The 60,948-nt window shown below is 40.8% G+C and overlaps 1 protein-coding gene across 5 annotated transcripts; it reads left to right on the top strand.

Moving 5' to 3' along the window:
• Positions 1-12,327: 12,327 nt before the first annotated feature.
• Positions 12,328-42,901, top strand: ASB13 (ankyrin repeat and SOCS box containing 13). Of its 5 annotated transcripts, XM_075208563.1 has the most exons (7): positions 15,022-15,167; positions 36,595-36,782; positions 38,297-38,447; positions 39,349-39,483; positions 40,537-40,728; positions 41,997-42,070; positions 42,624-42,901. In XM_075208563.1, the coding sequence occupies exons 1-7, from the start codon at positions 15,047-15,049 to the stop codon at positions 42,636-42,638; spliced, it is 876 nt and encodes a 291-aa protein (XP_075064664.1). In that variant the 5' UTR covers positions 15,022-15,046; the 3' UTR covers positions 42,639-42,901. The 5 variants fall into 5 exon arrangements, with proteins under 5 accessions (XP_075064666.1, XP_075064664.1, XP_075064662.1 ...); XM_075208565.1 differs by lacking the exon at positions 15,022-15,167 and adding an exon at positions 12,328-12,419 and having other exon boundaries at positions 41,997-42,901; XM_075208561.1 differs by having other exon boundaries at positions 15,023-15,167; positions 41,997-42,901.
• The last annotated feature ends 18,047 nt before the right edge of the window (positions 42,902-60,948 follow it).

The raw sequence follows: 60,948 nt of genomic DNA, 5'->3' as shown, positions 1-60,948 counted from the left end.
TTAAGATTTTAAGTAAGTATTAATTATGGAGGACCTTTATTTATTGGGGGCAACTATTATTTATTTTAAGCGTTCACAATTATTTAATAATATTAAACCAGGGGGCATAATTATTAATATTAAACCAGGGACCGCAATTATTTATTAATATTAAACCAGGGGGCACAATTATTTATTAGTATTAAACCATGGGCCTTATTTATTAATATTAAACTAGGGGGCACAGTAAATTATTAATAATAAAGCAGGGGCAAAATATTTTATTACTTATTGCAGCACGAATAATTACCCTGGTACACAATGGCCCAGTTGGAAGTTTTTACTTTTACTAGTTCCGACAGGCAAGTTATTTCAAACAGCATGTGGTTTGAGCTATCTCTTCTCTCTGTACCACATCTATTTTTTACTTTTTGTTTACTAGAAAGGTTTACTACCATGTGGTTTTACCACTGCTACTTAATTCAGGGAATGGTTTGTATACCTCCCATGTATAAAAATTAGGATGCTAGTTTTAAAACGTGCTTTAATCTGCAGTTTGATTTTTTGTAAATGGCTTACTTAACAAACCGCACATCAAAACGCCAGAATACCTGTAGTTTTGAACATACTGCAGGATAGTAAATATCCCCCATTGACTTTTGTAAAGAGGTCGTAGAAGTTTCCTTTTAACAACTCTTCATCATCATCATTTATTTATATAGCGCCAGCAAATTCCGTAGCGCTTTACAATTGGGAACAAACATTAATAAAACAATACTGGGTAATACATACAGACAGAGAGGTAAGAGAACCCTGCTCGCAAGCTTACAAACTCTTCCATGCAGATCATTTTTGTGTAAGCCATGCTGTACTGTGGACCACTATCTGCTTCGCATATTTGACCAGTTTATGAGCAGTTCCATCAAAGATGTTTCTGGGTTTTCCAAATCTCGCTTTGACTTCAACAATTCCTCTTAACTTCCATTTCTTAATAATGTCTCTGACAGTAGGAATTTCAAGCTGGTAGCATCTATGGGCAGCACAGTGGCCTAGTGGTTAGCACTTCTGCCTCACAGCACTGGGGTCATGAGTTCGATTCCTGACTATGGCCTTATCTGTGTGGAGTTTGTATGTTCTCCCCGTGTTTGCGTGGGTTTCCTCTGGGTGCTCCGGTTTCCTCGCACACTCTAAAAACATACTAGTAGGTTGATTGGCTGCTATCAAAATTTACACTAGTGTCTCCCGCTCTGTCTATCTGTGTCTGTGTGTGAGTGTGTGTCTATATTAGGGAATTTAGACTGTAAGCTCCAATGGGGCAGGGACTGATGTGAGTGAGTTCTCTGTACAGCGCTGCGGAATTAGTGGCACTATATAAATAAAATGATGATGATGATGATCTATTTGGAAGCCTTCTTCTTTGTAACACTCCATTAAGTTTATTTTCAAGTCCACAATCTTCTACTTAGAGAAGCCCATGACTATTGAGAGTAGGTACAACATCTTCAGAGGTTGGAGTTTATTCATTGGATGCACCTGGCTTAATTTAAAACGTCATAGATAATTAATCTTAATGTCATGTCCACACCCTAAAAATGTTGTAACTTTTTTTTACTTAAAAAGTTAGTGAAACATGTAATTTGACTAGGAGCTTAAAATATATTGTGTGTATATATACATATATATATATATATATATATATATATATATATATATATAGTGCAGTGTTTTAGATGTAGCATGTTAATTAAGTGTCTGCTCTGAGCACATGGAAAGGGGATGTCCTTACCTTGTTGGCCAAAACCGCAGGGGCTGCTCTTGTGTAAGGAAGGATGTTTAGTGTAATTTATTGTTACATTAGAGAAATCTGCCTGTTCTAGCATATAGTTATGAAAGAAGTATAGCATGCTTAAAACTTTTCCTGCCACTCTTTATGGTATATATTGGAAGCTTTTATTCTCGCAAGAAGGATATATATATATATATATATATATGTGTATGTATGTATATATATATATACACGTATAAAGTTTGTAACACAAAGTACATCTAAACAAATTATACTTCTGTTTCTCACAACATGAATAACATTTACATTAACTTACGAAGGCTCCAATTGACTATTCCAGGTTCATGTGGCTTAAAAAATACATCATCAATATGACGTAACCATCGGGATAAGGACCCATAAAATAAAGAGTGACAATAGAATCGCCATTGAGATAAATAATTTAAAGGTTTGTTTATAAGGTGTATGTGATTAATAAAATTGTACGGTGGTTACTAGAAGGCTCTCTTTATTGAATAAACTGGGCTCTGCAATGAGTACTGGTAATATGGGACTGCATTTAATTTGATGAAATTGCAATTTTGATCCATTTAACTGGATTAGCATTTAACTTAAACAATTCCCACATCATTCTGGCTAAGTTCATGGTATCATGTGAGCCTAATGTGTACACATGTAACTTGTACTGTCACTGCAGAAATATGATATGACATGAACTCAGTGAATGTTCTTATAGCTGCATTCTTAACATCAACATGTATCAATTAAAGAAAATTGGTGAAGTATTTAAGATTAAAAAGAATAGAACCTTAGGCTACACTGCTATATTTACAGTGATTGGCTGGGGTACTCGTCAGCAGCAGAGTGCATCTGGCTTAAGAGGGTTTCCCAGGGTATCCCATCTTGCAGTGCTCACATCATTTCCAGGACACCCACTATTACCAGGTATAGAGTCTTGCAACTAATTGCGGTAAATATTGCAATGCGTCTGGGTGTTTAAAATTACATTTCAATTATAGTTCACGCGATTCCAGAAATGTATTTTTATACATGGTAGCACACCAACATCATAAATTATAAAAAGCTATGTGCTGCTTTTAAATGCCTTGCAACAATTCTATTCTGATTTGTAGTTGTCGTGTTCAACTAATTCTTGCCAATTCTTGAGTAGTTTTCTCTATGTAGCTTAGATTATAGGGACACTTAATTAATAAGCAACATTACATCCCCTGGAATCAAATGCTCAATTTACAGGTTTGTGTATTTTTTCCGCCTGGAAAAATTACTAGGGATCTCTGTTGTTCAAACTCCTTAATGACCTCTTATACCTGAGGAGTGGTGTTGTCCAAATGCTTGATGGCTCCAAATTGGAAGGCCACTGCATCGATGGAGCCAGAAGCTGGCTATTATTGTTAGTCATACATCAGGTGACCAGTGGGAATTGCAGTAACTTGATCTTATTGTATCATATTTTGCAGGTGACCCTCCCCTAAAATACTTCAGTAAGGTCTACCGTACGGCTGGGTATTATGAGCTCTAGCAGCCTCCACACTTGTCTTCTTTGTAAATATCCTTTCCATATGATATTGAATGTTTTATGTTTTAATGAATTGTAATAAATAGTAAATTGCAACAGTGACATGTTTTTTTTTAAATGTTATATAATTAAATGGATGCTAGCTATTACAATAAACTGAGTGTTCATGGTTTATTATAATAAAATGTGTGTTTACATTATTAAAGATGTAAGAGGTCCAAGCTTCATTTTTGCCCTTGGCACAATTTTGTCTGAAAATGAGTCTGATGCGGATGGTATGGTGGAAGTTATGTAGGCCATATTAAGGGTCTTGTAAACAGTTGACTCCAAACTTAGGTAGCAGTTCTCTCTTGAGACACTGAAATATTGTCTTCTCATAGCTCTTAAGCAACTAAGATGATGATTTATTGATTGCAATTGGTTCTTTAGTTCATCCATCAGGTGACATGGGGGGGTAGGGGTTAAAAGTTGGACCAGCTGGCAGGCCTTGAGGGAATCTGGGGGTCAAATACACACTTAGCCTCCCAGTTTGAGGACAAATCAGTTTTGATTCCAACCTCACAAAAAAGGTGAGTTTCATTCGCTGGTATGTAGAAAATATCACCTCTTCCACTCTGGGAGAGACCTAGTTATCTTTTTTTTTTTGGCAAACAGCCAGAAAATAAATACTGGCAAAGAAGTGGTTGACTTTTTCTGCCTTGAACCTGCCACCATAACTTACTCTTTAACTTGACACTGTTATCAATATTTGTATGCAACACTTCTACTCAACCCAGAATTTGCAATTTCATAAGCTCAGTTATGGAGCTAGACCTCAGGGCAGCCACGACCAGGGGACACAGACTCATGACTATGAATACCATTGTATGTATATGTTCAATAATAATAAATGTATACTTTTCCAGATAGTATTTACATATCTAGGTTTAGTTCCTCTTTCAATATGTGTTAAAACACAAATGTTTTAATTTAACCAATGTTATTTCAATTGTAAACCATTGTTAAAAAAAAGAAGATAAGGGGAAAGGTCAACTAGCTGCAAAGTCTAACAAAAAATTACACAGACAAGGGTATTGGTTGAAAATTGGTTAGTTTTATTTACCAATTAAACCATAGCAGGACAGAAAGCAATGTGCAAGGCCAATTTAAATTTACTACATACAACCATCGAGAGTGTTCTGCCTGCCATGTACAGGGCCTGATTAACCAATAGGCTGATTAGGCCACTTCTATATAAACACTCTTAAGGATTGGACGGGTAGTAAATCCTATTCTGGAATGATGCCTGCCTCCTTCCACGCTTGTTAAAAAATGGATTAGTCTTCCCCTGACCTTGGCCCACCCCTGCCACTGACCCATGTGTCCTACCAGGTGAGAAAGGGAGGCCAGGCTGCAGGCCGCTGGGACCTGGGGGGAGAGCAAGCATTTAAGTTTTTTTTTACAATTGATTATGTACCCACTGCAGTGAAAAGAGCTGACTGCCGGCGGAAAAGGACAGGTAAGTAGATTTGTGTTTTGAAGGGGGGCAGAGTGTGTGTGTGTGTGTTATGCCGGGGGACAGGATGTGTCTGTGTTATGCAGGGGGACAGAGTGTGTGTGTGTTATGCAGGGGGACAGAGTGTGTGTGTGTGTTTTGAAGGGGGACAGAGTGTGTGTGTTTTGAAGGGGGACAGAGTGTGTGTGTTTTAAAGGGGACAGAGTGTGTGTGTGTGTGTTTTTTGAAGTGGGACAGTAGGCACCTTAGCATGCCCTGGCCATGTAGGCACCGTAACCACACCCCCTGGATTCCAGCCTCTTGGCATATATAAACCTTTCACTTGCACCTGGCTCGCTGTCCATGTTGGCCCAACTGTCCTCCCAGGGTGATTCTTCACACCTTAAATATAATACCATTACAAGCAATATGGCCAATTGCTAAATTGATAAGGCATATAATGCTAAAAAGCTATTTAATTTAATTTATAATTGTGTCCATAAAATAATTGCCAGAAAAGATCTGATATTACCAAGCTTTGTGTTTCTATCAGCTAAGGACTCTATGCATATTTTTATACTTTTTTTTATATATCCAACCAGCTAAGAACATACTACAATCTGAATAATTGTTGGCAGCACTCCTTCACAAGTATATACATACAATTGACAATCTACAGCTTCATCTCCAAGTTATATTGCAATTGTGATTGAAACACAAAGATTGGTAATATCAGATGTTTTCTGGCAATTATTTTATGGACACATTCATAAATTAAATTAAACTGCTTTTTAGCATTATATGCCTTATCAATTTAGCAATTGGCCATATTGCGTGTAATATTTAAGGTTTTTATACAAGAGCTCTTGTTACATGTATATTATATGTGATTTGTGAATAAATACAGTAATTTAATCTTTTATCCACAGATCTTTTGAGTGTTAGATTTGTATAAGTTCTATAGAACTACTTTCATCACTATTTAGTGGTTCTTGTGCGCTGTCGCAAACTTTGTCTATATTTTTTAATTTCTGATTAGGGGATAACAGACCCCTAGCGACTGGCAGCCTCAACTCACTAACTACATACCCAGCGCTGAAAGGTTTTGTTATATATTGTTTATGATTCTTCACACCCACTGCTGGCTCCTCACCAATTGCTATGCTTTGTACTTAGATTTCCCACGGCCACTGTCTGTGTCAAAACAAAATTTGACAGATACAAAAGTATACAAAATCAAGTAAAACAATGAATACACAGTACAATACAATAATATAGAGCCCATAGCAAAGTTGGACGCTCACTGTCCCCTTTGGTTTGTTAAAAAAAAAAATTCCACATCTACATAAAGACTCTTAAGGATTGGGCAGGTGATAAATACTATACTAGAATCATGTCTGCTTTCTTCCACGCTCGTTAAAAACGGATTAGTCTTCCCCTGACCCACCCCTGCCACTGTTTATTGATCCTTGTGCCCTGCCAGGTGAGAAAGGGAGGCCAAGCGTCCTTGCCTGTCCCCATTTATCTTCTCATCGCTGGCTGACGGGCCGCCCTGCAAACATCCTATTTATTAGTCTCTGGCACCATTGCAGTGCTTCCACAACTGACCAAAAAATTACTTGGGAGATATTGGTCAAAAATTGGTCACATTTTTATTTATCAATTAAACAATAGCAGGACAGAAAGCAGTTTGCAAGGCCTACCATTTAGGCACCGCAACCAAGCCATATTCTGAGGGTGATTCTTCACGACCCTACCTGGCTGCCTTCCAATCGATAGGCAACTTTCCCCCACCATTTGAGGTCCTCATAGCCCCATGAGGGCTGCTATGACACTCAACAATCTCTCTGTTGCTTCCTGCATCTAGCTAACTCACCTGAACATCATAAGAGTGATTATAACCAATGTTGCACCACTTTTTCACTTCTAGCGGTACTTCTCCCTTAATCCTTTCCCCACAACATACAGATTAGTGAAGAAAAAATTGCTAGAAAGTGTAATATCGACACTAGCCCTGGATCTCTAGTATTGGCAATAGTAACGTAAGGAGGTCCATACACTAAGCACCCTTACTGACTTGACAGCCTTCTCAACTTCGCCCTCAAGTAACTTGGACAGGCTTCACTAATTGCTAAAGGTGGGAGAGCAATGTTCAAAATCAAGCATCATCTATTCTGGGATTGTGCTCTATAAGGTGTTATAAATTTAAGCACATCATCATCACCATTTATTTATATAGCGCCACTAATTCCGCAGCGCTGTACAGAGAACTCATTCACATCAGTCCCTGCCCCATTGGAGCTTACAGTCTAAATTCCCCAACACACACATACTTACAGACAGACAGACTAGGGTCAATTTTGATAGCAGCCAATTAACCTACTAGTATGTTTTTGGAGTGTGGGAGGAAACCGGAGCACCTGGAGGAAACCCACGCAAACACAGGGAAAACATACAAACTCCACAGGCCATGGTTGGGAATTGAACTCATGACCCCAGCGCTGTGAGGCAGAAGTGCTAACCACTTAGCCACCGTGCTGCCCATGATTATACAAATTATATATTATATACAAGACCAAACTACTTGTAGAGACATACATATATATTTTTATAGTTTTAGTTTTCATAGGATTAGAACAGTCTACACCTCTTGTGATATTTACGTTGTGACATACTGTATACAGTAACTATTATTTGACTTAAAATCTTATTATGACTATGGCTGATATTGGCCATGCTTACTTGGCATCTTTATTACTAAGTTACATATAATGGTTATAAATCTACCTGGCACCATGTCATGCTCAGATGTAGGGAATGGATATAACTGCACTACATGGACAAAGTTTAGGGCAGGGTTAGATAAACCAAAAGTATACTATCTGAGTGTTAAACGCACAGATGCACCTGATGCTTTCCGCTCTAACCATATCATAAATGATTTTCCCTACAGCTAGCTTTTGAACTCAACTTTAGCAAAGTACTGCACAGCAAATGAAACTAAAATGCAAAAGACTATGTTTTGATAAGACTCCCGCCTATATACCAAGTTGAAAATCGTTATCTGTACATTCAGCTGCCTGTTAACCCTCTGCTCTGCATAACTGCTGCTATTATAACACAGAGTATGCTATTTATTGGCCGTTTGGCATACCCAAGTTACCTACTGTGCCAAAGTTACTTGGCATTAATGAGGCAAACTAAGGTACAGTAACATTAGGGCATGAAGTACTGGAGGTGAACCGTACGCAAAGTGTCTGCCTCCCAGAATGATGCAGATCAACCAAATTCTTGTAGATGCGTATACCTTGGACCCAGTTGCTGACTTCCCATTTAAGCCTTCAGCCACCCAATCCTAAAAGTGACATTCTCCATGCAATGTATGCTGCAAAACCTGCGGACCCTGCTACCTTTGTAAATAGCGCCAATGTGTCTCCAGACGAATAAGTCGTTTCAAAACTCCCAGCTAATGCGCATTTTCTAAACAATCCTACAGGAGTTGCCAGGGATCCACCAAGCTCCGCAAGTATTCAATCAAAATTGCACCCAGTAGTGAGAGTACCAATTTACGTGGGGCTATCATATGGCTAGAAACTCAATCCAGTGTCAGCTCATTAAATATTTAAAACCTGCATGCAATAAATTTGTCTCCTTCCTCTTTGGATACCTAAGCAGACATGCTAGAATTGCTAACATGTTTAACATTAAATCATTATTACTGATAGTGTTTTTTTGATCTTACCAGTCCTGGCTATGTTGGACATGGCAACGCCTGCAGACTTTGCACTGCCTGCTGCGCTACACATAATATCAGCAACGCTGTGTTTAGCCGATGGATTCTCCACTGTACTTGGTGAGGAACCCGGTATTCTTTTTTGTCTAGCTCTATATTGGTCAAGGCATTGGCTGCTACTCTGCCATGAAGTCGCGTCACCCTGGTGGCGAGTTGAAGGATGTCTACTGGTCTATTGTTGGCCTATGTGAGTATGTTGTAGCTGGAAATTCGAATTGCGTCACCTGTAGCTGTAAACATTATTACTCTGCCCAGGTGATGCAATGCGCTGCTGAACATGTACTTGCTTTGAAAAACTGTGTTCCCAAACTGTGCGCTGCCACAAAGCTTAGGGCACTCAGCCAGAAATTGCTTGCCCTTCAAACACATAATGTATGTTAGCAGTGCTTCTACAAAGTCAAAGAGAGACTGGGACCAGTAACAGTATATAAGGAAGAAAAATCTTATCATGAGCTGAGGCAAGACCGTTATGGTATCAGTCACAGCTAAAAATGACATAACTCCAAAGTAAGTTAGAGGTAGCAGCAAGAGGGGTATATTTAGTTTGTCTGTACTACCTGAACTTGCTCAGGTAATAATTCATACATTTGCATTGCAGATATATTGTTTTAAGTTTGTTGCTTTTATATGTAAAAATGTAACAAGTGTTGTGGAGGAACATTGTCTGAGGATTCAAAAACTCATTCCTCAAATCCCTAGAGGTTTCTTTTACCTTAGGAATATGCTTAATTAGCATTGTTAGATCTCCAACACAATTAGATCATAGGCCTCCTATGCCTAGAATTACCATTATACAAATTAATTTGAGAAACACATGTACTGATCACAAAAAGTAAAGTAAGTGGCTCTATTGTTAATGTTATTTACATTAGCCTTGTGCTACAATACTTTTATTTTGTATGCAAAATGAGAAGCTTCTCCAGGTGCAGGTAGGAAAAAATGTTTCATAGTTCAATAGATATGGCATAGAATATGTTGCTGTCTTTTTTCACTACCTACATCTTTATTTAAGGGATGCCACTGTCTTAGTATGTGTATTCATATTGTGTATTTATTAGTGACTGCATTTTTAATGATGCAGCAGATTTGTCTTCCACAACACACTCAGAAATGCTACTGCAGTGCAGTGATAAAAAGTCTGCCAAATTTACTGTATTTTTATTTCTGCCAGAGAAGAAAATTAGGGCATGGAGGGCTAGTACAAAGCGCTATGAGGGGAGGGGGGGTGCTTAGCCCCAGCGTCGGACTGGCCCACAGGACTACCAGTAAAATTACCGGTAGGCCCGGCTACCTTACGGCCACACCCCCTTTTAGATGTGGGCGGAGCTTACCTGGAGGCCCGTTGTTCACACCAGGGTGCTCACATTCCTCTCCGGCGTCCCCGCTGACAGCCAGTCATCTTTCACCTGTCACATGCGATCGCAGCTGCGATCATGTGACCCACCCACTCACCCTGTCAGCTGATGTTCCCGCGCTGCTGAAGGGAGAAGATCAGAGAGGCTGCATCAATCAACTTTTGGGTAAGTATACTTTAACCAGTTGTTTATATTGTTTGTGCTAAAAAATCATTTATGTATTACAGTTTTTTATCTTGATAACACTGGATTACAATGTTATTAGTATTGGTTTTGATATTAATTTAGCTTTGTTGATCATTACACACACCCAGTATTAGATACACATTACAATCAGTCCAAATAGGTGCGTATATTTGTATCCTTGTGTGTCCCACTTCCCCCCTGATTTGCGCCCATCCCATAAAACCCTGTAAATTTTCATTTTTTTGAGTACTGTCAGGATACTCTACCCCCTGGGAATAGTGGCAGCATCACCCTCTTCACCTTCTATTTATTTTTACCAGAAAGTACTATGGTAGCGCTCATGGTAAAAAGTATATGGGGTCTCCCATTACATCTGTTCTCAATATATATATATATATATATATATATATATATATATATATATATATAAAATGTGTGTGAATTGAGAGGACTATTGCAGGCATAATATGAATCGGGGACACTTGCGTGGCGTAACATTGTGGGCACTACCGTGTGGCATAGCATTGTTTTGGGAGCACTACTATGTGGCATAGGGGGGCTGCCTATCTATACTAAACTATAGGGGGGCTGACTATACTAAACTCTAGTGAGGGGGGGCTGCACAGAGAACACTATAGGGAGGGGGTGATGGGACCTTTAATGCTGAGGTGGTTTGGGTCTATAATTGAATGTGGGTGCTGTTGATTTAATGGCAGGGATGGTTGGAATTTCTAAATGTACCCATTATTTTTTCCAAATAGGGCCCTCAACATTCCTGGATCCAGACAAGTCGCAACTAAAGAAACCAGCAGCCACAGGTGGTAAAAGTGACAACAACAGGTAGGACAGTCTGTCAAATGTTCTGAGTCTAGTGCAGGCTTGGCTAACTTGTGGTACTCCAGGTGTTGTGAAACTACAAGTCCCAGCATATCCTTACAGCAATAAGCTGCTATATATTGGCAAAGCATGCTGGGGCTTGTAGTTTCACTACACTAAGGTGCTAGCTGTCTTTCATGGACTGACCACTACCCCTCTAGTGTCTGGTTCCGCCTCTATGATGGCTGACCACATCCCCTTTGGTGGGCCCCTAGTGTTGCATTCCCCGGTGGGCCCTTCATGCCCCAGTCCGACACTGCTTAGCCCCCATGGTTCATGTGGCCAGGATGCACTTGAGGTCAGTTGGTCTATGGCATGACGATTCCCATGGGGATGTGGACAAGCTATGTCTGTGACCAGGTGAATAAGAGGGAGAGTTGTTTGCTTGAAATATAGTGTGGTTGATCATGGATCTTACCCACCCTGATCCCGAAGTTCCCATTGCTCATACAGTTCACCTCCTGATTTTGTTGATGGACTAGCACTCTTCCATCTTGCCACCTCTTTTCTGGTGCTTCTTAGTGATCACTGGTTTTCCTGCGATGTTTCTTCCATGGTTGCCAAAGTGGCAACACAATCTTCTTCTGCAGTCCTCAAAAACATGCAAGACCCACCCCCCCCCCCCTGCCTTCATTCACTAATCCCTGTGCTCTGCCAGGTCAAAAATAGAAGCTTGGCTTCCCTGGGCGCCCCCTTTCCCTTCCTTCAGATAGCCGTTATATGACAATCCCCCTTATCTGGCGCCATTAGCCTCCATGTAACATGATGACAGTGAACTGACTTCAGTTCACAGTAGTGGCCCAGAAGCAGATTAGCCTTACATTGTAAAGTGGCTCCAAATGGCTATTAGGTATCACTGTACTTTTAAACTAATTACTAAAATGCAGCTTTGTAACATATAGCATAAGAAAAATTTCAATAGCATACTTAATACAAATGCTAGTCTATGATTTCATAACTGAGTGAACTGTAACTCTTATTACTTTACTAGTTTCGACCACAGGGCTCATTGTACAGCTCAGCCTTTCATGTGTCGCCATCTTGATTAGAGCAACTTGAAGCCCCTTCAGCAACGTTTTTTAAAAAAATGAATAAATAAAAGAAATAACATCCTGACTAGGGCGTGTGACGTTTATAGGCGAATCAAATTGTATATTAATAGTATTATTCAATACGGCGTTTCATGCCCTCATACACATAGCAATACAGGCACAAATAATTCTAGTGTCGTATAAAATGGCAGGTGGCTTAAGGAAATTGTAGGCAGCTCAGACTACAATTCCCGGCGATCTTAGCGCACCTACTTCCGGCATCGTCATGTGACGTAGAATGACTCTCAGAACGGATCCGGAAGTAGCACTCTAGTAGCTCTGCAATCCAGCTCTACAAAACATGTTGTATTCTGCTGAGCTGTTCTCATGTCAGCCTATTCGGTGAGAATTGTTCTGTCCAGGAAAGACACACTTATAATTCTGTTTACTAGACCAACAAAGTCTCCACTGTTTACACATATTTCAACCAGTCTGCACTGATCACTTTAAACTGCTCTTTTTTTTATTTATTTTTTTAACCAATTTTATGTAGGTAATACTATGGCAATTCAGAACTATGAGTGTTGAGCTATTAGTCCTAATCTAGTTCCACGACTACTAGAGAGACATATGTTTCCTATCTCAGCCTTATTACAATAAGCATGATGCATGACTACAATGCTGGCATCTGTTTTGCAAACTGTGCAATTACATACCAGCCAACTGTCCCAATTTGAACAGATTGTTCGACCATCCCGATAGTACTTTGTCCTGACTCTGGTCAGTTGGGTGGCATCCTGAAGTACGTTGTTCTGACTCCCGGTTAGTTGGGTGGTATACCCCTGATCAACATCTAGAGCGAGCACATCACTTCAAGGATGTTTTTACTAGGGAAAGGGGTTGAGGGTGGCATAGTCAACAAAACTGCACCGACATACATCTCACATGTCTCAAAATATCTCCCAACCTGACACCTCCGTTCTGCACAAGATCTGCGTCTCTCTTCCATTCTTATTACATGCTCCCATTCCAGGTTACAGGACTTTTTTCGGGCTGCACCCACTTTGTGGATTTCCCTCCCTCGCACAGTAAGGCTTTCCCCTAGTCTTCAAACCTTCAAGCGTTCTCTGAAAACCCACCTCTTCAGACAAGCTTATTCCTCAACCAGCATCTTAATCTCCCTAGGTTACCCTATTACCACCCTCTACACAGCTTACACCAAACAACAACCCTCTGACCAACATAGTTGTATGACTGAGCATACAGTCCACTAAATATTTTGAAACCTTTGCTTTCTAGCTGGACAAATATTCAATATGATGTAGCTCGTGCCCTTGTGTATCAAACCATAGATTGTAAACTTGCGAGCAGGGCCATCTTACCTTTCTGTATGTATGTATTACCCAGTATTGTTTTATTACTGTTTGTTCCCAATTATAAAATGCTACGGAAGCTGCTGGCGCTATATAAATAAATGATGATGATCATCACCATTTATTTATATAGCGCCACTGATTCTGCAGCGCTGTACAGAGAACTCATTCACATCAGTCCATGCCCCATTGGAGCTTACAGTCTAAATTCCCTAACATACATACATACATAGATACACAGACAGACACAGATGCTTATGTAGTGCTAGGCCTGATTGCAAAGACGGACAATATTGGAAGGTCTGTAATTATACAGGCACCATTCTAACTTACCAGTGCTGTGCCACATCCACTTAAACTGCTGTTTCAAATCTTCCTCTACTGGCTCAAGTCAGTAAATAAATTAACAGATCAGCCAGGTAATAAGAGACTTGAAAACAGCTACCAGTTTCTTGACCTTTTTTGAGCTCTTGGTTGTGGTTGGAATCTGGAACAGTCTTGATAACTCCCAAGACCTCGTTTTTTTTCCACCTCTGCACCATTTCTGACTTCTCCAATTCTCTTTTTCCTCTCTGTCCACCTCCTCATCAAATGCAATCATTTCCTTCCAATCCTCCATCCCTGGCGCATCTTTGCTACTTTCAACTCCATACCATGCTGTCCTTTCTCCCCACCACCGTGATTGATTTCTAAGCTCTTTTGTCATCCCTCCCCCCTGTCATGCTTCAATCACATCCCCTCTCACTTTCTCTGCTCCCTCTCCCCTAATGTCTGCCTCCACCTTGCCCTACTCTTCAAACTTTCCGTCTCCCCCGACATCTTCCCCTCCTGCAAATATGTCCTTGTATCCCCCATTCTCAAAAAATCACTCTCTACACCCAACCCCGCTGTCAAACTACCATCTACACTCTCTTCGTCTCCAATATATTTGAGCACCTGTGAACACCTACCTTACCATCTTCCTCTCTAACAACTCCTTCCTTGACCCATTGCAATCTGGCTTTCACTCGCTCACTCCACTCCACAGAAACCGCCCTGACCAAAGTTACCATAGATTTTCTTTCCACTAAAACAAAGGGTCATTTCTGTGTGCTTAACTTTCTCAACCTGTCTGCAGTCTTTGACACGGTGGACCATCCTATTTTACTGCACTCCCTTCAGTCTCTTAGTCTTTGTGACACTGCTACTCTCTCTACATATCCTCACTTGGCAAATTAATCAGTTTTTTTCGGTCTGCAGTCCCATGTCTATGCCAACCATAGCCAACTCTACCTGTCTCAAATTACATGCGTCTCTCATCATCTCCTGGATGTCACTATGCTTTCTTAAGCTAAATATGTCCAAAATTGATCACATTGTGATTTATCCACAATGCTGTGTGCATTGTGGAATGCCACAATAAAGCACTCCTCAATATTAAAATGTTATGTCATTCTTGCCCTAATGCCCACTACCTCATCACAGGGCATCCTGTGATAGATATTATGTCTGTTCATACAGCAGCTTAAGTCTTCCATTTTTATAGTTTCTAATGTAATGCTCCACCTCAGTCATCTAGTATGTTGGCTAGCAAGTATGTATGAGATGATTCTCACATTTAGGTCTATTTTGGCTTGAGTAATAGAATTCAATCCTGGAGTACATTTATGGGTGAAGATGTTTTTTGTATGCAGAGGATGTGGACCTGACCAGCCAAGCAGAACAAACAGAGAGGAGAACTCAGGCCCTGTGAACATTCCATATCTTAAGACATCCATAACTCACTTCGGAAAGCTAGGTGTCATTTTGGGAATCAAACTAACTTAATTGAAAATGTAATTCCTAAGGTGTGGGGTGAGGAGCCTGTAAGAAGGGTTTAAAATATTCTGCTTTAGACAGTACAGAGGGGGTCTATCAAGGTTGAAATGACCCATATTTCTCAATTGTGTTCCCTCACACACGTCAAGTCTTAACTAGTAAGTAGTGACTGGTTTTATTTCCTATTTTATTTATGAAACTTATTTGTGTAACTTATTGCATGTCCTCTTATTAGCTTTTTTGTAACTAAGCCTTGGAAACATATTTTAGATTAAATTAATTTAATCTAGTGTATTATCTGTGATTCGTTGGGAATTTACTAAGCCCAGGGAGGCTCATTCTACATGTGTATGTGATTTAAGTGTGAAACATTAATAAGTGGTTTCGGTGAACGTAAGGACACCATAGTAAATCCTTGGTGGTGGCAGAAAAGGTGTATTCATTGCTAAGTGACTTCCCCATGACCAGCTGTTCAGATTGCTGTATCTGGGACAGGCTGGGCGTTCGTGACAGATGGGAGTTTTGTTGAAGCTCAAATGGAAATAATTTAGCAAAATAGACTTAGAAATTAGTGTCATCTTAATATAAAATTTGAATCATTGTCTATAAAGTTTGTATATAAAGCCAATATGCATCTAAGAAATTATTCTTTAGTTTGTCACAGAAAAATACAATTTAGATTAACTTAAAAAAGTTTCAGTTGACTAATACAGGTTCATATGGCTTAGAAATACATCGTCAATATAACGTAACCATCTGCAGGAGGTCCCATTAAATAAAGAATGCAATAGAATCACCATTGTGAGAATTAAGTTAGAAGTTTACTTAAAAGGTGCCTGTACTTGCTACAATGATCTCTATATTGTACAGTAATTACTAGAATGGCCACTGTAGTGTATAGGTATCAATAGACAGGGCTCTGCAATGAATACTGGTAGATGAGACTGCATTTTAATTGTTTTTAGTCTTATGAAATTGCAATTTCTTTAGAAACTTTATTGGCTGTAAAAACCAATACCTGCATATTTTTGGCTATGGTCATGGTACCCCGTGAAGCTGTATACATATATGTAATGTATACTGTCTCTACAGAAAAATTATATTATTTTAATACAATGTATGTTCTGCCTCAAGTATAGCTGCATTCTTAACATCGACATGTATCTATAAAAGAAAAGTGGTGACGTATTTAAGATGAACGAGAATAGAACCGTTGGCTGCATAGCAATATTTACATTTATTGGCTTGGGACTCGATAGCAGCAAAGCACACCTACTGAATAGGGTGTTCCAGGGTAGCATGCAAGTTGACCTTGTGCTGCTCATATCATTCCTGGTACACCCACTACCACCAGGTATAATCCACAGCTCTAAGGTCTCAGATAATTACAATAAATATTGCAATGTGACTGGATGTTTCGATCTCTGAAAATATCCATTTGAATTATTGTTCACGATTCCACTTTAAACATTCCTCTTTATTGCTACACTGAGCCTGATATTGTAACCAACTAATTCCCTAAATGATAAATCTTTAGACAAGTTATATACTGCCTTCAAATGTCTGCTAAAATTCAGATTGTTTGTTGGTGTCCCCTGTGTGTTCAACTTATTCTTACTTAAAATTCTTTTTCCCTAGACCATGATAGAAAATGGACCTTATATTACTAAGCAGGGCTGTCAGCCAGTCCAATGTAACAAAAACTTATTTCTTTCACCCCACTACCAGTTTTAAGTTAGCCTCTACCCAACATTTGGCTTCTGCCCCAGATTCCAGGTTCTCTGTATCCTAACCGCCTCATTTTAATCGAACCCATGTAGTAGTTTACTTACCTCTCGGCTTCCTCTTCTTTCTTGTTTCGTTTTGCTGGCTCTTTTCAGCTCCTCTCCATTGACAGTGTTGTGACGTCATTATGTGACATCAGGAAAGAGAGCCTTTCTGCCTTGTCACGGCTCTCTGTCTAGGAGCTGGGCACATCTCTTGTGAAGAAGGGCACCTGGGCTGGCTGGGACTTGAGCAAATTGTAGCAGCCGTGACGTCTTCTACCCCTAATAAATCTATTTGGCCTCAAAGCTGGTTGGGTCCCATAATGCTGTACTCACTGTACCCTGCTGATGACGTCCATGGTACATGATGACTGAGTCTACATTAAACCAGTTTTATACACAGGTTCATAGCTGAACTCCGAAGTCATGATAACAATGAGGACGATAAAATATTATAATATATATATATATATATATAATTATTATTATATATTCTGTTCTGTAAGCTCATAAACTGTAAAACTTAAGTGAATGACCCTTAAAACATATTAAGCTGTTGGTGCATAGCTTACCATGACTCTTTCCTGGTGGATAACTAATGCACACTATGTTTCTGTAATAACTAACTTATTTAGCTGGATCCCTCTGCATTTAATTATACTGTAGTTTTATCTGAAAAAACAGCAAGTACACGCACACTTTGAGATCAAATTGGCCCAAAATCAGAATGTGGTACCAAAAGTCCATTTGGCCAGTAATGTGCAGCGTGCTTGTGTTTAAAGTTATCAGAAAACAGCACTTGCGAAGCTCCAGTTCTACAGCCAGATCTGCTGTATCAGAGCAGAGTACAGTTTTCTGTGCACTTTTGGATAGATATTATTAATATGTAAAGGATTGGAATCTGGAATCCGGTTATCCATAAAGTTCCAAAAACCTGAAAGTAAAAGTTGCTACTGTTAGGTGATTTTTGTCGTGCGTACAGAGAGTATTTAAATTTAAACATCAGGGGGTAAATGTATCATGCTGAGAGTTTTCCGGCGGGTTTGAAAAGCGGAGATGTTGCCTATAGCAACCAATCCAGATTCTAGCTATCTTTTGTAGAATGTACTAAATAAATGATAGCTAGAATCTGATTGGTTTTTCAAACTCGCCGGAAAACTCTCAGCTTGATACATTTACCCCCAGGTGTCTCCAGAATGTCTACGAGACAGCTCTCGGCAATGATTTGACAAAAAAAATCTCCACTTTTTTTTTCCACGATGTCCGCACGAGACATCGCTGACAATTGAATCTCCTCACAAGTGTTTCCTTTCTACATGTATGAGGTGTTCTTAGAAACTGAATAAGGAAGGACATGCAGAGAGTAGTGAGAAAAGACAGGGATCCTTTTATACCTGTTCTAGATTTTAAACATGGTACTCCAGCTTACATACAGAAACGTTATCCAGAAACTTCTGGTCCCAAGCATGTTTGATAATAGATCCTGAGATGGTCTAGCCATACAAGCTTTTGGAACATATATAAATAGCTGCTTATGATGACATACAAGCATATGCAATATTTTGGGTACCTCTGGTCAAATTGCTGTATTTCACGGACTCCAATTGAAAATAAATTGACAAAACCTCTGCATGATACAAACTTATTTGCCAATTTAACATATGGGAGAAAATGAAACAATAGACTTTGTATATGCATCAGTTTGGGCACCCTGTCAGTAAGTACTCAGTAACATCTCTTTTGGCAGAAATGATGGCTTCCACATTTCTAGTGAGCTCTATATTGTCTGCCCTTCTTTGAACACTGATGATATATGTATATATCTGCATTATTTATGTATGGTGTGTAGGTTTCAACCTTTGTTTCACACTATCCTATATATGGTTTTATGTTACATTAAATATCGTTTCTTTCAAACGTATTTATCCACTTGCGCCAAGGGACTTGGTCTTCTTTAACTACTCTGGTGTTGTCTAAACCTTTCTGCAGGTCCTTTTTCAGTGATATATGGTTTATGCTTCACATACAACTGTATACGTTAGAGGAGTTTATTGTAAATATATGTATATCAACAATCACATTCCTTTGTTAAGGTTGCGCTGCCCAAAACAACAGGGGCTCTTCTTGTGTAAGGATGACTACTGAAAATAATTATTACACTAATGTATACATGAATATTTATTAGAGAAAAATAAAATGCTTAAAACATTTCCTGACACCCAATCAATATGGAATATATTGGGGGCTTTCAATCTAACAAAGAATAGGCTCCGTCATCAAGTTTGACTAGAGGAGAAATAAAATGCACATGTGCAGAAAGTACCTGCCAGCCACTGGCATATTCAAATGTAGCCTTGATTGGCTAGTACGGTGCAGTCTTGCCATTTTCCATATTGACAACCCTTCTTGCATTACACATATCATCATCACCATTTATTTATACAGTGCCACTCATTCCGCAGCGCTGTACAGAGAACTCACATCAGTCCCTGCCCCATTGGGGCTTACAATCTAAATTCCTTAACACACACACAGACATAGGCAGACAGACAGAGACACAGACTAGGGTCAATTTGTTAGCAGCCAATTAACCTACCAGCATGTTTTTTGGAGTGTGGGACAAAACCAAAGCACCCAGAGGAAACCCACGCAAACACGAGGAGAACATACAAACTTCTCACAGGAAGGCCATAATCGGGAATTGAACTCATGACCCCAGTGCTGTAAGGCAAAAATGCTAACCACTTAGCCACCATGTTGCCCCAATCCTTTCTATCATTCAAGTGCCCATTTAAATTTATTGCTGGGATGGAAATCTTTTTGATTTTATATAAGGAGCACAGGCAGTCCATAGTAGACGGGTGTGCATTTGTTGGGCCAAAGAAGGTCTGGGAAGAGTCCCTGCAGGACGCTCAACCTAGCACAATGGAACTTGCTTGAGAGTAAGCTGAATTTTTCCCTAATCTTAGCTAAGGGGTGACAAGGTTATGGTGGGCAGCAAACAGGTAACTAGGGTGTGGTGCTGGTTATGTAGGAAATGTTCTGCCAGTAAACCAAAAGAGCTATGTACATCTTGTGATACCACAATGAAGCACCCCTCTATGTGAAAACAGTTATTGTGTCAGTCTTGTCCTAATGCCCACTACCTCATCACATGGCATCCTATCATATTTACCACATCTATGTATACATTAGCTGGAGTCTTCAGATTTTTATAGCATTCAATATAACTTTCAACCTCAGTCATTTTGTATGGTTGCTTGTATGAGGTGAACCTTATAATTAGATCTGTTATGCCTTAATTGTATCATAATTTTAATAACTGCCTATAGTGTTTTTAACACAGTCAAAATCCACATTAAAGAAATTATACTTTTACAACACAACAAATAAATTATCTAAGTTAAACAATGTTTTGATAACTTACAAAGCCTCTAGTTGTCTAATAGAGTTCCATATGGCTCAGAAATACATCATCAATATATCGTAGCCATCTGTGTGATGACATAAAATAAAGAATCGTTGAAGAATTCATGTAGAGAGAGGTTTGTTTAAAAGGTGCATGTGCATGAGCCCCCATTACCTGTACAGCAGACTAATCCATGAAGGAAAAATTAGCTTTGACCATTACAAATCTTTGAAATTACCTTAAACAATTGTTTCAATTTTACGAACGTATTTAAGGCAATATATAGGATGGATTCAGCAGTCATCACCATCATCATTCAGCAGTCCTCTAAATCCTGTCACATGGTATGGAGGTTTAAAAAAAAAATATCAGTGAACACAATTGGTTTCAAAGATGTGTGGTCCCGATACTTGTCTTTAGTTAGCACATTAAGTTCTAAGAACATACAGTTTTTGCATTTGTCTGCAGCAAAGCCGCTGTAAACTGCAGGCAAAATGCAGCTGTGGTGTGCATCATCAATCTATATGGCTACTGCTCCTTCTCATTCATTTATGAACGCATGTTAAATTCCACCAGAAATATGTGAACAACATTGACATTAAAATCCTGATTCTACTCTTTATTTCCTAATAAAGGAGTTGTGGGAGCTGAACAATTTGGCAGGTATTATTTACTGTATGCTGCTATTAGATGCAGGTAAAGGGTACAGTCATGGGGTCAACAATTGCACTATAATATGCAAGACTCTACACAAGCACGTACAATATCCAATTTGGACTATTATCATTTTTCTTTATGTGTGCTTATATAGCTTGCTACGCCATATTGATGATATATTTATGATTTCCATACCTAGCTCTTTTTAAATTTATTTTAATGATATTTTTTTTTATAATGTTGAAATAAATAAACATTTTCCTGGAAACTGGGATACTTAATACTTGACTTTTATTTATTTTTTTCAAAATAAAGTAAATAAAATGCCTCTTCAATATTTCCATGTGACTGTTGGACAACATAGGGCATAGTAGACTATATAATGAATAAAAAAACCTCTACATTGTAACTTTTGTACCCATATCGGGAATGTTGCTTATCAGCCAATAGTGCAGAGACTGCTCAGTGACATTCAGTGTGTAGGTGTGCTATTGTACATTTTGTGAATGAGGCAGAGGATTTTTGGAGTGGTGCTGCTGCTTAGTCAGTTACCAAACAAAAAACTGTACTGTCAAAGAAATTAAGATATTGAAAGAACCACATCACATTTAATATTAATGAGGCTCACCATACACAAGTTATAAATGCCCCTTATATTTGTGTCTACAAAGTATGCACACTTGAAACATTGGCAATCCCTACTTCTCAAAGACAAGGTCGCAAAGCCAATCTGAGCAAATGAGACCACGTTGCTGATCATTCCCTAGTGTATGCAGAATTTCAAATCTTATGATAATAATAATAATTTTTGTTCTGCTGGACTCACACTCGCTTCATTGACAAATCTAGGTAACAAAATGATTGTTTTTCGCCAAAAAGGTATAGTGAGTTCCTCTTCCGGATATGCAGCATATGGCGGCTGCCATAATAACATACTGTACCCTGGGTAAGAGACATTTTAAAGCGTTATATCAGTAAACTACAACTCCCGAGAATCTTTGCGCAGTCGTTTCCGTGACACTGACGTCAGTGAAAACTGGGAATGGCGACGTTGTCATGGAAACTGGAGCAGCCCTTTTCACTACCACGGCGGCACTCAGGGGCCCTGTAATTGGAGACATCGGTAGGAACTTGAGTACTGTTAAGACAAATCATGGTGTGCTCGGTATGTTCCGCTTGTCACAGGCATGTGTGGATGAGACCACGGGTTTGCGTTGTCAGCAGCGCATGAACTAGTAAACAGGGAGCCTCGAAAATTTAGCTGACGATTATCAAAAACGTAGCAGTGATTTGCATTTAGTGCTCGTTTTAAAAACATCTAACGGCCTCTGTAATATCAATCACTCCCATAATTACACATATTCATATTTATCTGTAACTTGTAGGTATTTTCTCATGTTAATCAAATATGGAATTCAACGTCAATAGAATGACTACTAATGTTTACCGTACGTATTATTTAAAGAAATATAACTGCACCCATCTTAAAGTACATAGAGTTTGGTTACATTTGTATTTATATGTAACCCTCAGTAATTTTATATTTTGTTACAACTTGACTTAATTTTTTAAAAAATGTTTAAGGGAGTAGAACATAACAGCAGCCACGTGTATTGTCAAACAACATTTTCATAGCATCCTATGGATCTTTCAAGTGGGGGCATTGTTCATGTGGCCATGTAATTGGGTATAGCTACGTCATTTGGGGGCATCCCACGTCCCCAAAAAAGGCCCTTTCCGTGCTGTGTGCATATGCTGCAAGTGCACATGTTACACGTTAGCGGGACACATCGCCAATAGTCCTGCAACTGGGACAAAAGTCCTGATAGGCAGGCCAGTCCCATCAAATTGGGGCTATACCTCCTAGTTGGGAGGTATGACATCCTTCAACGTTAAGGCATCACACACAAGCCTTAGGATGACAAACTGTCACATCTAGATTCAAAAATGATTAATAAGCTCTAATGACCATGTTAATGTGCTTTTCGTCTTTAGCAGCCCCCTTTCTCGATATGCTCATTTGTACTCCATTGTCCCCAGGTATCCTGCTGAGTGAGAGATACTAAGGCTGGGTATACACTACATTGCTTTCAGACGATTATTGGGCCAATCAAACGATAAACGACCATTTGGCCCGATATCGTATTAGTGTGTACACGCCTGTGATGAATGATTATTGTTCCAAAGTACGTCCTATCGTTATATTACATTCTTAAACAAGATTAAAAATGTCATTCAACAATGGAACAATGTTGTTCCAATTTTGCAGTGTGTATGCACTCACAACCAGCAGTGTCCATAGATCTCTATGGAGTGTACAGAGTCAGGATCTTTTCAGCCGATGGTTATGACAGATGCAGATCATAGATCTGAATGTAAATCCTGTAATGCTGATCAGGACTTTTTTTTTTAAATCGTTGGTAAAATCGTTAAGCATATCACATCGAGAAATTTTCTGTAGTGTGTACCCAGTGTCACGGGCACTAGGAGTCTTTACCCAGGGATCACCAGGTGATAGGCTTACCAGAGCAGTATAGGTGGTAATATGGTACTCTGGTAGCAGGGTGATCACGGAACAGGAAATAGCAGATGATGAGATGCTCAGGAGAGTCTATGACTAGCAGCACTGGCAATATGGAGGTAGTAATACACGAGGAACTGTATGGACAAAGGACACGTGAAGGTAGTCAGTGGTCTGCGGTAGCAAGTTGTACCACTGCTATAGTGAGGAGGAATGTCCAACAGAAACGAGGAGGTGATGAGAGTCAGCGGTCTGCGGATAGCAAGTTGTACCGCTGTCTGAGTGAAGGAATGGAATCCAAGTGGAGGTATCCGGGGAGTCAGTGGTCTGCGTTAGCAAGTTGTACCACTGCTATGTGAGAGGATACTGGAACAGGTGAAACTGTAAACAGGAGTCAGTGGTCTGCCACTAGCAAGTTGTACTACTGAATATATATGTGAGGAGGTGCACGGGGAGAGACTGCAACACAATATATACACGGGCACCTTGACTTTGATCCACAGTAATATGCACAATATAAATGTATAGATGACTGAACAACACTGCCAATATAGAAAGTCTCTAGAAGGAATCCAGCACGAGATAACACAGTCAATGATGGCAATAGACTCAGCGGATAGCACACTCCAGAGCAGAACCAACACAGTCCAGCAAGGTATGCAATACACAGCACAGTCAATAGGAAGTATGCATACCGTGGTTCAGGAGAAGGCAGTCAGACAGGAGTGCAGAGATACCTGAACGGCAGGAGGCCGGCAGGATGCAAAGTCCCTGGATGGGTGAAGCGGTGGTCTAGCAGGTGCAGCGCACAGGTAGGTAGACCAGCAGGGAACACAGGAAGGCGTGGAGAGCGGATCAGCAGTAGATGGATGAGTAGCGCTGAGGAGTAACAGCAGCGGGTCTCTGCGGGAACACGGAGGTAGCCAATAGCAACCAGCAGGTGCAGTAACGATGGGACACGGGAGAGCAGAGTTGAACTGGAACTGTTGATCACGGAGAATAGCGGGTAGCAATAGTGGCAGCAGACTCAAGGAAACACGGGAGAGTTGACAAGGACTGAAGACTGAAGCGCACAGAGGCAGCGGATAGGAATCAGCCAAACAGTCACGATGAAACACAGACGGGTTGCAGGTTGCAGACTGTAGTGCACGGAGGCAGCGGATAGGAATCAGCTAGCAGTCACGATGATGAAACACAGACGAGTTGCAGGTTGAAGACTGTAGTGCACGGAGGCAGCGGATAGGAATCAGCTAGCAGTCACGATGATGAAACACAGACGAGTTGCAGGTTGAAGACTGTAGTGCACGGAGGCAGCGGATAGGAATCAGCTGGCAGTCACAATCATGAACAGGTGAGTGGATGTGAATGAAAGACTGTAGTGCACGGAGGCAGCGGATAGGCATCAGCTAACAGTCCCAATAATACATGGTAGAGTTGAAGTGGTTAGAAGACTGTAGTGCACGGAGGCAGCGGATAGGAATCAGCTCACAGTCACGATGATACAGTAGATGGTAGAAGTGGTAAGGAAACCACAGTAGCAGAAGTGGTTTGGAAACCACAGAGGTAGAAGTGGTTTGGAAACCACAGGAATCAGCTGGGCTGAATAAACAAGGAAACACAGGAACACCTTCAGAGACTCATGGGGAATGAGACTCCAAGATCAGGCAACGTGGTGTTGACCACAGGTGCTTAATATAGGGAGGTTGCCTGATCTGCCAATTAAGTTAAAGGAACATACACTGAAGGTTTGGAAAGGGCTGCGCATGCGCAGTCCCTCAGGATAGAGGACGTCCACGGTTCCTAATAGTCCGGGAAGAAGCACTCACAGTCCGGTGAGTGACAGTACCCCCCCTTTTAAAGGTGGGCACAGAACGCCTGGAACCGGGCTTGTCCGGATTTTTGGAATAAAACTTCTTCAGAAGGGCAGGAGCATTAAGATCTTCAGCTTTGATCCATGAACGCTCTTCAGGACCAAAGCCCTTCCAATGAACGAGGAAACGGAGGACTCCTCGCGAAATTTTTGCATCCAATACCTCAGTAATCTCGAAATCCTCCTCCTGATGAACTTGAACTGGCTGCGGTGCTGAGGGAGGAGTCGAGAAACGATTGATAATAAGAGGTTTGAGTAAGGACACATGGAAGGCATTGGAAATCCGAAGATTCTTAGGAAGAAGAAGTTTAACACATACTGGATTGATAACTTGAATGATCCTATATGGACCAATAAAACGAGGGGCGAATTTCATAGATGGAACCTTCAAACGAATATTTTTGGTAGATAACCAGACACGATCTCCAATTTTTAGTGGTGGAATAGCCCGCCTCTTCTTATCTGCGAAAGACTTATATTTGTTAGATGTCTTCTTTAAACAGGTTTTGACCTGAGACCAGATATTTTTGAAGGTCTGACAAGCAGTCTCCACAGCAGGAACTTGGGTGGGCGGGAGGGCAGGAAATTCCGGAAAAGACGGATGGTGACCGTAGACCACAAAGAATGGAGTTTTGGATGATGACTCATGGTACATGTTGTTATGGGCGAATTCAGCCCAAGGGAGCAATTCTACCCAGTTGTCTTGGTTGGCTGAAGAGAACATCCTAATAAAAGTCTCAAGATCTTGATTGACTCGTTCCGTTTGTCCGTTAGATTGCGGATGGTAAGACGATGAGAGTGCTAATCGTATGCCCAAGGTTTTACAAAGGGCCCGCCAGAATCTGGAAACGAATTGTACTCCTCTATCTGACACAATCTCAGACGGACATCCATGGATGCGGAAGATTTCTTTAATGAAATGTTCAGCCAGAGTAGACGAGGAAGGTAAACCGGACAGAGGGACGAAATGAGCCATCTTCGAAAATCTGTCTACCACTACCCAAATAGTATTGTGATTCTTACTTGGTGGCAAATCAGTAACGAAATCCATACTAATATGGGTCCAAGGCTTGGACGGAATGGGTAGTGGTCGCAGCAACCCTGCTGGAGTTCTGCGGGAGGATTTGAACTGAGAACATAAATCACAGGAAGCAATAAACTCTTTGACGTCTCTCCTCATTGAAGGCCACCAGTAACTACGAGAGAGAATCTCAAAGGTCTTATGTTCACCGGCGTGTCCAGAAAAACGAGAGGCATGGAACCACGAAAGGATTTTCCTCCTCAGAGTAGGAGGCACGAGGGTCTTCCCAAATGGTAGCATTTTGGTGGATGAAGCAGCCAGAGAAATACATTTGGGGTCTAGAATAGCATGGTTGGGAACCTCTTCTACATCAGAGGACGTCACAAAAGCTCGAGATAGAGCGTCAGCTTTCTTGTTCTTAGCAGCTGGTTTGAAGGTTATAATTAATTCAAAACGGGAAAAGAAAAGAGACCATCTTGCTTGACGAGGGTTCAAGCATTGAGCAGATTGCAAATATGACAAGTTCTTATGATCCGTGAAGATCGTCACCGGATGGCGAGCTCCTTCCAACAAGTATCTCCATTCCTCTAATGCAGCTTTGATGGCCAGTAACTCCTTGTCCCCGATAGTATAGTTTTTCTCTGCGGGCAGAAGGCCCCGAGAGTAGAAGGCACAAGGATGTAATTTTTGTTGCTCCGAGCGTTGGGAGAGAATAGCTCCTAAGCCCACATTAGAGGCATCTACTTCTAGGAAGAAGGGGAGTGTCACATCAGGTTGTCGCAGAATGGGAGCAGACGAGAAGGACTCTTTGAGGATTTGAAAGGCTTGGAGAGCCTCAGATGACCATTGCTTAGTATTAGCCCCTTTCCGAGTTAAGGCCACAATGGGAGATGCAATGGATGAGAAGTCTTGAATGAAGCGTCTATAGTAATTGGCAAAACCTAAAAAACGCTGGATGGCACGAAGAGTAGTTGGCTGAGGCCAATGTAGTACAGCATTTACTTTGTCTGGATCCATCTTCAGGCCAACTCCGGAAACTATATACCCCAAGAATGGAATCTGGGGTAACTCGAATGAACATTTTTCCAATTTACAGAACAACAAGTTTTTCCGTAGTCTGGAGAGGACCTCTGCCACATGTTGGTGATGAGAAGGCAGGTCCTGTGAGAAGATCAATATGTCGTCCAGGTAGACAACGACACATACATATAATAAGTCCCGAAAGATCTCATTGATGAAACCCTGGAAAACCGCGGGGGCATTACACAGCCCGAAGGGCATTACTAAATATTCGTAATGCCCATCTCTGGTGTTAAACGCGGTCTTCCATTCGTCACCGGAACGGATTCTAATTAAATTGTAGGCACCACGAAGATCCAACTTAGTAAATATCCGAGCTCCCTTGATGCGATCAAATAGCTCAGTGATCAGCGGAATGGGATACCGATTCTTGATAGTAATGGCGTTGAGTCCACGAAAATCTATACAAGGGCGTAATGATCCATCCTTCTTTTTGACGAAGAAGAACCCAGCTCCAGCGGGAGAGGTGGAAGGTCGAATGAACCCGCGCTGGAGATTCTCCTGTATGTACTCAGATGTGGCTTGAGTTTCAGGTAACGAGAGAGGATAGACCCGACCCCTGGGAGGAGTCTTGCCAGGTAGAAGGTCGATCGGACAATCCCAAGAACGATGAGGAGGAAGACGTTCAGACTGAGCTTTATCAAACACATCGGCAAATGAAGCATACTGAGGAGGGAGTCCCGGGGAGGAAGATGAGATGGAAGATTGCTGTACTTTAAGAGGAATAACTTGAGAGAGACAACGATGGTGACATTCAGGCCCCCAAGACGTAACTTGAGGGGTGCGCCAGTCAATCTGGGGAGAGTGACATTGAAGCCATGGAAGGCCTAAGACAATCGGACTTGTCGTAACAGGAAGAATTAAAAACGAAATTTCTTCATGGTGTAGTACACCAATCTGAAGGGTTACTGGAGACGTACTCTTGGTGATGAGACCATTGATGAGACGTGATCCATCTATAGCCGTCACAGTAATGGGTGTTTTTAAAGTGATCACTGGTAGGGACCATTGATTCACTAGTGATTTAGAAATGAAATTTCCTGCTGCTCCGGAATCAATCAATGCCTGTGACTCAAAGGATTTGGTAGCAAAGGAAATCGTAACATCGAAAGCGCAGACTTTAGATTTCATAGACAATGGAGAGGACTCCAGGGACCCTAACTTCACCTCTCCAGAACTAGTTAGGGCCTGGCATTTCCCGATTTCTTAGGGCAAGAACTGAGCATATGTGTGGAATCAGCACAATAGATACAGAGTCTATTCTTTACTCTTCGTTTCCTCTCTTCTAAAGATAATTTGGAACGTCCTATCTCCATGGGAATCACAGAAGGTGAAACTGGACGAAATTGAGGGTTTAAACGAAGAGGTGCTTTAGCAGAAGTTGTTTTCTCAGATTCTCTTTCACGAAATCTCATGTCTACACGATGGCAAAGAGAGATCAAATCTTCTAGTGACGAAGGAAGCTCTTGGGTAGTCAGTGCATCTTTAATTTTATCGGAGAGCCCCTGCCAGAAGGCGGCAACTAATGCTTCAGTGTTCCACTGAAGTTCAGAGGCTAAGATCCTAAATTGAATGACATACTGTCCTACTGTATGGGAGCCTTGTCGCAAACGAAGAATGCTGGAAGCAGCGGAGGTCACACGACCTGGTTCATCGAACACACTTCGGAACGTGGAAATGAATTTGGCACTATCTTGTAGAATTGGATCGTTTCTTTCCCACAGAGGGGAGGCCCAAGCCAGGGCTTGTCCAGAAAACAATGAGATAAGATAGGCCACTCTGGAACGATGGGTAGAAAAATTTTGAGGTTGGAGTTCAAAATGGACTGAACATTGGTTAAGGAAACCTCTACAAGTTTTGGGGTCCCCGTCATATTTTGACGGAGTAGGCAGGTGAAGCGTAGGAGCTGTAGACACCTGGGATGGCACTGGGGAAACGGAGGAAAGCACAGGAGCTTCAATACTAGCTGTAACAGTCTGTCCAGATGTTCCTTGGGAGGTTAACGATTGGTAACATTGAAGTAACAGCTGTTGGCGAGCATCCTGTTGCTCCACACGGCTGACCAGATGCTGCAGCATCTCCTTAGCGGTAGGTTCCGTATCTGGGTCTGTCATGGCCTGATCTTACTGTCACGGGCACTAGGAGTCTTTACCCAGGGATCACCAGGTGATAGGCTTACCAGAGCAGTATAGGTGGTAATATGGTACTCTGGTAGCAGGGTGATCACGGAACAGGAAATAGCAGATGATGAGATGCTCAGGAGAGTCTATGACTAGCAGCACTGGCAATATGGAGGTAGTAATACACGAGGAACTGTATGGACAAAGGACACGTGAAGGTAGTCAGTGGTCTGCGGTAGCAAGTTGTACCACTGCTATAGTGAGGAGGAATGTCCAACAGAAACGAGGAGGTGATGAGAGTCAGCGGTCTGCGGATAGCAAGTTGTACCGCTGTCTGAGTGAAGGAATGGAATCCAAGTGGAGGTATCCGGGGAGTCAGTGGTCTGCGTTAGCAAGTTGTACCACTGCTATGTGAGAGGATACTGGAACAGGTGAAACTGTAAACAGGAGTCAGTGGTCTGCCACTAGCAAGTTGTACTACTGAATATATATGTGAGGAGGTGCACGGGGAGAGACTGCAACACAATATATACACGGGCACCTTGACTTTGATCCACAGTAATATGCACAATATAAATGTATAGATGACTGAACAACACTGCCAATATAGAAAGTCTCTAGAAGGAATCCAGCACGAGATAACACAGTCAATGATGGCAATAGACTCAGCGGATAGCACACTCCAGAGCAGAACCAACACAGTCCAGCAAGGTATGCAATACACAGCACAGTCAATAGGAAGTATGCATACCGTGGTTCAGGAGAAGGCAGTCAGACAGGAGTGCAGAGATACCTGAACGGCAGGAGGCCGGCAGGATGCAAAGTCCCTGGATGGGTGAAGCGGTGGTCTAGCAGGTGCAGCGCACAGGTAGGTAGACCAGCAGGGAACACAGGAAGGCGTGGAGAGCGGATCAGCAGTAGATGGATGAGTAGCGCTGAGGAGTAACAGCAGCGGGTCTCTGCGGGAACACGGAGGTAGCCAATAGCAACCAGCAGGTGCAGTAACGATGGGACACGGGAGAGCAGAGTTGAACTGGAACTGTTGATCACGGAGAATAGCGGGTAGCAATAGTGGCAGCAGACTCAAGGAAACACGGGAGAGTTGACAAGGACTGAAGACTGAAGCGCACAGAGGCAGCGGATAGGAATCAGCCAAACAGTCACGATGAAACACAGACGGGTTGCAGGTTGCAGACTGTAGTGCACGGAGGCAGCGGATAGGAATCAGCTAGCAGTCACGATGATGAAACACAGACGAGTTGCAGGTTGAAGACTGTAGTGCACGGAGGCAGCGGATAGGAATCAGCTAGCAGTCACGATGATGAAACACAGACGAGTTGCAGGTTGAAGACTGTAGTGCACGGAGGCAGCGGATAGGAATCAGCTGGCAGTCACAATCATGAACAGGTGAGTGGATGTGAATGAAAGACTGTAGTGCACGGAGGCAGCGGATAGGCATCAGCTAACAGTCCCAATAATACATGGTAGAGTTGAAGTGGTTAGAAGACTGTAGTGCACGGAGGCAGCGGATAGGAATCAGCTCACAGTCACGATGATACAGTAGATGGTAGAAGTGGTAAGGAAACCACAGTAGCAGAAGTGGTTTGGAAACCACAGAGGTAGAAGTGGTTTGGAAACCACAGGAATCAGCTGGGCTGAATAAACAAGGAAACACAGGAACACCTTCAGAGACTCATGGGGAATGAGACTCCAAGATCAGGCAACGTGGTGTTGACCACAGGTGCTTAATATAGGGAGGTTGCCTGATCTGCCAATTAAGTTAAAGGAACATACACTGAAGGTTTGGAAAGGGCTGCGCATGCGCAGTCCCTCAGGATAGAGGACGTCCACGGTTCCTAATAGTCCGGGAAGAAGCACTCACAGTCCGGTGAGTGACACCCAGCCTAAATAAGAGGGTAGGATGTAGGCAAGTAGCAGCATAGGAGGTAGTATCGCAGGCAAAAACAAAGTAAAGTGTGGTAGGAAATAACACTATGAGTAGTCAAAGTCCAGTATTGTAAGCCAGGGTCAGTAACTAATAGACAGCAATGTACCACAAAAGAATAAAAAAAAGAGCTCAAAATCCAAGCCAGAATTTGAATGTTTTTATTACTAGGGCAAAATGCACATATAACTATATTTTCCCATATAAAATGTGCTTGGAAGTTTCCATTGCAAGTTTAGGCTGATGTCTGATTACCAAAACCTAAGGGACGATGTAAAAATCAAGTCAGTGAAAAATGCTCTGCAACCGCTTGATAAACATGGAATACCAGCAAAAAAAATGCTTATTTCCAACCCTTGAATCTCATTTAAATAATTTTGTTTCACAAGACAAAAGTAAAAAAAAAAATACCTTTGGAACTTCATGAGTCAAGATAATTCTTTTTCTTCTTACTGGGGGACACTGGACTTCGGGTTTATAAGCTGGTCTAGAAGTTAAGCACTTGATTTGAAATCTGCACAAATTCAGAAGCTCCTCTCCAATATCCCCTCCCCAACGTGATGTCTCAGTTTAAAACTGCCCAAAGAGTAGGGTGCTTCAGCACAGTGCTGCCAAGAGCAGTGGTGTGAGTTTGCAAAAGTTAATATTTATTTTACTTTTGTAATCACTGCTGCTGTGACAGTGGCTTGTACTCATAGGAACACTGAGGCTTGGAACAAGTTGAGAGGCCACCCTTCCACACCCATCGTGGCATGGTGCCATGAGACCCTTCGCCCTGTCACCAGCCTGTGCTTCAGGAGCTGTGCCTTGGTAAAATGCTTCCAGTCACCCTCTCCTTGCAGAGAGGAAAAAGCTTACATGCGGTCACTACTCTGAAACTCATCCTAGCTACACTCTTTTTCTCTGTTATATGTGTACTAAAGTTGTCTGTTTCTGTACCTGCACTGTTTATCAGATTGTGCATTTTAGCGGTTTTAAAACATCTGTCAGTTTCTAGATAGATTTTCTCGTCATTGACTGTGTACTACTGTTTTGTCACCCTTCTGTCATGTCAGATAAGGGGAGTAGGTCCAGGGCTAAAAATAATGGGGGGAAATCTGGCATGTATTTTACTTGTTCCAAATGTCAGTCTAAACTGTCAAATGGATGACCTGAACCAGATATCTGGTTTGCAGCTTGGGAGTCTGGAGAGCGTGGTCCACACACATCTGGGGGGGGGGGGAGCACAGCTTATATGGTGGAGCTAGCCTCAATGAAGACTGATTCAGTCTATTGCAGAGCATACACAGCTCGCTGTGCATCTTAAGGAGGAAAGTGAGGTCCCTCCTACTACTCCCCCTGCCGATAATACATTTTCCGATCTCGGAAGGACATTAAGGATCTCAAAATCATTCTCAATTTTGGGCTCTACCTTTCGGCCTAGCAATAACACCGGGGATATATACAAAAGTGGGGGTCATGGCCACTCTTTTAAGATTCAAGGAGATGTCAGTGGTTCCCTCACTGGATAACCTTCTTAAAGCAGGATCTTCGTCTGTCCTTTGGACCCATTTGTAGGTGACAGCCCAGATGCTGGAATCCCATGAGTGGATAATAAACTACCAGAAATCAAACCTGATTCCAGCCAAAAACATGATAGTTGATACCAGGCTACAGAGAGTGCTTTTGCTGGAGAAGAATATCCTCACACTACAGGGACTAATAAAATCCCTCTTCGCTCTGAATCGGGTGTTAATTCTGTTATACATGTCAGTCTTAGGCAAACTTTTGTCCACCTTTAAGGCAGTGCAGTCTTCATGCCTCCACTAGATGTGTTTTCAAATCCAGATTCTAGCAAATGGACTAGATCGAGCCTCCGTTTGACCAGCCAGTTCATCAGGCTGTCCACTCGGACATACTCTCTTCTTGTGGATGAAGATAGACAATTTCAACAGGAATAGTCCCTTCACCATTTGGTACTGAACCTTTATAAAAACAGATGCCGGCCTACAACGATGGGGAGCTGTGACTTGTCTGCAGGGACTTTAGTCCTGGGAGGAGTTGAAACTTCCCATCATTGTTCTAGAACTGAGAGTGGTATTCGACACTCTAATAAAGAGACAGGCTTTTCTGTGGAGAAAGCTATAAAGGTTCAATCAGACAATGCCATGACTGTGGCATATGTGAATCTTCATGGAGGCACCAAGAGGTCCCTAGCAATGAAAGAGACTACCAAGATAATACTTTGAGTGCAACAGAATGTCAGCGGTATTAATTCCAGGGGTGTAAAAATGGGAAGCAGACTTCCTAAGCAGGCATGGCTTACATCCCAGGGAATAGTCCCTTCACCCAGATATCTTTCTTCAATTTGTAGGGAAGTGGGGTCATCCAGATGTCGATATGATAACATTTCACTTAAACCACAAGAGTTTTTTGTTCAAGAACCAGGGATCTGAAAGCATTCCTAGTAGACGTCTTGTAAGTTCCATGTAATTATCAGCTTATTTATCTCTTTTTGCTGATTTCTATGCTTCTCTGGGTTCTGAAAAGGTAAAAAGACAGGGTTCTCCTGAAATTCTAGTGTCCAAGAAAGTCCTGGTACACGGACCTTCTAAGGATTGCAGCAGAGTAATCAAGGCTTTCACTAGATCTAACGGTGTGGATGTTGAGGCTGTCATCCTTAAAGCAAAGTGTCTTTCTGAGGACGTGGTCCAGACCTTGCTAAGGGCTAGAAAGCCTATATTTGCTAGCTATTACCATAGAGTATGGAAAATGTCCTTCCTTTAGATTAGCCTGTCTTTTGTCATTGTAAGAGTTCCGATCTCTGCCCTGTCAGTCTATTTTCAAAAGAAGTTGGCTATTATGTCATTATTATTAGTAAGGGGTATTACTTGTACAATCTCAGTATGTTCCTCCAATAGAACCTTGGGCATAAATTTGGTTCTGACAGCTTTGCAACATCTCACATTTGAACCGTTGGAGCCTGTAGAACTAATATTCCTTGCGTGGTAGATAGTAGATGAAAGATGTTTAAAGTTTCTGATAATTTCTTCTGCGAGAGTTTCTGAATTGAGGAATCTGTCATATAGATCACCGTATATTTTATTTCATGAAGACAGGGCTGTCCTGCGTACCAAGACATATTTTCAGCATAAAGTGATATCAAAATTCTGCATAAATTAGAACATAGTTATTCCAACTGTAGGGCAGAATGGCTCTTCTGAAGATGAGGAGTTCCTTTGCTTATTAGATGTGGTCAGGTCTATGAAGATCTACTTGAAGACTTAAGCAGTGCGTAGAATGTATGACCTGTTAATCCTCTGTGATGGGTAAATAAGAGGTTGGCCAACATCTAAAAAACCCATTGCCAGATCAATTAGGGCCGTTATTCAGTAGGCATATGCCAGCGCAGGAAAGCCGGTTGCAGAGAATATTAGGACCCATTTTACCAGATCTGTGAGTGCCTCCTGGGCGGCCTGGCACTGAGCATTGGCTGAGCAGTTGCGTTGGGTAGTCACTGGATCATCAGTCCATAGGTTCACAAAATGTTAGTGTTTCAATGTGTTTGCATGCAAAGAAGCTAGCTTTGGACTGAAAGTTTTACGCCCAGCTATGTCTGAGCGTACCCTGCCCTAGGGACAGCTTTGAAATATCCCCAAGTTAACCGTCTTCCCCGGTAAGAAGGAAAAGAAAACCATGATTTTTCGACTAAAATTAATTTCTCTTGATTCCTTTGCGGGACACTGCTCGCCCACCCTTCACTCACTGATTTGTTTTGTTCAATACTTTTAAGTGTATGTGTTCCAAAAGGGAATTGTTATCCTCTTTTGTTTAATCCTTTCTTTCCTTTCTCCTGGGACTTTGCTAGTTAATAACTGTTGGGGAGGGGGTAGCTTCTGAATTGGTACATATTTCAAATTAAGTGCCTAACTCCTGGATCTGCCTCTGTACCCAATATAGCAGTATCCATCTATGGAATCAGAGAAATGAATGAAGTACAAAAATTCAGGAGTTTTTTGTATGACTTTGTTGGAGAAAGTCAATCTTAACCAATTATATTGAATACAATGCTGGTCAGTTTGTCACCTCCACCCAGTAGATTTGTATGGAAATGCACTGACAACTGATCATAATGAAATTGTTAAACAAAAATATTTGTAGGGTATTCTGCTTCAAAGACGGATTTGGTATTTTATCTATCAACATCCTTTTTATATTTAGAGTACAGTGGTCTGCTACTGTTTCTCACAGTATTTTCCCTGCTGAATTAACCTGGGTTGAAATGAAGATTTGATGCATGGAGGTGTGTTTTTATATAAATTACTTAATTGAGCCCAGGTTAATATACTTGGATTCTCAGTGGAACAAAATGGGAACAGGACACTGCGTTCTGAATAAAATGTGTCATGGTATGTATTGAAATTATATTTGTTACGTAGCTGAGTGACACATCATGGACCTGTTGGTAAAGCATGTGTACAGGATTAAGAACCAGTGACATAGTGTCATCTTATGTCAGATTCATCCTACCACTACCAATACCCTCAAACCAACCTGACCAGAACTGGACAATTAACAAATAATTTGCAAAGGTAGATTCAGTGGATGGCATTCACTGAAAACCACCATAGCATATTGATGTCCAATTGCTAAGTTGTGTGTTGAAGACCATTTTTTTTTCCATCTCTGTTACAGTTTCTGGAAGGAGCATGTAGAAGAGGCGATACTCGCACAGACACCATTGGGTGCTTTATGGAGATGAATGACAGAGCAGGAGAAAATGGAACATGTTCTATTTTCCCTCAATCATGTTTTAAAATCCACTAAACCACCTTTATGTAGAGTTAGTCTGTTACTGGCCAGAGATGGAACTAGAAACAGCCATGTACACTAATCTCACTGCAATAATGTTTGTAGTGAAACAGTGCATTCTTTATCCCACTACCCTGACCCATATAAAATGACAGTGTGATTCACATTGTGTATAACCTTGTATTTTATTCACTTTTTATCTTATTGTTGTGATTATTCTTTTTAAGGAAACTGGGCAGACAGGACACCAATTCATGATGCTTCAAGACAAGGCCAGGTACAACAGCTTAAGCAGCTTATTGATAGTGGAATTTGTGTGAATATGGTTACGGTGGACTCCATCACACCACTGCATGAAGCTTGTCTTCATGGCCACATTCAGTGCGTCAAGCTGCTGCTTGCTGCAGGAGCACAGGTTTGTAACCCTATAAATAGTTTTATATATGTTAACATTGTACAATCAAATAAGCTCTAAAAGTATGCATTATGATTTTGTGACATTAGTAACGAATTAGCATGCATATAAATTGTAGTGAAGAAGGGAATGTCTACTGAACTATGAATGCCTAAACAGATTTTTCTTTGTGTCCTTTCCTTTTGACCTTTAAAAGTGTTTGTAATTGACAAATACTTGGGCCAAGAAAGCAATGTGGCAGCTCACAGTAATATAATTGTGGCAGCTCATACTAATATTGATAAAGACTCCTAGGTCGAAACACGTGGTTGAAGCCATTGCTCTGTGCGACAGAGAGGCTCACTTACCTTACTATTCATATAGCATCCATTTCTGTATCTTGGTCCAGTGAATACCTGGGTATTAAAAGATCTGTCTTCTGTGACCTTTGCTACATGTATCTGGTAGGAATACCTGCACTCTATATTATGTATTGTTTTTACTTTGGATTTTAACATTTTTATTACAATAAAGTGGCTTGTTTGATTTTTGACATACTACACTAGATTTCCTTTTTCTTTCATACCTACCATATTATTATCATTATGAGGAAATTCCATGTTTTTACTAGAGCTATTTCTGAAGGAAGAAAGAACCAAGGGCCTGATTCATTCAGGAACTTAGGCAAGAATTTTTTTACATAAGTCTCCTGGACAAAACCATGTTAAAATTCAAGGGGTGAAAATTAGTTTTCTATTTTGCACATAAGTTAAATGCTGTCTGTTTTTTCATGTAGTACACCTAGTTAAAAGTAGTTAGATTGGTCTCATAGGTTGTAATGCTTTAAATGTTCATTAATAGCCTGTGATAAAAATGTGACCAATTAAATGATCATGTTGTCTACTCTTGTCAACAAATCATAGTACATTTATTTATGTGGCTTTCAACTGTTGAGCTACAGACAGCACTTCATCACTTTAAAATACTCCAGCTTTATTCAAATAACATAGATTCATGTCCGGTAGTTCCAAAATAATAGTAATAATAATAAATAATCAATCTAATGCTTGAGGTCTTTGTTACCTAAATTAATTACATGTTGTTGAAAATAAGTTATCACAGGGTATATTTTATGAGTGATGGATTTTTTTCTGGTGAGATAGGTTGTAACCTTTTTAACCTAAAGGCTGAACACATACATACATACATACATACATACATACATACATACATACATACATACATACATGGAGGTTTGAGCCAAGCAGCCGGATCACATGGGATTCTCTTCAAATGGCTTTAAGATGACCACACATTGGCTGATAGCAGTTAATAGCTGATCACATGTATTGACATGCCATTAATAACCTGATGGATTTTGATTGGATCATTTTCTTGCACCTTGCCCATTTATAGCATTAAATAAATTGTTAGACGTTTGGCTATTCCCATTTCTCTTTATAATTTTTGAAATAATACCAATTAAGCAAATAGGAGACAGTTTCTTTATTTTAACTTCAATGTATGTTATATAGGTGGATGCCAGAAATATTGATAGTAGTACACCTCTCTGTGATGCCTCTGCTGCAGGGAGTCTGGAATGTGTTAAACTGCTTTTGGAGTATGGTGCTAAAGTGAACCCTCCACTTTTCACTGCATCCCCTCTTCATGAAGCATGCATGAGTGGTGAGTAACTTTACAGACTTTTCTTAATGGTATTATCATCAATACTTTTCATTTACTTAGGGGATGTCACATGAGGGTGTATCTTAAATAAATACATTGTTTAATTTCTGCATATTCTTGCCCATTATAATCTGTGTGGATTCCTGGTTCCAGCCACACAGTTAACACACATACTGTTATTATTTAGCTACAAAACTGTGGTTTTATGAAGCTTGTGTGACTAGCCTATGGCAGGGTTATACTATAGGGTGGTGTCACATAAGTGCATTTGAATGCTGCTCTTTTACCTCTAAAAATCATTCATATGGGCTCAATCGCTTCATTGGTGACAGGTTGCAGTGAAGGGGGAGCACTTCTATCCTGTCACTGAAAAGGAGTTTAGAAAACATTTTATGAAGTATCTTCAAAGCTTAATCGCTCTTGTATGACAGTGGAGGCATGTTCACTTCATCATGTCACCACTGTAGCGAAGGAACGCTCATGAAGACAGCTTTTCTAGCTGAAGTCACGCAAATCAAGCTCTCTCCTATGGCTCCACTCTCAGTGAGCAGCCAGGCAGGCAAATGTAGGAACTAGCTGTTCATTTTAAAGAACTAGGGACCTGATACAGCCAGGCCATAACTTTGTAGGGTCATTGGCCCAGTTCCTGGTATTGCATGACCCTACAAGCTTGCTTAACAATTATTACAGTGACCAACATTTTTACTTTACTGTGATTATTCACAGAGCTTTTTATTTCTCCCTATACATTATGATAAAATATATAGTAATGGATTATTGAATATCAGTGACATGTTTGTGAAATTATTGTCCCTTTCTGGAGAATCTGTTTTGAATAATAGTGAGTAAAACATAGTTTTGATTGTGATGTTTTCTTGATAATGTGAAACTTGTTTTTCAGGTAAACCTGAGTGTGTGAAGCTTTTAATTGACGTTGGGGCAAATCTAGAAGCTCATGATTGTCATTTCGGAACTCCTTTGCATGTGGCTTGTGCAAGGGAGCACTTAGAGTGTGCCAAAGTTTTACTCATTGCAGGTATGCGGTGGCCTTTACAGTTTACATCAGTATCTTAAGATGCATAGCGACACATGGGCTTGCACCATTTCATTCCATTTTTATAAATCACATACCAAAAATTACTCTTAATGACATTTAGGAAAGGCTACACATATAATGTGCTTGTGTGCTGAAGAGGGTACATCCTATAACTACCAAATGGCCTAAGCTTTAGTTTGTTTGTTTTTTAAATTCTATAGAGATAGCATAAGGTATAACCCATTTATTATCTGCTGTGTACACATGTCCAAGGACCAAGTTCCCATCCTCATAATCGCTGTATGCAGTGTTCAAATCAAGTGCCTATACTTCCACATTTGTATAATGATATTCTGTGGTGTCTCAATCATGACTTTAACAGGGATTTCCTTAAGTGAGAGTAGACAAAGAGAACTGAATGGACCTGTCCCAGGTCTCTCCTGCCTCTCAACACGAATGGATTCTATGGAACTTTGTTGTAACAGTGACTGGCATGATTTAAAATGATTTAAACAAATGTGGGGAGGAGAAACATTACTTTGATTTTTGGCCTGTGTCACACCTTACATAGAGGGGGAGATTCATTTCAGCGCAAAGTTTCTCAGGAACGTCCACAGAGACACATTGCGCCAATGTTATGGCAGGATCTCTGCTCATAGAGGTGCACAGAAAAATTAGCGGAGATTCCTACTGTAATGGTTGGCAATGTGCACAGCGGACATCACGGTGATGTCTGCGCGCCACATCAACAGCAATTTGAATCTCCCCCATACTGCATGCAGTTCATATTTTTGTACAGAGATCTAACCACTTAACTTTCTGGAATTCACTAATTTTCTCAAAGTAAGTGTTATGAAGAATGAAGGGATAGTGTAAAAATACTCACAGGCATTAGTGGGTTAAGGAGAAATACCCGAGCTGTGAGCTAATCTAGTTCTAGGCTGATAGAGGTTAATAGGCTTTGATGTATTGTTCAAAATGGTTTATTAAAATGTGTATTTTGAAATAAGTCATGTGCATCAAGCTTAAGTTTGTTTACTTATTTTCTATAAGGAGCTAATGTGAATGCAGCAAAGCTTCACGAAACAGCTCTGCACCATGCTGCCAAGGTGAGGAACAAGGATCTCATTGAGATGCTAGTGGAATTTGGAGGAAATGTGTACGCTAGGGACAACCGTGAAAAAAGACCCTCAGATTATACTTGGCAACACAGTCCTACTGCTAAATGCTTTGAATACTATGAAAGTAAGTTCTCTCATGTACATGAAAAAAGTATGTTTTATGCAAACTATTATGCTATAGTAATATTTACTCTATAAATATATGGTACTATAAATTATAATATTTTTGTTGCTGTATGCAAGACAATAATTTTACATAACAAGCCTTTGAAAAATACCTTGTTTACATACATGAAATGACAGGACACCCTTGATGGAGTGATGTTATGAAACCTGCATTGGTCTTCCCGATCACTACAGCCTCTCTATTTGTGGTCCACTTACATCCTCCAGAACATGTATACAGAGTATCCAACATGAAAATCATCAGTGCCTTTGTTATCTTTTTGCTTTATCTTCAGTGGATACATAGGCAATTGATTCCATAGAGCGTGGATATGTGAATTAGTCAGATAAACCCCATAATTATTCTGTAGCAGCTACCACTGTGGTTCCTTAAAGTAGTTTTTGGAGTTTTGAGTGCTATAACATTCTGTATCTTGTTATATGCCCAGGTGCTCCCACCTTTACACTAACTTGCAAAAGTGAAATTTTATTTTGGGGGAAAAGATTATTAAAATGAGTTAATGCATACTTGCCTACTCTCCTGGAGTTTCCGTGAGGCTCCCGAATTTCAGGGAGTCCTCTCGGAAGAGTAGGCAACCTCCTGGACACTTGTGGATAAGGGGCTTAATGACATGATCGTGCCATAAAGCATCTACCCCACTATTCATTGCCGTGCCTTTCAGCCTTTTAATAGTAGGGGATGGAACTATGGTGTCATCACGCTCCCCCCGCCCCTACATTTGTCACATGACCTGTCCTCCGGAGTTTTAAAAGTTGGCAAGTATAAGGTAAAGGGGTAGAGAGAATGCATATCCAGAAGTGCTCCCCTTTAAAAGACCTGTTTTTCCAACATCTCAGAGTTGCTAGAGATCAGGCGCACTCACTAAAGAAGCATTTCTGGTCTGTCGTTTTTACAGCTCATAAATTACCCTTATTGACTCGAGGTAAAAAAAAAAACATAATCATGTTATAGACGTACGTTATTTCATTTGTGAAAGCTAACACGCTTTCATTTACATTGCTTAACATATTTGTTTCTATCTTTTGGTGGATTATAATACTTGTCATATAAAGTTTGGTTATAAGCAGTTTAAGTATTTTTGTAAAACAAACACACATACATTTTCAAAGCAATGACCGTTAATTCTATAGCATGGGTGGAGCTTTGCTGTATGGAATATTGTATTATCTGAAGTTCACCTTTTTTTAATTTGTCTTCACTTCCAGAAATGCCCAAGACATTATCTCAGCTCTGCAGACTCAATCTCAGAAAAACACTTGGTCAAGGAACAGTGGAAAAGGTTTACAAATTAAATATTCCGCAAAGACTTAAAGACTATCTTGCTTATAACTAAATCAATTAAACCCAAACGCACATCATCCTTAAACAGTTATGGTACATGTAGTGAACAACCCTCTGCATACATGTACATACAATCTATAATGAATGAACAGAATTTCTGTATAGGCTCATAGTTGAAGACATTCATACATTAATCCAATAGCGATTTTTCATATGCTATGAAGACCTCAGATGTTATGTACATTTTAAAATGCATGATGGAAGCATTCATTAATTAATGGGTGTAAATTATTTGCAAAATTTTATCTTCAGTTTATTTTTAATTTATACACTTTTATTTTTGTAAAATGTTTAAATTATTGGGAGCTAACATTATGTATTCCACTTCTAGGGACTAAATCACTTGATGAGCACAAGTAATTAGCCTCTTACAATATAAATATGATTAAGTAAACACAAAAAACACAAACTTAATGAGGGAAAAAAAGAGATTTGTTTGCACAGGTCACCCTACAAAACAGGTAGAATCTTGCGGGCTCTCTTTCCTTCAGGAGGAGCTCATATAAGGTGCTGCAGCCGTCTAATCAGCTGTTATAAGCACCCATTCACACATTCAGTGGAGAACACTTCTAGAAGAGCTGTGAGGAGGGAAATCTGTTTTGAATTATGGAGATACTGCTGGATCCCTGCCATTCTGCCCTCCCTGCATAATAACTTGGCTTTGAGCTCACAGCAAGATGTGCAATGGAATACCCATAGAGGATGTTAGTGTTGTTGTGTTCACCCAGTAGTTCTGCTCATAGCAAATAAAAAAAATGTATGTAAGATATATGTCTTGTTGTGTAAAATGTATTTATTCTATTGGGAAAATGTTTTTACACCATAAACTAATTTTTATTATGTAGTAAAAATATAATGTAGTGTTTATAAGTGAGATAATACACACCCTACTTTAAATTATACGGGTATTGGAGGCCACCAGGGTCATTTCATGTCAATTCAACCAGGGTTGTCCACCACCCATCTCAGATTTCTACGAAAATTTTTTAGTTTAAGAGTATGTCAAAACAACTATTTCTGCCAAATATCTCGACTGTCTGACAATTAGTTGATTATATATTGATTTTTCAATTTATTAAATAATTTACTAATCGCAGCTTCTTTATCCAGTTTATTTGAAGTATTATGGGTGTCTATTAAGGAATCGACACAAAATTTGGACCCCTAAGGTATCTCTTCCTCCCGAATCCAAAAATCCAAACTAAATTACTTTATCTGCCTCATGTTTTGCGTTACGGCAAAAACGCACAATTTTCGAATATCATTAAAAACGCTAGATTCAATTGACATATAGGGGGGTATTCAATTGTTAGCGTTAACGAAAAAAAACGAGCGCTCAAAAAATATTACCGTTTATACGGTAATATTGCGTGCGAAAAGCGTTAATACTGTAGTTTACTCGCGGAATTTCAGCTCGCCGCTTGGAGCAGCGAGCTGAAATTCCGCGAGTAATTACCGTATTAACGCTAAGATTTTTTGAGCGCTCGTTTTTTTTCGTTAACGCTAACAATTGAATACCCCCCTAGGGATCCCATTTTTTGGGGGTGTTTAAAAAAGGTATAAATTACTACCACAAAAAAAATCAGCCGGGTACTCTGTTTCATAGTGGAGAAAAAAAATAATGAAGTTGGTGCTCGATTACTGCTGTACAGCATACATAATTTACACATAGTTAAAAACTATACCAAAAAAGTGAACTAAACTGAGGCAATGGGATAAAACTCCCATACAAGGAAATGAAACAAACAGAAACTGATGGGAAGGAGATTCCCTTCAGAGAGACCAAAACTGAAACTTTTCAGAGAAAGAGAGAGGGAGACACAGAAAGAGCCAATCATGGCAGCTGCTCATTTGGTAGTCTTTTACATACGGACTGCCATATTACTATTTACTCAAAAATCATTGGATTACATAGCTGGGACCACTCTACAGATGAAGAAAAAGAACTTTTGATTCTGAGAACTGAAGTTTCAAATGCAGTAACCAATGATCCTGAAACCTCAGTCTGCTATCATGAAAAGCTTCTGCTGCTAAGATATGAAGAATTTCAGAAAACATGCTGTAATCCTTTTATGTCTCACAAAAAAGGAGCCAGAAAAAGCTTAAGTTATGTCACTGAAGTGGACCAAAGAACAGGGTAACTGTCAGCTTGTTGTATATTTTAGGCAAGATGGTTGTGACACTTCAAACTGTGTGAGCTTGTGCGTTATTAGCGATACCCATGACCATGAAGCTATAACTGTGCATGCCTTCATTACGGTAGCTATGAAACACTTAGCGATATTATTGTCAAAATTGTAGTATGTGAATTTAGTGATGTGCTAGTGCACAATATAAAAACTGCAAAAACGTTTTTAATTTTATGCTTCAATAAGGATGACTTCAACATTCAAGCAGAATGACATTTTTTGCCACATCTCATGGTAAGAGTCCATGTGATGGCATTGGAGGGACAGTTAACATCTAGCCACACGCACCAGTCTGCAAGCAGTGGAAACCCATCACATCTTGACGCTTTGGACCTGGGCAAATGAAAATGTACATGGCATATAGTTTTTTCACGTGTCTCAAAATGAAATACAAGACTGCGAAACCAAGCTGCATAGCCATCTAGAAACAGCAAACACTGTGGCAGGAACACTTTCTCATCACAGATTTCAACCTATTAGTAATGATGAGCTACACATATATTGTGTCGGGCGCCGCCGGTATCCCAGACGGGCGCCTCGCTGATCAGTGCATCTGGTTGCCTAGCAACCAGACGCGTCACTTCCTCCCCGCTCGGCCGCCCGGCTACAAGTGTAGAAAGCGTTCCCGTTGCTAGGCAACGGGGCGCTGCATTAAGGAAGCGCTACGGCGCTAGTATTATGACATCGCTGCGGCGCTGAGGCTTATTGGCTACCAGAAGTATTTAAGCCTCTCTTGGTCCCACCTCCAGTGCCAGAGTTTCAGGTCCATTCCTGTCCTCCAGCGTTTCCCTCAGTGTTCCTGTTATTGCTTGTGAAGATACCGGGAATATCTGGCCCAGTGCTACCCAGTACCTTCTAGGATTCGTATGGTCACTCAGGCAAAATGCAGTTATAAAAATACAACAGTATATTTATTGTCATACAAATCACACTACAATATTATGTACACACAGTAAATAAATGCCAGGCAGATTTACCACATCATCTGTCCCTTACCCCAATAACTTAAGGAGATATAGTCACCTGCTGTCCAGACTTCATGACCCATGGATCCCTCTCAGCTGCATATATAGATTTGAGTTAGAAAACGACAATTCAAAACTCCATCTTGCACCTTCCTGAATGAAATCCAAGCATCACCACCCTCCCCCCTGGAGTTGTTCCTTATATATCACAGGTCTAATTTCCACAGTCTTTCCCCTCCCTGGGCAAACCCCTGCGTCTATTCTACTTAACCATTGGTCAGTGCTGGACTAGGGGAGGGGGGTTGGACAGGGGAGTGAAGATGAGCTGTCCTTTCAGAGAACCTCCCCTGTTAGATGGCCTGTCTGGACTAGCCTGGTGAGAACAATGGACACTAATTAGTTTTCCTACTCTGGCACATGGCAGCCTGATCCCTACCCATAATCCCTCTGGCTTCACTTTAAAGACAATGAATAGCAACCTTACTTCAAGTTATCAATATACAATAAACAATATACATATGTACACTGAACTACAATGTCCCCTTAGCCACATGTTATTGGACAATGCAGTTATAGTCTGGTGAGCTGGGGAAACAAAAGAAGGCTATAAAAAGTATTTGCTATAATTCACATTATGTGAGAAATGAGACATGCTCACAGGGTTATCAAACTCATTTCGTCACATTGCTCGTCTTCTGACCTTTTGCCTGTCTCCTGATTTTGCCGTATTGCCTGTGACCCTTGTGACCCGGATTGCCTTGACTACCCCTTTGGATCTCCCTTTGTACCGCGCTGCCAGAACGCTACCGACCCGGCTTGACTCACCACCCCTTCGGATTCTCCTTGTGTACCTGCCTAGTCTGCACCGTTACCGAACCGGCCTGTCTGACAATTCCTCTCGTGCTTCGCTATCTGACTCGTGGAAGGACCGCGACCTGCGTGTTTCCTGCAGCTAACTCCATACCTCCTTGCAGGGGTCCCTCTTTGCGGGCACGTTAGACTCCGCACCTTCCTTCAAGTAGTGCCAACGATAGCAGGTACGCTATACTCAGTCGTGACATATCGATTGTCATCAGACGACATAAAGACAGGAGGAACCAAATTTAGTGTCACTATGACCACAGTCACAAAAAATGTGGACAAAAGTGATCTGCAACCTGGAACATACATAGCAGCAGTGTATTATAACATCTGGTACATTGGGTATATCATTCAATGTAATGAGGAGGAACAAGGGGCCTGATTCATTAAGGATCTTAACTTGAGAAACCTCTTATTTCAGTCTCCTGGACAAAACCATGTTACAATGCAAGGGGTGGAAATTAGTATTCTGTTTTGCACATAAGTTAAATACTGACTGTTTTTTCATGTAGCACACAAATAAAAACTTTAAATTTCAGTTTACAAATAAGCTATCAAGTATTTGTGTGCTACATGAAAAAACAGTCAGTATTTAATTTATGTGCAAAAAAGAATACTAATTTCCACCCCTTGCATTGTAACATGGTTTTGTCCAGGAGACTGAAATAAGAAGTTTCTCAAGTTAAGATCCTTAATGAATCAGGCCCAAGATGTGCTGATACACTTAATGAAACCAATCAACAAATGTGCTGTACTGGCCTTCAAGAGATAAGTGTTTTGTTCCTTTTATTCACGTCCTCTGTGTACTGGAAGGCAGTATACACTTTCTGCTGACACTTTAAGGAAAATTACAGACCCTTACAAGTTCCAAACAAGGGAAAAATACTGAGATTGTTGACTCAACTTCAGTTAAGGGCTTAAGTTATGTTAAAGGTTTTAAATTTCATGATTTTTTGTGTTAATTATGTATGCGGTACAACAGTGATCGAACATCAGCATCAACTTCATTATTTTTTTTCTCCACTGTGAAACAGAGTACCCTGCTGATTATTTTGTGGTAGTAATATACACCTTTTTTAAACACCCCCAAAAAATGGGATCCCTAATGTCAAATGTAAAGTGTTCTTAGCTATATAATCCAATGGTTTTTGAGTAAATAGTAATATGGCAGTCTGTATGTAAAAGACTACCAAATGAGCAGCTGCCATGATTGACTCTTTCTGTGTCTCCCTCTCTCTTTCTCTGGAAAGTTTCAGTTTTGGTCTCTCTGAAGAGAATCCCCTTCCCATCAGTTTCTGTTTGTTTCATTTCCTGTATGGGAGGTTTATCCCATTGCCTCAGTTTAGTTCACTTTTTTGGTATGGTTTTTAACAATGTGTAAATTATGTATGCTGTACAGCAGTAATCGAGCACCAACTTCATTATTTTTTTTCTCCACTATGAAACACGAGTACCCGGCTTATTTTTTTTTGTGGTAGTAATTTATACCTTTTTTCAATTGAATCTAGCGTTTTTTAATGATATTCGAAAATCGTGCGTTTTTGCCGTAACGCAAACCATCAGGCAGATAAAGTAATTTGGTTTGGATTTTTGGATTCGGGAGGAAGAGATACCTTAAGGGTCCAAATTATGTGTCGATTCCTTAATAAACACCCGTAATACTTCAAATAAACTGGATAAAGAAGCTGCAATGAGTAAATTATTTAATAAATTGAAAAATCAATATATAATCAACTAATTGTCAGACAGTCGAGATATTTGGCAGAAATAGTTGTTTTGACATCCTCTTAAACTAAAATATTTTCAAAAAAATCTGAGACGAGTGGTGGACAAATCATGTTTTTTTGGGTGATCTGATGTGAAATGACCCACCAATGAGTTACGTGACCATATAGAAGCACAAGCTGTAGGTTGAGTGCTTTTATACAGGTTACAGAAACTAAGATGACTTCTAATATCTGTAATCAATTACAGTGAGGGTGCATTATTCTTTCTAATATAAAAGTTTTCCTAACGAACACTGCCGTGATGACATCAGAACTCGGCAATGATAAGCAATGACATCAGAACTCCCTGTTTACACATAAATAAACACACATACAGTATCTATTGAGGCTGTATACATGCAGAAATGATGGCTTTTTAAATTCTACTTGGTAGAGTCGTAGAGTCGAGGGGTAGTAGCTATGCTAAAATTTATTTTGACCTTTTTGAAAACGATTTAAAAAAAAAAATCTCATTAGAAGTTCTTATGTTGATCATAACTTAACAAAGTCTGAAAGACAAGGAGTACAACGATTTGGTAAAGACACCTCCATTGGTGTAACGGGAGCTAATAAGGAGGGGGAAGTTGTATTGGTACAGAGAGAAGAGAAAATTGAAAGGAAGCAAATAGGATTTTAGATGATAAGTTAACATATAGAAAGTTACCTAATGATCCAAGTGACCTAATTATATCTCTATAAATTCATAAATTTGCAACCTTATGTGGTAGCAATGAGGTTATTTATTCATGTAACAAAAATAACTATGTCTGGGTAACGGTAGACATTCAAGCATTGTACACATCTGTTCGTTCAGGGTGAGAAATTATCAACCAATAAGAGGAGTTTTTGGTGGAAAGAATTTATTTTCGCTCATAAAAATAGTATTTCAACAATGATTTTTTTAGATTTAGTTTTGGGAGTTAATATGTTTGATAAAATATAAACTAATACATTTTGAAGAAGGTGGATCTTTCGAATAGTTGTCATATGAAAAAAATTAAAAATTGATGTTCTCTATTCACAAATAGACTAAGAAAATACTGCAATAATTATGGTACATTTATAAAACAGTCTTCATTTTTAAAACAAAGATTTCTATACAGAGGATATGAAAATTATTCAAATTGTATGTAAATAGAAACACTTTATTACAATGTAAAAATAAGAACAATGTGCAGCAAAGGTGAAGAATGCCAACTTCAACCGGAATTCCTAAGTAATGACTTTAGGAAGATTAAACTGGTCCTTTGGAAACACTGGAACATCTTGTTATGGCATCCTGTTCTAGGGCAACATATACCTCCTGAGCCTCATGTAATCTATAGGACAGTGAATCATTTAAAATATATAATAGCTCCTAGACTTTTGATTATTGATGTTAATAATACTGCTCTCTTAAATAATGTTGTTTAATCAATAATGATTGTCCTTATAAATAATATGTGGCTCCCCTTATGTCCTAAATGGCAATATAGCTCCAACTGCATCAGAAGGAGGTGTAAAAAAATAAAGGCCATATTTCTGATGATTTGGCACAGGGATTTGCAAACCACGCGTTCATGAATCCATGATTTGTATAATTGTCATTTGAAAAATAGGGATATCGGTTTCAAAACATGAGGTTTTATGTGCATCTAGTGCTTTAGTAAATCTCATGTTTTAAAACTGCACATAAAACCTCCAAAAAATGTGCAGTTTTGCCAAACTGCACTTCAGTAAATGACCTCACTGATCTACGCAAGTTTGTGCAAAGTTCAAGCCCTATTGCGGTGTGGAGTTGGTCATGGGCAACTTTGCTGATGAGGTGCACTAGTGTGACTACTCTATACTTAACTAAGAACATCTGAACTCCCCTCTGCCTGCCTAAACTGCTGCTTCTCCACAACTCTGCCTATCTTACTCTATAAACCTAGGTGACCCAGTGACAATCTTCATGCTTTTGCACTGCATAGTGGCCATTCTGTGCTTATTAAATGACCTCTTATGTGTTTAAAATTGATACTGTATTGCTTTGCTCTTTCAATATGCCACACTTTATTCACCCTTTAGTATATATTTAACACTACATGAAAAATGGAATTTAGAGTAATTGAAATGACAGAAAATTATGTTCTATTTTTTAATCTTGACAATAGATGGCACTGCTGAACAAGGCACATGTCATTATCACTGTGCACAAATGTGACTAGTTACTCTGCTACTATCCCTAATCTGAAGCAGATATACTGCAGCTTTATGAAGTTTGATAATTAGGGTCTTTAACCTGTATGTTTATTCTATATCAAGCTGGACATATTTTAACAGACTAACGCTATAATTCTTCACGCCTTTACCAAATGTTAACACTAATCCACTGTTACAATTTTCTGTTCAATTGTGTTTGCCTGTCTGATTCCCTGTTTTTATAGTGAAGCATATGAATTAGCAGGCCAAGATACAAAAACAAGATTTTGATATATGGAAAGAGATGATTAAAAGGAGATAAAGGATGGAAAGCCAGTATTTGTTCCCTGCTATAAGGGAGGTTGTTTTTTTCCCACAGCAAAAGTAATTGAATTTGAGATGGGGTCGTGTCCCTACACTTTTAAAAGAACTCAAAAGTTGAACTGCGGGAAAGAGAATTTATAGGCGCACTTCGATTAATATAATAAAAAGCTTCAAACACACATGTAATTGGACAGTCTGTCCATTCACTCTCATGATTAATTTAAGACGTAAATGAGGCTAAGATGAGCAATATTTTGAAGTGGAAGTATGTTGGTTTTTGGCACAACATTTTTACTGTTGGCACCATGTACATTTTCCATAGTATCCACTAATGTAGTCACATTGAGTTTTCAAAGGCCATGAAATGCGTGTGCAGCTTGTGATGCGCTAGCCAGACTTGTGCACATAACCATTATGTCCTGTATTTTTTCTTTTTTAAAAGAACTGTCAGTTTTTCCTCTGGCTCATTAGCATTAAGTGACTATGCTAAAGTGACAATATCTCTAGGTATTATTTTTGGACATAATCACTTCTTTGATGTTTGTGGGCAGCATGGTGGCACAGTGATTAGCATTGCACTGCTGGGATCATGGCTTCGATTTCTGACCAGGGCTCTATCTGTGTGGAGTTTGTATGTCTTCCCTGTGTCTGCATGGGTTTCTTCCAGATGGTCCAGTTAACTCTCACAGCCTGATTCATTAAGGAAAGCAAAGAAAAAAAAAAAAAGAAGTACATTTGCACCTTGGCAAAACCATGTTGCATTGGAGGGGGAGGTAAATTTATAATATGGGGGCAGATTTATAGTTGGGGTAAGGCATATCCTAGATCAACTTTAAATTTCAGTGTAAAAATAAAGCTATCAAGTATTTATTATGTGCTACATAAAAAGACAGCCAGTATTTCTCTTTCATCTAGTCTGGGGTACACTGCTTACCATGGGTTGTGGAGAGGAGCTCAGGAGTTGGCACCTAGCTAGTTAACTTTTAGCACTGCTGACAGACCCCTCCCCTCTACAATCCCCCTGCCTCTTCCTGTTCCTCTCAGTTTTTTCTAGGTGCCCAAAGGAGTTGGGCTGTAAATTTTTAGCTAGTGAAATTATTAATTTATTTATTTTTTCAGGTATTTAACTTTTAATTTTTAGTTTAGACACTTTTATTTTGACAGCAGACTTGGGAGTGTGTTCTATCATAGAGAGCACACTCCCAAAAGACCACAGCATAGACCCTGCTCTGTCAGATGAGAGCCGAGGGCTCTCACTGACTGAGTTTTTTTGCAGGGTTTACATCAGAGTGACAAGCGGTCTCTCCGGACCGCTGTCACTCTCAGCCTCCCTGATAACCGGCGCTGCCAGTGCAGGCATAGAGCGCCGGTTATCGGAGCATCAGCCGGTGGCCATTTTGGAAAGACCCGGGCAGGCATGAGACAGAAGCCCGGGAAGGTATGAAGGGGGCAGACCAAGATCCCCCCTCAGAAATAGGAGGGGGCATTGGGGTCCAACCGCTGCAGGAGACCTCAATCTTTTCGAGGTCTCCAGGTCTCCATTACTCTGCTAATTATTTATTTTTCCATTGGAAAAAAAATAAAAAATGGAGACAGAATATCGGAAGAGGAGGAGCTCTTCGATTTATTGGCAGTATTCCAGTCTTCTGGAACTAAGAAGAAGCCCGGGAACAGAGACAGCCTTGTGGGAGCAGGCATCAGGATATCGCTGATGGACTTCTCTCCTGTGTTTGGCCTTTTGGCTAAGTATTCTATTTTTATTAAGCATTTATAAAAACTGTATATTGTTTACTGACAAAATGGGGCTAGTAGGGGTAATATTATTGTACTCTTTATTTGCCTAAAATCACATTGTTTATTTAAAGAGACAAGTGCAACTTTTATTGTAGATTAGTTGATTACTTGTTTTTCTCTCTTTCTCCCTCAAGTCTGGTGTGCTTGGTGATTCTTTCCTTTGTAAAATGTTAGATAAAGGAAAAGGTCCTATTGAAAAATATTTTACCTGTTATAGAGGTAAGGTTAAATTACCATATGGGCAGAGGGACCCGATGGCGCTGTCTTCTGATTGCGAAGGGGGCCCCCCATCTGCGCAAACACAGCAGATTTTAGCCTCTCTGTCGGAGGAACCGGCCTGGGTGGCTCTACACAGCCAGTTTCCTCTTTACCCCAGCTTCTCACTAAATCTACTTAGTTATTGACAAGCTCGGCAGCGCTTTCTTCTGTATTGCAAAAATGTTGTCACGACTGTGGGGGGGGGGGGGGGTCCTGCTGTGGCTGCTTCTACTGGGACGGCTATAGCAGGCCCTTCTTCTTTGATAACGGATCAGACCCCTGTCTCGGCAGAACCAGCATGCTTCTCATCATTAATAAAGGGTTTAGACAGGCTAAACCAGTTACTTGAATCCCCATATTTGGGCCCTACTAAAAGAAAGCGGTTTAGATCCACTAATCCTTTTCTGAAGAAGGGGAAGCAAATTTTGATCCTGACCAGGTTCACGTATCTAATCAGGAAAAAAACGCCAGATATCAGGCCATTGATGATTTGGTATTAGCGGTGAGGCAGGCCTTGGACCTCCGAGAGGCAGAGGATCCTAGTCCTATAAACAGAAGTCTCTTTAAAAAAGCCAGAAGAAAGGTTATTCGTTTTCCTCCTTTGGTGGAATGGAGAGATATTGCTGAGGGAATATAGAAACAACCTGATTAAAAGTTTTCTATACCATAAAGATTCTCCTACCTAGATCCATTACAAGAATAGGATCTGGCTCGCTGGAAAGGAATCCCTAAGGTGGATACTCCTATAGCCCGTTAGCCGCCACACTATCCTGCTGGTCCCGGGCACTGCAACTATGCAGGACACCACTTACCGCAAAATTGAATCTCAGCTAAAGTCTAATTTTGTAGCAGCGGGTTCTTCATTCAGACCCACATTTGCTTTGCCTTGGTTCGCTAGAGCCATGGAAACATGGGCAGAGCAGCTGGCTGAGGCCTTGCAGAATTCAGAATTCCTTTCCCTAGCTTTACATTTAAAAGAGACATCTGGTTATCCTTATAAGGCAGCTCAGAACATAGCATCTGTGTCTTCCTCTATTCAAGCTTCGGCAATTTCAGCAAGAAAAACCTTATGGCTGATATCCTGGGAGGCTGTTCCGGAATCTGGAAAATCCCTTGAAACCATTCCTTTATCACCATCAGGTTTGTTCGGCCCGGAATTAAACAGTATCATTCTCAGGCAAAGGGTGGCAAAGACACCTTTTTGCCAGTGAACGTAGGTAGAGCCGCCCACATTTTTCAGCTCCTTGAGACAGTCCTTTCAGGGGACCTCCTTCCTAGGGGCCAGTCATCCAGGGACAGACAACAAACAATTTCTAGAGGCTTCTCAGACAGAGGTAGGTCCTAAAAATGGACAGCGTCCTCTCAGGACCCTTGGATTCGGGGCATTATAACAAGGGGGTAAATGATAGATCTTTTGGGTCCTGTTCCACAACGTTCTTGTAACCACGCTACCCGAGATCCTAAGAGAAGACAGGCAATATAGAGTTGTGTCGCCTCTCTTCTTTCAGCAAGAAATTATTTGCAGAGTCCCAGAAAACCAGAAAGGGAATGGTTTTATTCAAATATTTTCTTGTCAGTAAGCTGGACGGTTCCTTTTAACCCATCCTAAATATAAAGAAACTAAATGTGCACTTAACAGTGGACAAATTTTGAATGGAGTCCCTGAGGTCAGTAATATTTGGATTGCAAAGCAATTAGTTTATAGCTTCCATTGTCATAAAAGAAGCATACTTTCACGTTCTTATCTGGAGCGGTCATCAGTCTCTCCTGAGATTCAGGTTGGGGACCTTCCACTATCCGTTTCAGGCTCTTCCCTTCGGCCTCTCTATGGCTCTAGGGGTTTTCACAAAGATCATGTCAGTTATGGCAACTTGTCTTCACTCAGTGGGAGTTCAGATTGTGGCCTACTTAGACGATCTCATAAAATCCGCCTTGGAGGTTTGCTTGCAACAGCATTTGTCCCTCACCATAGCTTTTCTCGAGAGCCATGGGTGGTTAATAAACTTAAAGAAATCCCAGGTGGTTCCGAGCCAACGCATGATCTTCCTGGGACTCATCATGGACACCAAACAACAGAGGGTGTTTCTGCCAGAAGAGAAAATCAGGTCGGTTCAGCGGATAACATCTCATGTCTTCTCCTCTCCCACTCATTCAATTCACTTGTGCATGCTTCTAGGGAAGATGGTGGCCTCCTTCGGGACGATCCCGTTCGGTTGTGCTCATTCCCGGTGTTTTCAGTGGGACCTCTTGACAGAATGGTCGGGATACCACCTACATTTGGATCGCCAGAAGATCTCTCTGTCTCCGGATGTGAGAAAGTTGCTTCAGGGATTCGGGATCACAAGTCGGTGGGCAGATCTTTTGCTCCATGGTCAGGGATCATAGTCACCACAGACGCCAGCCTAAAAGGTTGGGGGGGCGGTAGCCCTTCACCTCAGGCTCCAGGGTCTTTGGTCAACCCAGGAGTCCTCCCTATCCATCAACATGTTAGAGTTGAAGGCAATTCCTTTTGGCTCTTTGGGGGGGCCCAAACCCTTCTTCTGGATCATCCAGTCAGAGTTCTGTCCGACAATGCCACGGCTGTGGCATACGTCAACAGGCTATGAGGAACGAGAAGCACAGCTGCAACGCGGGTATCGGCTTAGATATTCGCTTGGTCGGAACAATATGTTCCAGCAATCTTGGCAGTGTTCATTCCAGGAATAAAGAACTGGGAGGCCAATTATCTCAGTCGCAATGTGATTATGCCAGGGGAAGGGTCCCTGCATCCGGAATCTGTTCAGAGGTGGGGTCTACCGGATATAGATCTCATTACCTCCAGACACATCAAAAGGGTTCCCATGTTTGGTGCAGTAGCAGTGGACGTAATGACCATGTCAGGGGACTTCAGGTTGAGATATCTGTTCCCCAATTCCCATGATTCCTCGAGTACTCAGTCGAGTGAGGCAGGGCGTTCTGCCGGTAATTCTGATAGCACCTGCAGGGCAGCGGCAAGTGTGGTATGCGGACATAATCTTTATGGCGATAAAGCGAAAGCATCGTCTCCCGTTGCAAGACGATCTTCTCCTTCAATGTCCTTTTCGTCACCAGGATTTACCTCGCCTGAATTTAACGGCATGGCTGTTGAAGCCAGGCTCTGGAGGGCTAGGGGTTTCTTCCCCAGTGTAGTGAACACTCTGCTACGAACTCGTAAGCCTGTTTCGGCTCGCATCTATCATCACGGCGAGCCTATATCAGATGGAGTGAAAATAGGTCTTGTCATACGTCCTCTTTTTGTCTTTTCCGACTTCTGGCCTTTCTTCAGGATGATCTTGAGGCAGGTCTCCGCTTAGGTTCCTTAAAGGTATAGGTATCTGCCCTGTCAGTTTCCTTCCACCTGAAGTTAGCGGATATGCCAGACATCAGGACGTTTCTTCAGGCGGTCTTACAGATCCAGCCTCCTTACATTCCACCTACAGCACCTTGGGATCTTCACCGGGTGCTTACAAGGTCTTCTTTTGAACCCTTACTTTCGGCATATTTTAGGTCTCTGACCTGAAAGGTGGTGTTTTTTCTTGACTATCGCATCCGCTTGTAGAGTTTCAGAGTTGGGAGCTCAGTCCTGTCGACAACCATAATTGGTGTTCCCCGAGGACAGAGTGGTATTGAGAACTCTCCCTTTCTTTGTTACGAAGGGTATTCAGCTTTTCATTTGAACCAGGATAATTGTGGTTCTGGTCTTTTGGACAGCTTCTGAGTCTGATCAGGTGTATATAGAGAAATTAGATGTTTGTTAGGGCTCTCCGCATTTATGTTAAGAGAGCTTTCCAAAATTCGGAGTTCCGATTTTCTGTTTGTCCTATAAGGATTCTCATAAAGGCTGGCCAGCCTTTAAGCAGTGAATTGCGAGATGGATTAGGGTAACAATTACACAGGCTATATCAGGGCTAACCGTCCTGTGCTAGAGAGACTTACGGCCCATTCCACACAATCGGTGGGGGTGTCTTGGGCAGCGAGAAATGGGGCTTGTGCAGAACGGCCACCTGGGGGTAAATGTATCAAGCTGAGAGTTTTCCGGCAGGTTTGAAAAGCCAATCAGATTCTAGCTATCATTTATTTAGTACATTCTACAAAATGATAGCTAGAATATAATTGGTTGCTATAGGCAACATCTCCACTTTTCAAACCTGCCAGAAAACTCTCAGCTTGATACATTTACCCTCTGGTCTTCTGTCCATACTTTTACAAAGTTCTATCAGTTTAATGTGTTTGCTTCTTCGGATGCAAATTTTGCCCGTACTGCTCTACGGGCCGGGCTTTCAGAGTGGTCTCACCCTTAGGGGGCTGCTTTAGAACGTTCCCATGGTAAGCAGTGTCCCGCCAGACTGGATAAAAGAGAAAAGAGGATTTTTGTACTTACGTTAAATCCGTTTCTCTGATTCCGTCTGGGGGACACTGCGATCCCTCCCTTCTGCTTTTCTTCTGTGTGCTCTTGGTTGATTGGCCTTTTCTCCTTAGAGCTTTTTAATTAACTGAGAGGAACAGGAAGAGGCAGGGGGGTGTAGAGGGGAGGGATCTGTCAGCAGTGCTAAAAGTTAACTAGCTAGGTGCCAACTCCTGAGCTCCCCTCCAAAACCCATGGTAAGCAGTGTCCCACAGACTGAATCAGGGAAACGGATTTAAAGTAAGTACAAAAACCCTCTTTTTCCTTGCATGCAAAACTAATTTGCACCCCTTGCTTTGTAACATGATTTGTCTAGGAGCAAATTTAGCCTTTTTTTTGCTTTGCTTTCCTTAATGATTCAGGCCCCCAGACTCCAAAGCCATACTGATAGGTTAAATGACTTCTAATGAAATTTACCCTAGTGTGTTTATGTTCATTTGTGGTAGAGGATATAGATAGTAAGCTCTGCATGGACTGAATGATTAAATATTATCTGTAAATCACTGCATAATGTATGCACAATCAAAATGTAGACAATTAAAATTTGTACACCAAAACAGCAATACATGTGAAAAAAAAAGCAAACCGGCAAGAAATGGTAAAAATAATAATAAATAAAAACGCTTAGTTATAAGTGGGTTTTAGAGGGACAAGAAAATATTTTAAACGGTTAAGAAATAAAAACAGTGCCGACTGTCTTAAATATCATTATGTGTCTAGAAAAAGACTCTTCTTCAGTAAAATGTACATTTCAAACCAAGGGATGTATAGAGAGTTATACATTTGTTTCTTGCTTAATTTATTTTTCTTTAGAAAGAGGCCCCCAAATGTATTGCCTTTTTATAATATTAAAACTTCTATACAGTGTTTTGATTGTGGATATTGCCAAGGATGGTGCTGTAGACGTTATACAAGGCCTCTTTCAGTATTTTCTAGTTTGTTTTTTGGGAGTTGACCACTCCCTACAGGTGCTGCAGGCTTTATAAGATGGAGGTTTATGGAAAGGTTTTAAATGGAACACCCTGAATGTAAATTTGTTTCACTAGCTTAGGAACTCACCTACAGGAGATGCCTTGACGCTGGCAGGTGAGCTTAACCCCAATAAAGCTATATTGTGCACAAAACTCTCCTTTATGTATATGCTGACACAGTGATTTTTATATTTTGTTTGTTTCTGAGCGCCGGACAACATTTTTCTTTTATTTGCACTTGCACATTAGCCTTATTTGTCCTTGGATGCCGTCTCAAATGATTTTATACACTTGTACACATTTCATTTAAAGATGCGTGCCTTTTTCTCTCACTATTTTCTAGTTATGCAAGGCCTAACAGGAGAAAACTTTGCGGAGGATATGATTGTAGAATTGTACACAGGTAGTACTAGATCCTAAATGACTTTTCTCTCTGGGAGTTTATGTAGCTTCGCCTATCAGTAAGCAATAATTCAGACACCTCTCATCGTCCTCCTTTTCAGTGTTCATTCTCTTCTAACCAGATGTAACTTAGGGTTTGTATCATGTTGAAATAAAAAATAAGGTGATTTAAAGATACCAGAGGTGCTCAAACCAAATACTCAAGAGCTACCAACTGGTTATGTTTCAGTGTTTCTGTCTGTAGAAACAGATGGGATAATTGCTGACCCAGAAAAATAGATTAGCTCACCTGTGCATGATTAAAGAAATCCTGAAAACATGAACTATTGGTAGCTCTTGAGGACTGGGCCAATACTGTATAAGCAATTTGCTATGCTTTGTCCACGTGGCAGTGTTTTAACCTGGTGACAACACCTCTTCATTGGCTTGATGTCAAATGTGCAAGTAATTTGCAGCGGTAAGAAAGCAACAATATCTGCATATCATTGTTGCTAGCCAAAGAAAATCCAGATCTAATTGAGGACATTGGCACTAGTGGCGCAACAACTGGCATAGTAGCCCACACAGCTGCTATGGGGCCTGGTAGTGAAGGGAGCCTGAGTAGTCGAGCAGGGATCCTTTTACTTCAATAGAGTCCTTAACTGGCCTGTAAGATCACAAAGGACAGCCCAGACTATAGTAAAGCTTAGTCTTCGTGCACCTGGTCAACCACTCTATTAACTACTTCCTTTTAGCTATTAAAAAAAAGGAAGTATTTTGTAAGTGAGAAACTGGATGTCTAAAAACTGTGCTGAAATAAATGTGGGTGGCAGGAACTGTCAAAAGAGCAATACTGGGTGGCCTGAAGATCAACACAGGGTGGCCTGTGGTGTGATTGGGCACATGATGGCAATGAATGGGAGCACAACCTGGTGTATAATGAGGCACAGGCTACTAAGTGATTGAGTTAAGTTGGTGTGCTATAGAGGCAGAGGTTGGTGTGTTATGGAGGCATAGGCTGGGTGATGAGGCACAGGCTAGTATATAATGTGGACACAGGCTGGTGTGTGATAGGGCACAGGCTGGTGTGTGATAGGGCACAGATTAGTGTGTAATGGGACACAGGCTGTTCTGTGATGGGATACAGGATAGTTTTGTAATGGGGCACAGACTGGTGTTATCATCGGTTTGGAGAAGGTTGAATTGTGAGGGATGAAGTTGAAGGGTTGGAGATGGTAGAATATTAACGGTAAAGCTGAAGTTGACGAACAGGTAAACAAAACAAGCCTCTTTGAATTGCCAACATTAAAATGCAAATCCATACTTTGCTTGTACAAAGCTTTATAGCAGTAAGAGTCTTATAAAGGCAACATACAACTGTCATGTCTGACTTGAACTTTAGCAGAAGTGCTGAGTACAGTAAGTGTTATATTACATTGTAGCTTCACCCCCAATGCCTTTTTTGTGTAAGGTGATGATGCTGAAGATGAGGTCTCTTATTCATGCTTGCCCTGACCAACACCAGAAATGCTGTGTTTGTAGTAAGTGTTATATTAGTCTGTTGCAGTTGTCAGGGTTGATAGTGCACTGCCACCTTTCGTCTGTAGCCAGTATTGTGACAGATCCTCTCAATGGGTTGTCACATCAGAATTTTGCTATCTGTCCCAGTTGTTTCTATTTATTACCCTGGCCTCACTCTTTATTTCACATTAATTAAATGTATTCAGCTTCACTCCCCTTCTGCTTTCCTAGTTCCTGATTCCAGACTCCCATAGTTGCTGTTGGTTACCGCTGGTTGCAGCTTCAATCCTGTCTGCTGTATACAGATCTCAACCATCATCCTTCATGTGTATTCAGCTTCACCCTGTTTGCTGTTCTATGAATTTCTACCATTAACTCTCTGAGTGAGTTCAGCTTCATTGTGTATGCTGTTATATGAAATGCAAACCATTAACCCTTTGTGTGAATTCAGCTTCATCTTGTTGCTGTTATATGAACTGCAAACCATTTACCCTTTGTGTGAATTTAGCTTCATTCTGCCTGCTGAAATAAATACTTTGGTTATTTATTCCTCGTGTAGATTCACCTTATTTTTATCAGCTTGTGTACAGATTCCAGCTGTTATCTTCTGTGTGGATCCTCCTCTCATCAATCTATTCATGTCTTTCCTACTGGCTATCTGGGGTAGTAGGTAGTTGTTCTGAGTCATCCACCTTCTGGAGCCATTTCTGTGTCTCGGGGTACCAACTTCCAGTTCCAGGCCTGGTTCTGAGACCAGGTTCTGAGTTGTCCAGGGCCAATTCCAGGCTTAGTCTGTTCAGGAGGTTGCTACCCCTGTATATCCTCTGCCTGACTTCTGAGTCTTCCCAGTTGTGGTACTATATTTGCCTGAGTCTCTAAGTTCTTGGAGGTACTGAGTCTCTGGTTGTGGGTTCAGGTCTCCCCTGTTCCTTCGTCCAGGTTCCAGTCCACCAACTCCAAATTCCAGGCATTTATTTCAGTACGGAGTACATTCCAGCATTTCTCCTCCTAACTTCCAATATACGGGATTAGAGCAAGCTCTATGAGCAAGGCATTCATCTGGCTTCCCAGTCTCCACTACACTCCTGCCACAGCTAGCCCCAGGGGTCCCGAGAAGGATCCCAGAAACTTATTGCTGTGACAAAAGTGCCCCCATCTCTATCCATCTGTAATGAGCACTTCCTGTATTCACCCCAAAGA

Source organism: Mixophyes fleayi, chromosome 4, assembly GCF_038048845.1.
Source record: "Mixophyes fleayi isolate aMixFle1 chromosome 4, aMixFle1.hap1, whole genome shotgun sequence".
NCBI lineage: Eukaryota > Metazoa > Chordata > Amphibia > Anura > Limnodynastidae > Mixophyes > Mixophyes fleayi.
Note: the sequence above shows the minus strand (reverse complement) of the source record. Positions and strands in the feature narration are given on the sequence as shown.

Coding starts and splice junctions, on each gene's coding strand:
- ASB13 (XM_075208561.1), top strand. CDS start 15,047: ATGTTTTTTGTATGCAGAGGATGTGGACCTGACCAGCCAAGCAGAACA. Junction 38,448..39,348: donor TCATGAAGCATGCATGAGTG/GTGAGTAACTTT, acceptor CTTGTTTTTCAG/GTAAACCTGAGTGTGTGAAG. Junction 40,729..41,996: donor ATGCTTTGAATACTATGAAA/GTAAGTTCTCTC, acceptor CTTCACTTCCAG/AAATGCCCAAGACATTATCT.